Source organism: Nothobranchius furzeri, chromosome 3, assembly GCF_043380555.1.
Source record: "Nothobranchius furzeri strain GRZ-AD chromosome 3, NfurGRZ-RIMD1, whole genome shotgun sequence".
Lineage (NCBI taxonomy): Eukaryota > Metazoa > Chordata > Actinopteri > Cyprinodontiformes > Nothobranchiidae > Nothobranchius > Nothobranchius furzeri.
In genome coordinates, this window is record NC_091743.1 from 1,034,506 (window position 1) to 1,106,225 (window position 71,720).

General features: G+C 45.6%; 2 protein-coding genes across 2 annotated transcripts in view; both read left to right on the top strand.

Annotated features, from left to right (window-relative positions):
- Positions 1-8,912: 8,912 nt before the first annotated feature.
- Positions 8,913-39,026, top strand: nucks1a (nuclear casein kinase and cyclin-dependent kinase substrate 1a). Its single transcript, XM_015960123.3, has 8 exons — positions 8,913-9,214; positions 17,607-17,656; positions 19,139-19,226; positions 19,461-19,507; positions 19,589-19,741; positions 32,484-32,633; positions 32,733-32,885; positions 37,301-39,026. Exons 1-8 carry the CDS (start codon positions 9,198-9,200, stop codon positions 37,552-37,554), a joined length of 912 nt encoding a protein of 303 aa, XP_015815609.1. The 5' UTR covers positions 8,913-9,197; the 3' UTR covers positions 37,555-39,026.
- Positions 39,027-56,504: 17,478 nt separating this feature from the next.
- The window catches only part of si:ch211-117k10.3 (Krueppel-like factor 15), a 19,983-nt gene continuing 4,767 nt past the window's right edge, over positions 56,505-71,720 (top strand). Inside the window, exons 1-3 of the mRNA XM_070549072.1 lie at positions 56,505-56,640; positions 58,944-59,087; positions 59,163-60,281. Of these exons, the coding sequence (XP_070405173.1) occupies positions 59,209-60,281 (1,073 nt within the window). The 5' untranslated portion in view covers positions 56,505-56,640; positions 58,944-59,087; positions 59,163-59,208. The remainder of the gene's footprint in view (positions 56,641-58,943; positions 59,088-59,162; positions 60,282-71,720) is intronic.

Sequence of the window (71,720 nt, forward strand, 5' to 3'; positions counted from 1 at the left end):
AATACAATTACAAACACCACCAAGGGTATTAGACTTCTAAAATCTCAACCCCCCCAAACTACTGTCTACAGCATGTAAGACACTGTCCAAAATAGACGATAGAATAGCAATCCCTATTGAAAAATGGGAGGTGGATCTATCAGTCAGCTTTGACCAGAACTTCTGGTCCCAAACTTGTTTAAAAACTTTTAAAATGATCAGACACTCCAATTTACAATTAATTCAGTACAAAATTCTACACAGAGTACACTATACAGGTCATCGGATGTTCAAGATGGGGTTTGTGTCGTCTGACACCTGTACACACTGCACAAACAACATTTCTGACAATTACATTCATGCACTGTGGTCCTGTCCACCTGTCCAGGAATTTTGGGGTAGAGTGTGTGAAGACCTGTCAAAATGTCTGAAATGTCATATCCCAACCACCCCCTCTCTTTGTTTACTGGGAAACCTGGACGATGTCCCGATTGAAACATCTTTGGTTCACGTGGTTCTGACTGCCATATGCATCGCTAAGAAAACTATCCTCATGAATTGGAAAAATAGAGAAAGTCTCTGCATTAACCAGTATAGAAATCTTTTGTTAGATCATATTGCACTTGATATAGCCTCTGCTTCCACTTCAAATCAATCTCTCTGGGCTCCTTTGATCGGTTCCATCACATAGCGAGGGTGGGGGTCCGTTGATGCTGTCCTGCGGGATGGTGTGGGTGGGGGGGGGGGGGTCTGAGTTTGGAGTATCCGGATGTTCCCTGGAGGTGGGTTCACTGGGGGTGTCTGGGACTGGGGGGCCGTTGCCCCCCTCTGGAGGTGCTTGGGTTGCCTCGGGGGGTGGACTACTGGCGGTTGTGAGTGGGGCCCCTTGGGGATCTTGGCGGCAACCATGGGTCACTGCCTGGCAGCTGCATTGCCCCTGGGCGGGTCTGGGTGGGGGCCTGGGGGCTCGGAGTTTGGGGGTGGCCGGCCCCGAGTGGGGATCTGGGCGGGGCCTTGGGTGGTCGCCCCTGGGTCCCGGGTCGCTGGGTCCCGGGCTCGGCCGGCTAGGGGGTGGGAGGCTGTGGGCGGGCCTGTGGGCGTGCCGCTGATGTCTCCCGGGACTCTGCCGGCTGTTGGTTGTGGCCCCCCGGGGCGATCCTCTGTGCCTCTCGAGGGGGGCGGGGGCCTTTCTGGTTGCAGTCTCCTTGGGGTTCCTGTGTTCTGGGGCAGCGCCTGGATCTCTGAGACTCGGAGCTCCCCCTGTCTCCTGTGCATCTTTGGGGGGCGGATCTGTGGTCTCTCACACTCTCTGTTGGACGCTCCTATAGAGAAACCTTACATAAACAAGCGCGTGTACACACACAGGTGCTCACATGGTGCTCTCAAAAGTATGGGCTTGAGCACGTTAAACACAGGTCTTAAGACTATGGTGGGCACTTAATGCACTGTGATTTATTATCGTGATTCTTCAGTTAAGCAATGTTGATTATATATTTCTTCATCAAGTTGACGCAGGGATAGCTTGATCTTGTTGTATTGTTGTTGTGTCCCTTTTTTTTGTCCTTTTGCTTGTTTTTGTCTTTTTCTGCAGGTCTAGAAGCAGACTCTTGTTCATTATTGTTTACTTTTGTGGAAAACCCCCCACCCACCCACCCCCCCTCTCCCCACCTTTTCTTTTCCTTTCTCTTTCGCTTCTGTCTCCGTGTCTGGTCGGAATTACAAAGCATTCAACAACAATAACAATAAAGTTTTAAGTATCAGGCGTGACATTAAAAGCAAACGCTTTGATGCTCCACCTGAGAGTAAATCTGTAAGGCTTGTTACCAGCATTCAGACATCAATTCTGCTTGCTTCACAGCCAGACAGGACACGGTAAAAAAAAAAAACATTGTCCTTGTAGTTTTATATGCTGATAATTAAACTGAAGTAAACATCTTTACTGTGAACTAAATTTACTGTGTATCTTCATTCCTTTTGCAGTCCTTTTTCATTTGATTTTTCCTACTGGGAAGCTAGAATTTCCGAGGAGAAAGCGAACGCAACATTAGCTGATAACAATGGTAGCAATGGAAGCCAACATACCAAGCTAACGTTATCTTAAAGAGTTTATTTAGCTGCTGGAGCAGATTAAAACGATGATGCCTCACACTTAAATCGTTGTCACTGGTTTTGTCTTCACCCATCACAAAGTGAAGCCAAACTTTAGAGCTTGTTCTTCTAGTCGGGAATTCGGAGTTCCAAGGAGAAAGCGAACACACCATTAGCGAAACGGAAGCTAACATATCAAGCTAATTATATTTACCTACTGAAGCAGGTTAAGATGAGGATGTCTCACTTAGATCGTTGTCGTTGGTTATCATCACCCAGTTACCCATCACATTTAGTGAAGTGGACCCAAGCTTTAGCCTGCGTTCTCTCTACCCATGCTGCTCTGTTTACAACTGGTTCGCAGCGAGCGATGACAAAATGCTCTTGCGCATGCGCAGCTGTCTTGGCAAGTTCTCGTTATGATGGACGGGTACCGAAACGAGGCACCGTTTGAAATGACGTGAATCGGTGCTTGGTCGGTACTATGGAATTCGGTCGGTACCTTAAAAAGTACCGAATTCGGTACCCATAATGACACACAATGAAATGTAATACTAAATTTATTTTAGACGAATCACTGATTATTTCCTGATACATACTCCAAACATTTCACCATTTTGTGTTACAATAATTCATAACTCTATTTTCACTCATCCCTAAAGGTCAGCCTGGGATTTTCAGCCGAAACTTGTCTGAATCAACTGAAATCCACCAACAAGATATCAGAGAGGCAGGCACTGGAAATCAAGAAGGAATGCAAGACATTCTTGATTACCATCCTGGGGAAACTGCAGGATAAGAGCCCTGTGCAGCATCAGCTTGTGAGAAGTGTGCAGTGCCTGGATCCCAGGAACATGGCTGGATTCAAAGAGAAGTCACTGATTCAAATGAAAAGGGTGCTACAAAATCTTGTTGCAGCCAACCGTGTGGATGAGAGAGCCTGTGATGATGTCCTTCGAGAATTTGGACAGTTTTGTGATTTTTGCCTCCCTCCAAGACCGCTTCAAGAATTTTGATCCCAAAAAAGACAGGGTGGACACTGTTCTGTACGAGTCCATGGGAATCACCAGAGCTTTCTCTAATGTGTGGAATGTGGTGAAGATGCTTTTGGTTCTCTCTCATGGACAGGCCAGTGTTGAGAGAGGATTCTCCATTAATAAGGAGCTTATTGTTGAGAACCAGAAAGAAGCCTCTCTGGTTGCCCAAAGGCTCATTGTTGGCCATATCAGAGCGGTTGGTGGTGTAACAAATGTACAAATCACCAAAGAACTGTTGATATCTGTGTCTGGAGCAAGGCAAAAGTACCACAGCTACCTAGACGACCAGAGGAGGGCTGCTGAACAGAAAAGGCAGGGACAAAAGAGAAATGCCCTGGCAGACGAGTTGGATGAGTTTAAAGCACCTTATGTTCTCCATTTCTTTTGCTCTCTGTGATGGGGAGAAGTCAGACGGTTCATCTGTTAAAACCTTAATGATAACTGTGTTAGTGCAATAAATCCTTACACAGTGTATCAAGATGTGTCTGGGTTTGATTTAGAGGCACCGACTGTGATGGTCCGGCTGAAATGTCTTCATTTTTGGTCTTGGAAATTCAGTGAATGGTTATGGAAAAGTCATAGAAAAGTTATGGAAAACCATAGCTAAAAAAGTGTACGAACCCTGGTATAAACTATTGTGTAAAATTCCTAGAATTGTACAGTAATCCCTTGCATTGTTTATTCTTTTTCCTCCCCCTTCTTCACTGCCTGTTTAAATGCCATGTGAATACATTTGCATGTTTGCCTTATTTGTACTGTACATAAGCTTGTTTTGTAATAAAAAAATAACAACAATGAGCACAAAGCCCACCCCCACGTAAAATCAGGCTCAGCTTCGTAATTGAAAAAAAAAACTGAACCATAATCGTAAATCTCAGGACTGAACGCAGAAGGGGAGGAGAAACGTAAACTCAGCCAAAACTTGTTTCATTTTGTTCTCCTTAATTAGTTTTTGCTTGCAGTTTTAGGTTTAGTCATATTTTTTATTTACTTAATTTGTTAATCTACAATTTATTTTTCCACGTTTAAAGTTTTTGGTTCGAATTTGCAATTTCATTTTTTAAATTTCCCTTTTTTTTGTTGGAATTTACAATTTCTTTTTTCAAGTTTTCAATTTTCATTTGATTTTACTATTTTATTTTTCGAGTTTATGTTTATTTTTATTTTTTATTTTTTTTACATGGAGCTGAGCCCATTTTGATGCCATAAACATAGATGATGTCCCGATTGAAACACCTTTGGTTCACGTGGTTATGACTGCCATATGCATCGCTAAGAAAACTATCCTCATAAATTGGAAAAATAGAGATACTCTTTGCATTAACCAGTATCTTCTCTGGTCTCCCTGGGGACCCTGCGCTCTGGGGTAGCTCCTGGATCTCTGGGGCTAGGAGCTCCCTCCATCTTCTGTACATCTTTGGGGCAGATCTGTGGCCCCTCACACTTACTCACACAGATACAACACGACGAGATGGATAAAAACGATTTTACTAAGGCTTTAAATGAGTTGGCACAGACGCGATATTGCAAAACAATACATCTTCTTTTAGGTTATGACCCATAGAGTTTTAAAAGTCACACTTCTTACACTGTGGAGGATTTACCCAGCACTGAAGCGATTGGCAACAAACTACCTTGTGTTTCCTTGCTCATTACACTGCAAACCAAAAGAAAGCATTTACAAGCCTGGAACCCTACAGCTACTTTATTTCAGGTTTTTAACCATTTAGTGATCTGGAGAAGCTTTAAATGACGATTGTCTTGTTTTTGCTCGGATAAGTACTGAGTTGTGTTACTTTTTCAATAACTCGTGGTAACAAGGCTATTGCTAATGCTAACGATCAATATGTACTAGGATCTACTTGTATTAAAATTTTATGTCTTTTTAAATCCAAATTTCTGGTTGGTTTGTTTGATTTTAATAAAGTATAAATGCCATGTTACAACACTAAGCTAACTGCTAAAAGCATTAGCACTCTGACAGTGCTGAAGCGATTAGCAAAGCAAATTTGCTGCATAACTCATATTACACTGCAAACCAAATGACAACCTTTTACAAGCCTGGAAGCCTACAGCTATTTTATTTCAGGTTGGTTAACTTTTTAATGTTCCGGAGAAGCTTTAAATCACAGTCGACTTGTTTTTGCTTGGTGGTGAGTTGTGCCATTTTCTTCACTAGCTCATAATAATGATATCGCTAATGCTAACGTTGAGTATGTGCTGGGATCTACTTCTAACTTTATATGCCTTTTTAAATCCAAATTTCTGGCACATTTTTTTATTTTAATAATGTCTATACGCCACGTTACAGCTAACTCCTAAAATCCATAGCACTCTGAAAGCTATTTGCAGTGAGGTCTTGTGAAAACAGTGTAAACCTGTTAACCTGTCATTTTTATGGCTTTTTCTAAGCAAAACACTCAGTAATCTCTTACCCAGAGGCGGAGCTGGCCTAAATGGCGCCCTGTGCGAGATCCCCCTGTGGACCCCCACCCCCCCCACCCCCCCACCCCCCACCCCTCCCACACACACACACACACACACACACACACACACACAAGAAAAAAAATTACACCTACAACTTTGTTTCAAATTGCGTGGAGTGTATTATATATAACAACGTTTGCTAACTGAATACAACATCCAGCTCCTGGCCACCTTCTCACCACTTGTCAAAGTTCTACTGAAATAGTGATGATGACAACACCTGCCATCGCCTTCATTCCTGGGAAATATGAAAGTAGTTGGCACCTTAGTAGGTCCTCTTCGAACTAGCTCTGTGTGTATGCTGTCGGTAATTGGTGATGGCCACTTGGCTGGGTCTGAAGAAAGAGGCTCATCATCACCTTCAATGGGACTCATTGGTTGATCGTTCAGGCTTCTCTATTGACAGAAAACAGAAGCATAACTCAACACATTGCTATGTGGACCATTTCACATATTCTATTAAAATACAATATGTGACATTGAAATTTCTCTAATGTTTGCAGGACACACACACACACACACACACACTTGTGCAAAACTTACCTGACATATCTTGTTGGGGAGACGTGGCAGCTGGCTGTCCCTCATCAAGTTCACATATACTGGTAGGTCTCTCTATTGACAGAACATGGAAGCATAACTCACCACATTGCTATATGGAACAATTCCCCTATTCTGTGAAAATACTATTTAAATGTCTATAGCTAAATGTTTGCTGGACACACACACGTGTGCAAAACCCACCTAAAGTATCTTCCTGGGGAGATGTGGTGCCAGCAGACTGTCCCTCCTCGAGTTCAAATACTGGCCTACTGGTATGAGCAGTGGAGGTAGATGGCTGTTCCTCAGTGGCAGCTGATGTCATCCCAAAATATCTGCGTAGGGCTCCTGATGTTGCATAAAACAAGCAATACAATCTTCATGTCACGTCTGTTGCTTTAGCATTTTAATTAACATGTTACAATGAGCATTTACAGTTTTCAGCGGTGGTGGAAAGAATTCTGAAAATCTGTACTCAAGTACAAGTACTGTTACATTGCTAAAATATTACTCATTTACAAGTAAAAGTACTGGTTTTAGAGAAATACTCAAGTAAAAGTACAAATTATTCATAAAAACCTCAGAGTATTATTTATTTTTAACGGCTGATGTCACCATCACTTCTCCAGACTGGGGCTGCCTGGAAATTGTGTTTTCCTTTACCAAAAGTTAAAATACCAACAATCAATTAATCATTAATAACTAATAAGATACAAAACAAGTGTTTTTCCCTAATATTTTTGTCATTTTAAGTTTTATTTCCTTATTCAGCAAATGTCTCCGGCAGACAAAAAACTAAATGACAAGAGGAGCCACGACTATTGATTAAATATCCATGAATCCATTTTAACTGGTTAAATTCTTCAACTCTCCCGCGCTGCTTCTTGGTCACTGTGAGTTTTTAACATAGCCGCAGTGTGCTGCACACGTAGCGCAACATGATGACATCATTGGCTTGTACAGTACAGATGTGCTGAAAGGCGAGAGTCTCAACTTTCAGCTAAAAAAAAGACCGCTCTAGCTATTATAGTTTTTATTTTATGGCAGTTTACAGCTTAAACGGGATCTTACTAGCAGGGCACCTCCAGCGGCCCGCTGCCGCTCCGTTTTTCATGGGGTAAATAATAGCTCATTTCCCGAGTCCAAAAAGAAAGGCGAATGGCGCAAGAAAGCAGGACAACCTGCCGTGGTGAATGATCAATACTAACATCAATGTATTTCAGCAAAATTCTCAAAGACTCATTTTTATTTGATAGCGTTTGGTTATCAGCCTTTCGGTTTTCCACTCTTAGCTTTTCATAAAAGCTCATTTGACAAAGAAAAAGCTAGCGGTTGGAAGTCGTTCTAAATACATGCAACGTAAGAAGCTAGCAACAGACATTTGAAAGGATCATCATAGCACCATGCAAAACGTACAGATTAGAAGTTAGTTAATCAATAAGTTGGGGGACAGGCGGGAAAAATACCAACTACATAATAAAGACATTCATACCTGCATCTTTTCCTCGTTTCTCCTCCTCTTCTCTTCTTTTTTTTTCTAAATTGGGCACCAGATGGCTTCGACCGTTTCTTCTCCATTATGTTTGTGAGTGGTGATATGTCAAACGGTACCTGTATCCCTCCACCATCATTCTCCGAGATCCCTCCTCCCCCACCTGATGAAGGGAGCTATAGAGCACACTATCCCACCCTGCATCCACAGAGGCGCGGCGGACACAAGGGGGCGCAATAAAATCACAAAACACAAACAATGACTTTGTTGTGCTTTTATTACAGAAATATTATTATTATCATCACTATTATTATTAACAACATGCGATTTCTATGTTTTGTTTATGTATTGGTTGATGCTAAAAAAATTTTTTTTGGAAGGGAAAAAAAAGGGAAATTAAATGCCGCCCCCTGCAGACTGCCACCCTGTTCGGGTTGCACATATCAAGCTCCGCCCCTGCTCTTACCTGCTAGAAAGTGATCGCTGTTAACTCCAACATTGACCGTTTCAGCTCCTGTTTTAAGTTGAAGATTACTGATCCACTTCTGCCATCTTCTTTCAGTACATTTTTAATTTTAAGTCTTTTGTGGCGCCCTACATTTGGGACTTGAAAAAAAAACGTTTGTCTTTTACCTGATTTGAGTGATTGTAACAACCGTAGATCGCATAGAATTGACATTTTAATGTCCACTCACCAAAGTGAAAATTGTTTTGTGCAGCACCTGCTATTTCCGGACCGCCATCTGCATTTGGTGGCGTAGATGCAACGTCATGTGAAACCTAGCAATTGGTTAATTTATTCCAACCGTAAGAGCCCCGCCTCTTTTCCCATTTTTGGATTGTCTGGGCGTGATGGGACGTGCGACATGGCCAAAGTGGGAACCTCCATTTGGCATCAGAAACGGACATGAATTGTCCAGTATGTATGTCGATTGGTGGGACAGAAAACGAAGTAGTGGAATGGTTAAAATGCGCCATATCCGATCATAATAAATCCATTATCTTTGTGCACACTGAAACCTACAGTTGCTTTGTAGCTTTATGCTGTCGTGGGACCCACGCTGGAGTGTTTGCATCCAACCTGAGGGCCTCTTTTTGTTTTCTCAACAGTGAAGTTTCAACCTACCCTGCAAGGAGAGGCGGCAGTTTAAATGTAAAATGCTGTGACGAGCAGTAACATCAGCCAATAAAAATCAGGTTTGACATTCGAATGAGCCAATGGGAGTCAGGCAAAGCAGTAGTTATCCGCTCAGAAAGCTTGAAGGCGTGGCCTGTTCATGCGGACACGCCTCTTCATGCCTGTAGGGTTCGGTTGACCACAAGCTGCAGTTTCAGTTTGTTTTATTCACCATTTTGCGTAGCTGAGGGGGGGAAATAAGAATATTAGTGCTTGGTGGATACGACGTGAAACTTGTTTTAATTTTCACTGGCTAGCTTGGGCGGTGAAATCGTGCGTCAGCCGCGCGTCCTCGGTGTTTCGCAGAGCGGGAATCAGTTTGTGTTCAGCCCCTTTGTGCTTTTTTTTCTTCTCCCCGTTTTTTCTCTCATCTTCCTCTCTACAGTGTTCCAGCACAATGTCCAGACCCGTCAGGTAGGTGTGCTCAGTCCTTCTGCTCTGCCTCACACTAACGCTTGCGCGGAGCTGCTGGCGTGGCGGATAACACGCACGTTTCCACCATGTTGTGTTTAATGAGCCGCGATTGTGTTGATTTCATGAAAAAAAAGATGTGTAGGCGCAGTTTTCCCGTCTGGCGTGTGCAGCCTGTGTTTCCAACATGGATCCCAGCGGTGTGGACGGGTCGCCATGTCGGAGGAGGGAGCGCGCGCTCGCCCGCTTCGGAGCGGGTTCGTGATGAGCTTTGTTGCGGCTGCTGCGCAGGCCGAGTGGAAGATGTGTCGGTGTGATTTTTACGTTTCATTTAAAATGAGGCCAGACCACAATTTCTCTCCCCTCACGGAGGATGAGAACATGGCTACCCATTCATCCAGGGGAGGGTCCAAGCTGCTGCTAATACCCCCGCCGGGGCTGCCGCGCAGCCTGGGCATGTCAGCGTGTGGCGTTGGTTTTGCTGCGTGAACAGAAATGGTCGCACAAAGCCCGCGACAGTGCTGCTGAGCTAAAGGGGAGTCGTGGTTGAAGCGGCTGCATTTTAGCGCTGGCTGTAAGCGCGAGCCCTGCTGGCTGATGTCAGAGGAAGGCGGAGAGCTACGGGGAGCTCCACACCTCCTCCTACACTCCCGCCCCGCGGAGAGGTCAGGCTCTCCGGCTGAAAGTGACCCCCTCCTTCCGTTAGACGTGCCCCTCTTTGAGTTTTGAGTCCGTTTCTGTTGATATTAAACATTTCTGTTTTGTTGTGGGTGCGGAGTCAACCGATTACCCAATCCATGATGGCTGCCATGGCTTGTTGACTTTAGCAGCACGCTGAAATTCTGTTTACAGATCGGATATTTGGTGTCATGGTAGATAAGCGCCAGCTCCGAGCTGGTCACACTCCACATCTGCTCTAAAGTTCAGCTTTAACCCTCTGGAGTCAGCCCTGCCTGCATGCTGGCTACATGTGGACAGAGTCTAGAGCAGGGGTCACCCACTCCGGTCCTCCAGCGCTACCCGTCAGCATGTGTTGGGGGTTTCTTTGCTCCCACACACCAGGTTGAAATGAACGAGTATTTAACAGGCCTGCCAGAAGAGGTGTCGGTACAGGATCCGCTCGGGGTCATTCGACTGCCGATGACGTCAAAGTAGTTGATTGGCTGAACATGAATCTTACGGAAGTACGTAATCACTTTACGTTGTTGTTACGTTACGTTGGTCCAGGCAAATCTTTCAGTTGGAAAGATGGACAACTTTTACAAAGAAATCCATCATTACCTCTTTTAAAATAGACTTTTAGCATAGAGCTGCATGTATATTAGGGCTGAACGATTAACTGCGTGTGCAATTAAATTACGATGTGACAAAAGGAGATTTTCTTCTGCAATTTGGCAGCGAGTGGTTAGCGCAATGCTAATATACATGGGAAAACCCATAGGAATGCTAATGCTAATATCACCGATTACATTCTTACAAATTATGAATTAGAAACGTGCCAAATGATTACATCTAGAGTCTAATAGAAAGTAAAACTACCATCAATCAAATAAGTACAGATGGGTATTTTAGTAAAGCCAGAAAACTTTTAACTCCAGAGTTTTGGCTAGCAGCTATGAGCGTAACTGAACTACGCATGGACAAGACGTCAAAAACTCTAAACACAAAATACTTCAATAAACGGGACACACTTCTTTCCTGCAAATACAATTTCACAGGTGTTGCTAATACCTATGATCCTTCAAGGGATGTGCTCAAAGAGGAGTTCAACATTATGAATACAATATAGTGTTTTATTTTACAAATACCATTATAAACACAAACTTGCGTTGTAAGAAACATTATTTTAATAACGACACTGCTAAATTCTTTCCAACAGTATAGATGTGTAGTGTATTTTGTCCGAGTGGGTTTGCCGTACTTTGACGTAGGGCTGCTCAATTAATCGAATTTTAATCACTATTACGAGTTTTGAACGATTATACAAACAAAACTGGCCGATTATTTGCTCCTCCCACTTGCGCTGCCCCGAGTTACAAATGAAGCGCTCCTCCCACAGTGTTGCCAAGTTGTCGACTTTGACGCTATTTCTAGCAGCTTCTCAGACCCCCTTCTTGACTTTTTAAATCTTAAAGTACCTAGCGAACACCTCAGAAACATCTCTGGTAACCCTTAGCTACTTTCTGGATAACTGTTGTTGACATTTCCTGCAGGTTAGCTAAACACTCCGCCTGCGCTCCGGACCGTTCTTCAGGACATTAGGAAAGGGAATGATGTAGTGATGTGTCAGTCGCTAAAGAAACGGCTCTCGGAGCCGGCTCCATGTTGGAGTAACCAGAGTGAGTGACACACACACCGCACCTGCGGACTCCTAAGCCGCTAAAAACGGCTAAATGTGCGCGTGCGGCGTGCTAAACACACGTGCAGCTTGCCACTGGTTGCTGTGAGACCAGGTTGGGGGTGGGGGGTGCAGCTGCTGTTGGGACAATTATTTCATTAACTGATGGACCTGTAAATAAATAGTTTATAAATAAGGTAGAAATAGATAGGTAGCCCTCTAGTGAATGTGCAGAAAGTAATCTTTACACACGCATGCACGACTGATTAACCTTTTGGCGTCAACTCAATCCAAGATGACCTCCACAGCCATCTGACCGTAAGAAAAATGAGCAGTCAAGGTTTTAGCATCTTGGGATTCCTCCCCAACACTGAACTTGTTTGAGCTTGGCCTAAACATTTTAACCTGCCTTCAAAAACCGGTAACATATTGTTCTAATGCAGCATGATATTTTTGAGCAATCAGGTAATTTTATCTCAGTTTGGAGAAAATGTTCAGTCCATTAAAATGAACATAATCATGGATTAGGTTCAAGTAATTACGTGGACATAACCCGAAGCATCTGATTATTAGGATTAAGGCAAATAATTTAAGACAGTATCCATAACTCCCAGCCTACAGGTGTTAGAAGTATCAACAGTAAAACGACATGATCTGTTTGTGAGGGTTTTCAGAAAGGCATTTATCTTAAAGGAACTTTACGGAGTTTTGAATTTTTATGCTCGCGATTGCCTCCTCAGGCCAAAAGCGTAACGGCAGCTTCAATAGGAGGCTCGTGCACGAGGTGCGCATGCTGTACGTGCACACTCCTTAACGAAAATAACAGCTGAGACAGTCAGCTGTGTGTGTGTGTGTGTGTGTGTGTGTGGCCCAGAGGACAGGAGAACGCGTAGCTAATTAATTAAATAATTTGGTTCTGTACCTTTCTCTTCAGCACAGCCGACAAAGGTTTATGATGGATCAGTCCTCCTGCATGCTCAGATCATTCCCTTCCCTTGCTTGAAAAATTGTTCCAAAATGAAAGTTGAACCCACATCTTTTTTATCTGTGAATTCAACGCCGTTCGGCGAGTCTCAAATAAAAATTTGGGCGTCTTACTGTAAAAAAATATACCATTAATGTAAAAAAGAAACTCTAAATAATGTATGTCCACATCCTGAATCGAGCCCAGGTCTTCTGCACTAAAGCCAGAAGCCTTACTAGGTGAGGTAAAGCGCCAGTGGCGTTTCCTGTATCTGTAACATTTATATGCTTGATGACAGCTGAAACAACGTTCAAAGAACGGTTCGGAGGGCGATGCCTGAGCGTGAACGCGCATGAAGCAGCCTGCTCGACCCGAGCATCTCTCTTTTTCTGTGATTTTACAGAAAAACAGGCAATCACAGTAAAAATGCCAGGACTCATTCTACAGGACCAGGGCATTGCAGGAGAATGTATGAAGAAGACATTTATTATTTCTATACATGTTTTGGCTGTCACACTTCCATAATGTCCCTTTAAGAACCACTGTAGCATTATGGTTAAAGCCGTGATTGTTTGAGTTTTACCTGATTCAACTCTTCTGGTTTTATTCAGCAAATGAGTAACAGGCTTCTTCAGAACTTTATGAGATGCTGAACAGGTTAATCAAGTGTTTTGGAGCAGGGAAACAACAAAAACATGCTGGATACCGGCCCACTGTGGTTAAGAGCTACCCTCTCAGCTGGAGTAAAATCCAGCAATTGGCCCATAGGTCAAAAACGCTGCCGCCAGTTCTCACTTGTTGCTAGGGATGCGCTGAAATTAAAATTCTTGGCCAAGAACCATAAACGAGCAAATAAGGCCGAAACACCAAAATAAATGATTATGTCAGTAGTTAGGACCATAGCATTTATAACATTGTGTACTAACCTCACTAAAGTCATGAGATCAAAGGAATGCACAAATGAAGTTTGCAGTGGTTCCCAAGTTAAGATTTTTCAGTCACATCCCTCTGAGTTCCTCATCTCTGGGGAGGCGGTGAAAGCTGCACTCATGCTGACAGATTAGCTAATTCTAGCTGGTAGCATTCTCGCGATCCACTGGGGTCCGAAAAAGCACGATGGTCACAAAACTATGAATATCTAAACTCTACAAGCGGAAGAAAAGTCCCCAACATCCAATTTATTCTTAGCTGTCTGCAGCGCTATGGGTCAGAACCGCTGCAGTCAGGTTGCTGCTTTAAGTCTCTGCTCAACAGCACTGCAGAATTGTGGCAAGCCACTGTAGCATGTAATTCACAAACACGTATATCTTTGAAAATATTTTACGTTGGATTATTTATCATTTCTAATCATGTTCTGTTGTTAAAGTAAAAGGAGACAAAAAAATTCTTAACAGTTTTCAATTTTTCCCGATTAATCGTGTCGAGACCCCTTTCGATTAATCGATTATACAAATAAGCATTTGTTGCAGCCCTATTGGCTACTCTACCCAGCCCCTCCTATGGATCAAGGGCGCCCAAACAGTTTCCCTCAGTGGGACAAAATAAAATAAATAAAATTGTCCTTGATTTGTGTCCTTCCAGTGAGTTTTGCAGATATGGGAAAATGTCAGACAGTAGTCATTGTTAATTTCATTATAATCTATTGCATTGGCGACTAACTCTTATCTGCCCCCTGGGAGCCCCGTAAAGCATGTCATAATTTCAATTTGGGGGTGTCCACGACACGGTTTATACGCTGGCAGTGGGCGCTGCAACTGCACTATAGGGGACCTGTTGCATTTTACCTCAACCGAAAGTCCTCACATCATGCATTTTAGCTAAACCGCTAACGTTAACTAACTTGTCTTGCATTGACTGTAGAGATGTGGGTGATGGTCACGCAGATGTGTCATGAGATGTGCCGCTGCCTTTCGCAGACATTTTGAAAACAAGATTAGGGCAGGGTACCTCACGATGCGGCGATACTGCACAAGTTAGCCTACACAGTGCATAACCTTTTAACTTTATTTGCCCTAAAATTATTAAAATAGTCAGTAAATAGCTGCAGGCAGACATTTCTGCAGTAAAGAAACCATAAAAAATGTTTTGTTTCACCAACAGCAATGAGTTCTCTCCTTTAGCTCTGGTCTATCTGTACATAGCAGAAATCGTTTTGTCAGTGAAATGTCTGTGGCTTGGTAGGATGTGCATCATAAAGCTAAATCTGTTGTTCGCAACAGTGCTGTGTGGGCAAAGAGATTAAAGCCTAGTTCATGCTTCTGCGTCAGCTCCACAAGGGAGAGATGCACACGCAGTGACAAACTTCTTCAAGCTGTCCTGGGTCTGTCGCTGAATATCTTTGGCTTTCTTTATGTTTTTGAGAACGCAATGGCGATGCTGTTAACGAAAGCGGCCAGTCACAAGCTTGCGTTCTACGTCTCGTTTGACAGATGTTTCGAAAATTGGGTTAGACTCCGTCCGTTAATGGCATTGCGTGTCTCCGTACAGACGCAGAAGAATACACTAGTTTTTGGAAAAAGATGTACACGGAGATGCCATGTGTTATCAGTAGGGCTGCAACAAATGATTATTTGGATAATCGATTAATCGGATGGGGTCTCGACACGATTCATCGATTAATCGGATTACATAGGGACATTTTAAAAAACTGCTAGGGAAACGTTATTTCTCTCCTTCCTTCACTTTATAAAACACAACATTATTAGAAAACAGTTCAATAGCAGAAAAACAACATGCCATCACCTAAATTGTCTTATAAGGTGTATAGACAGAGACCCTAAGCTACACCTACTGTATCTGTGACCTAAAATGCTTGGTCCAAGTTAAACAGCTTAAGGGCAATTCTCATCTGTTTTGTTTGATCTCATCTGTAGACATTTATTATAATTGGGGATGTCAAACAACTAATTTTTAAATGTAATTAAACATAGGCTGTGAATTAATCAAAATTCATCACTATTTCCAAAAACGATTGAAAAAATACCAAATAAAACAAAAGTAAATGAATGCCATCCTCCTTGCGATGATGCCCTGGGCAACTGCCTTAAAGTCACATCAAGAAATGCTGCTGATCATTCCAATGATCCCAAATAGACTCACATTAGGCCACATGAAAGCAACTGAACCCAAAAATATATTAACCAGTATATAACTGCACTCTCACACAACACGCCTGCAGCAACAGTTAGGACTCCTCCCTCCCTTTTAAAAGCGTTTTCGCTTCTGAGGACATCGTGGTTGTAAAACCACATGCTAGTAGTCTGGCCCCGGTGTGATCAACCAGTTTCTGCGGGAATGTGACGGCGGAACCGGTTCGCAGCAGCGCGGCCCCCCACCCCCCGCCTATCTAATAGCGTGGCGCTTACGATTTTATAGACTTTTTTAACGAGCTTAGGGCATGTCTAGCCTGTGTAATAATCCGGGGCTTGGGTGAATCACTTTTGAAGAGTTTTTAACTTACCCGGACACCGAGCTCTCTCCTTCCTCGCTGATGATTCTGACATGCTTGCGTTTAAAATGCTGCATCATCACCGTAGTACTCCCATGCCATGCTAAGTCTGACCTACAAACGTTGCAGGTAACGAATGTCTTCGCCTGATTTAACTGAAAATGCTCCCAAACTTTAGAAGTTTTTACTTTTTTTGGGGTCTCACTGCTTCTGCCATGTTCCTCTTCCAAACACCTGCCGGCTCTCCGGTCTGCGCGCAACGGCGGGCGGGAGGGGAGGGGGCTTTTGGAAGAGTTGCGCAACACAACGAGTCGATGACGCAATTCGTTGCCAACGCTTTTAGTAATCGATTTTCATCGAATTCATCGATTCGTTGTTGCAGCCCTAGTTATCAGCAAAACTTCAGTTGAATTAAAAGGGAGCATTGCCTGAAAATAGTAACGCCGGGCTGTGCAGTCAAGCTAACAGGTACCGCATTTTCTGTGAATGTTCGTAGTGTACCTTTTGTGAGGCAGTTCTTGCTCGTGGCATAGTCTTCCTCTAGCTTTGTTCCATCCACACAAATAATCCAAAGCGAGCCCAAACTTTAGGACTTGCTGGTAAATCTTTCAATACCTTTCTTTCCCCGCTGTGCCACTCCGACATATTGTCCCTGGTGTTCTTCTTCGCCAGGTGTTTTTGCTCATTCTCCCGAGGAGCACCTCCTTATGGACTTCTGCAGTAGTGGTTTTAAAAAAAGATTTAGGGAGAGAGTGTACTGGTACTCATTTTTGAGTTGAAATATTGCAGTAACTTAAGCAGATGAGACGGGGGCCGGTGAGGGTCACTTCGCCTTAACCGCGGCCACGGTAATACACCGAGATAATAGGGCTGGGCAATTAATCGAAAATTTATCATGATCAAAATTTCTTACCCTTATCGAGATAATTTTTCCCATGTCAAAACATTTGATAATTTAAAAAAATGAAAGGATGTGTGTAGGTTGGCGACATTCATGTCCTTTTGAAATGTGACTCAACATAACGCATGTGACAGCCCCATCTAGTGGACAGCTTTTGTTTCTGCGCACACCTGTAGCTATCGTCCATTTATCGTTATAGAGGTGAAATCCTCAATACATCGTGATACTGATTTTAAGCCATATCGCCCAGCCCTGCGAGTTTTTAAAAGGTGGTAATTGTTGTCAAGATAGTTACCGGGGTTTACCGGTAACCGTGACATACCTAGTCGACACAACAGATCCCACCTTCTCACCGGATGTTTCATCAAAAGAAAAATGAAAGATAGGGTAGAGTAGTCCACTTCTTAACTTTTTCAACAGAATCACTCGTAGAAGAGCATTTCCTAGCATGACTAATCGGCAAGAACTGGAACAACCTCTTTCGCCCATTACCTAACATTAACTATTGAAAACGTTACAATGCGTCTGGGGTAGTTTGGTCACTCCAGCTCTCCACAGCTGCTTCATGATTACAACTACTTTGTTTAAATTAAACTATCGATAACTTTGAGTACCGCTATGCTGTCACGTTCTGCCCAGCCTCTGGAGGTCACATAAAGCTTTATTAGTCAGCCTGCCCATGCCCAGCAGTATTTGGTGATGTTGGTTTGTAATGTGTGTGTGTGTGTGTGTGTGTCTTCACAGGAATAGGAAAGTGGTGAACTATTCACAATTCAATGAGTCGGATGATGCAGGTAAGAAAACCATTAAAAGTCTGATTGTAAACCTAATGTAATGTAAGACTGACTTGGACTTTGTCATTACATCAGCGGGGCTATAGACTAACCCTTTCCACATGCCTTAGTGCATGCACAGGGACAGCTGGGGTGGAATGCCACGCTAACCACTTAGCTTTCTTATCTCAAACGTTCTAGCTCCACTCTGTTTACCTGACTAGCATAGCCACGCCTCTTTCTCTTCAGTTGCTTCACATACAAACATGTTGATCTTGTGCTACACTCAGTGAGTTTACATTCAGTAAGAGAAAACAAAGTTCTTGCCTTAATCCGACTTAAGTTGGACTTCTTAAGTGCATTGTTGGCACCTTAGTCTGGCTGAAGCCTAACCAAACTGCACCACTCCTAATCGAGGTAAGGCACCCAGGTAATGTGTTTAAAACCAATGGCCCAGGTTGGTCGAGCTATTGCTGGGTTTCACATGAAGTTACATCGGTGTCACTAAATGCAGATGGGAGTCCGGAAGTAGAACACTATTTACTTTGGTACCAGGGCGTTAAGATGCCTAAAGTCTAGGCGCTCTACAGTATCATCATCATCACTCTAATCAGGACAAACACAAACAGTTTTTTTAAAGTCCTGATTGTATTAGTTGAGTCACATTTTTACATGACTCAAGGTGGTACAGCTTCTTAAAGGAACATGAACGCTGCCAACAAACACATCTTTTCATTTCTTTAGTATCTAATTAGTTGACACGGGAAAAATTACCGTGGTAAGACTCAGAAATTACGATAACGATACATTTTTGGTTTATTGCCCAGCCCTAGTTACAGGTAGATCCTTGCACACACTCATCGTTAGCCTTAGCGATGGCATTATTATCATGTGCTAAGGAATAAAATAGCACAACTCACTACCGGCAAAAACAAGACGATCATCATTTACAGCTTCTTCTTAACCATCCTGAGATGAAACAGCTGTAGGCTTCCAGGCTTTCGTTTGGTTTGCAGTGAGGCGTGCAGCAAATGGTCTTTTTTTTGCCGATCGTTTCAGCGCTGGCTAAATTCTCCACAGTGTTAGAAAAGTCTGACTTTGAAAACTATACGATATCACGTCTGTGCCAGCTCACTTGCGGCTTTAGTACAGTCACTTTCACCCATCATCGCTCGGTGGTTTGTTGTGGAGCAGAACCCCTCCCACCCCCATTTGAGTTTCGCACAGCTGCAGAGTCACGTGAGTGAAACCCAGCAATGACCGGTCTGGTCACTCCCCCTTAAGGAAGAATTTGACGTGGAACACCATAAGACAGATGGAGAAGGGAGGTGCTCAATTTGACAGGAAAACATTTCGGAACAGCAGGAAATTCTATTTAATGTGAAGTTAGATGTTACTGTTCTCATTATGACTTCAGGCTTGTTAACCACGATAACCGTGGGTTTCCTTGTCCTGCCTCTGAGCTTCTGGATGGCTCCTCACTGCCTGTGTCTGTCCCTTTAGACGAGTACGGGGATGACAAGCCTAAGAAGGTGCGCCCAGCCCCTCGTGAGCCTAAACACAAGCGATCAAAGAACTCGCAGGATGAAAGGTTGGTGCTGCTTTCTGATCTGATCAGTCACATTGCAGAGCTAGAATACACCCTGTGCATCAGCAGCAGCTTCTGGAACAGACCAGGACTAGTGCAGATGTGAGGATTTTGTTGTGCAGAGCCTGTCAGGTTCTAGGGTAGGGACCAGAACAGAGCCAGTTACGGGTTACAGTCTGTGTGGATCACACACTGACCTTCTCATAATTCTAAACACAGTGTTGTTCTTTCTTCTAGTGAGGATTCTGATGAGAAGCTCTCCAAATCCAAAAACGACTCGGCAGGTAAGGTGGACTGTTTAAATCAAGATTTGGTTCCACTTGAAGCCAAAGTGCCGACTCCCTGAATTCTGTGTCATGCTACAGATGACTTTGGCAGCGATGAAGAAGACAATGATTTTGGAGAGGAGGAGGATGAAGATGGTGGAAGTGACTATGAAGAAGAAAGAGGGAAAAAGGGAAAGAAAGCCAAGGCTGAGACACCCAGCAAGAGAGGCCCCAAGAGAAAACGGGCTGCAGGTAACTGTCGCAGAATTGCTTTGAGTCATAATGGGTGTGACGAAATTCACAATAAAAAGCAAAGTAGGGCTGCCACAAACAAATAGTTCAGTAGATGACTAATCGCCAGTTTTGTTGAAGATTGGTCAACTAATCTTGTCATGCACAAAAGTTTAGCTTATTGCACCAGGATGCTCTAATATACCCATTGGGGTGTAACGGTAGACAAAAATCATATTTGCTTTGGTTTGCTTGGTTTTGAAGAGTTCGGTGTGATTAATTTTTGGTATGTTATTATTATATTTATTTATTTATTTATTATCTGAAGCGGCTCCTATAGTGAGCAGAACCAGGTGTCACCACAGGCTGCTGATCTAACGTCTTTAATTATTTTACAGGTTGTTTGTCCAGCTATGAGTGTCACGCTCACACAGAGTGTTGTGTTTGACTGTTGGTGCTCCGTGTTTTTATTTCTGCAGCGAGCCTTAACCCTCGGGCTCTTAAGTAAGTTTTGATAAACGGATGAACAACTAAGTCCTTCAGGGGTACTTCTGAGTTAAAAACTGCTCATGAAATATATATGTGGAGCAACAAGGTAGGTAGGGTTTAACGTTACTAATCTGCAACGCCTGCCTCCAGAGGGTTAAAATCTCACCTCACACCACCCATGGTTTCGTCTTTAAAACTTGTATTAAATAACAAACTGCCTCTGTGCCATGTTGTTCGTTGTTGTATGAAAACTTTACATCAATTCTCCCGGAGCGAAAGTTCAGCAGAAGTGTTATTTACATTTTTGCCGCTGTGTGCCTGCACAGTGTGAGAGAAGGCCGGGAGGGACGACACACCGCTCTATTCAGCGTCTCTACGGGCTTCAGTAGCAGCTTCATTCAGCGTCTTTACGGGCTTCAGTAGCAGCTCCGTTCAGCGTCTCTACGGGCTTCAGTAGCAGCTCCGTTCAGCGTCTCTACGGGCTTCAGTAGCAGCTCCGTTCAGCGTCTCTACGGGCTTCAGTAGCAGCTCCGTTCAGCGTCTCTACGGGCTTCAGTAGCAGCTCCGTTCAGCGTCTCTACGGGCTTCAGTAGCAGCTCCGTTCAGCGTCTCTACGGGCTTCAGTAGCAGCTCCGTTCTGCGTCTCTACGGGCTTCAGTAGCAGCTCCGTTCTGCGTCTCTACGGGCTTCAGTAGCAGCTCCGTTCAGCATCTCTACGGGCTTCAGTAGTAGCTTCATTCAGCGTCTTTACGGGCTTCAGTAGCAGCTCCGTTCAGCGTCTTTACGGGCTTCAGTAGCAGCTCCGTTCAGCGTCTCTACGGGCTTCAGTAGTACTTCGTTCAGCGTCTCTACGGGCTTCAGTAGTACTTCGTTCAGCGTCTCTACGGGCTTCAGTAGCAGCTCCGTTCAGCGTCTCTACGGGCTTCAGTAGCAGCTCCGTTCAGCGTCTCTACGGGCTTCAGTAGCAGCTCCGTTCAGCGTCTCTACGGGCTTCAGTAGCAGCTCCGTTCAGCGTCTCTACGGGCTTCAGTAGTAGCTTCATTCAGCGTCTCTACGGGCTTCAGTAGTAGCTTCATTCAGCGTCTCTACGGGCTTCAGTAGTAGCTTCATTCAGCGTCTCTACGGGCTTCAGTAGCAGCTCCGTTCAGCGTCTCTACGGGCTTCAGTAGCAGCTCCGTTCAGCGTCTCTACGGGCTTCAGTAGTACTTCGTTCAGTGTCTTTACGGGCTTCAGTAGCAGCTCCGTTCAGCGTCTTTACGGGCTTCAGTAGCAGCTCCGTTCAGCGTCTCTACGGGCTTCAGTAGTACTTCGTTCAGCGTCTTTACGGGCTTCAGTAGCAGCTCCGTTCAGCGTCTCTACGGGCTTCAGTAGTACTTCGTTCAGCGTCTTTACGGGCTTCAGTAGTGGCTTCGTTCAGCATCTCTACGGGCTTCAGTAGCGGTGACAGCCAGCGTCTCTACGGGCTTCAGTAGCAGCTCCGTTCAGCGTCTCTACGGGCTTCAGTAGCGGTGACAGCCAGCGTCTCTACGGGCTTCGGTAGCAGCTCCGTTCAGCGTCTCTACGGGCTTCAGTAGCAGCTCCGTTCAGCGTCTCTACGGGCTTCAGTAGCAGCTCCGTTCAGCGTCTCTACGGGCTTCAGTAGCAGCTCCGTTCAGCGTCTCTACGGGCTTCAGTAGTAACTTCATTCAGCGTCTTTACGGGCTTCAGTAGTAGCTTCATTCAGCGTCTCTACGGGCTTCAGTAGCAGCTCCGTTCAGCGTCTCTACGGGCTTCAGTAGCAGCTCCGTTCAGCGTCTCTACGGGCTTCAGTAGCAGCTCCGTTCAGCGTCTCTACGGGCTTCAGTAGTAGCTTCATTCAGCGTCTCTACGGGCTTCAGTAGTAGCTTCATTCAGCGTCTCTACGGGCTTCAGTAGTAGCTTCATTCAGCGTCTTTACGGGCTTCAGTAGCAGCTCCGTTCAGCGTCTCTACGGGCTTCAGTAGTACTTCGTTCAGTGTCTTTACGGGCTTCAGTAGCAGCTCCGTTCAGCGTCTTTACGGGCTTCAGTAGCAGCTCCGTTCAGCGTCTCTACGGGCTTCAGTAGTACTTCGTTCAGTGTCTTTACGGGCTTCAGTAGCAGCTCCGTTCAGCGTCTTTACGGGCTTCAGTAGCAGCTCCGTTCAGCGTCTTTACGGGCTTCAGTAGCAGCTCCGTTCAGCGTCTCTACGGGCTTCAGTAGTACTTCGTTCAGCGTCTTTACGGGCTTCAGTAGTGGCTCCGTTCAGCGTCTCTACGGGCTTCAGTAGTACTTCGTTCAGCGTCTCTACGGGCTTCAGTAGTACTTCGTTCAGCGTCTTTACGGGCTTCAGTAGCAGCTCCGTTCAGCGTCTCTACGGGCTTCAGTAGCAGCTCCGTTCAGCGTCTTTACGGGCTTCAGTAGCAGCTCCGTTCAGTGTCTTTACGGGCTTCAGTAGCAGCTCCGTTCAGTGTCTCTACGGGCTTCAGTAGCAGCTCCGTTCAGCGTCTCTACGGGCTTCAGTAGCAGCTCCGTTCAGCGTCTCTACGGGCTTCAGTAACAGCTCCGTTCAGCGTCTCTACGGGCTTCAGTAGTACTTCGTTCAGCGTCTCTACGGGCTTCAGTAGTACTTCGTTCAGCGTCTTTACGGGCTTCAGTAGCAGCTCCGTTCAGCGTCTCTACGGGCTTCAGTAGTACTTCGTTCAGCGTCTCTACGGGCTTCAGTAGTACTTCGTTCAGCGTCTCTACGGGCTTCAGTAGCAGCTCCGTTCAGCGTCTCTACGGGCTTCAGTAGCATCTCCATTCAGTGTCTTTACAGGCTTCAGTAGCAGCTCCGTTCAGTGTCTCTACGGGCTTCAGTAGCTGCTCCGTTCAGTGTCTCTACGGGCTTCAGTAGCAGCTCCGTTCAGCGTCTCTACGGGCTTCAGTAGCAGCTCCGTTCAGCGTCTCTACGGGCTTCAGTAGTACTTCGTTCAGCGTCTTTACGGGCTTCAGTAGTGGCTTCGTTCAGCATCTCTACGGGCTTCAGTAGCGGTGACAGCCAGCGTCTCTACGGGCTTCAGTAGCGGTGACAGCCAGTGTCTCTACGGGCTTCAGTAGCAGCTCCGTTCAGCGTCTTTACGGGCTTCGGTAGCAGCTCCGTTCAGCGTCTTTACGGGCTTCAGTAGCAGCTCCGTTCAGCGTCTTTACGGGCTTCAGTAGGGGCTTCGTTCAGCATCTCTACGGGCTTCAGTAGTAGCTTCGTTCAGCATCTCTACGGGCTTCAGTAGTAGCTTCGTTCAGCGTCTTTACGGGCTTCAGTAGTGGCTTCGTTCAGCATCTCTACGGGCTTCAGTAGTAGCTTCGTTCAGCGTCTCTACGGGCTTCAGTAGTGGCTTCGTTCAGCGTCTTTACGGGCTTCAGTAGTGGCTTCGTTCAGCGTCTCTACGGGCTTCAGTAGCAGCTCCGTTCAGCGTCTCTACGGGCTTCAGTAGCAGCTCCGTTCAGCATCTCTACGGGCTTCAGTAGCAGCTCCGTTCAGCGTCTCTACGGGCTTCAGTAGCAGCTCCGTTCAGCGTCTCTACGGGCTTCAGTAGCAGCTCCGTTCAGCGTCTCTACGGGCTTCAGTAGCAGCTCCGTTCAGCGTCTTTACGGGCTTCAGTAGTACTTCGTTCAGCGACTCTACGGGCTTCAGTAGTACTTCGTTCAGCGTCTCTACGGGCTTCAGTAGTAGCTTCGTTCAGCGTCTTTACGGGCTTCAGTAGTGGCTTCGTTCAGCATCTCTACGGGCTTCAGTAGTAGCTTCGTTCAGCGTCTCTACGGGCTTCAGTAGTAGCTTCGTTCAGCGTCTTTACGGGCTTCAGTAGTGGCTTCGTTCAGCGTCTCTACGGGCTTCAGTAGCAGCTCCGTTCAGCGTCTCTACGGGCTTCAGTAGCAGCTCCGTTCAGCGTCTCTACGGGCTTCAGTAGCAGCTCCGTTCAGCGTCTCTACGGGCTTCAGTAGCAGCTCCGATCAGCGTCTCTACGGGCTTCAGTAGCAGCTCCGTTCAGCGTCTCTACGGGCTTCAGTAGCAGCTCCGTTCAGCGTCTCTACGGGCTTCAGTAGCAGCTCCGTTCAGCGTCTCTACGGGCTTCAGTAGCAGCTCCGTTCAGCGTCTCTACGGGCTTCAGTAGCAGCTCCGATCAGCGTCTCTACGGGCTTCAGTAGCAGCTCCGTTCAGCGTCTTCACGGGCTTCAGTAGTAGCTTCGTTCAGCGTCTTTACGGGCTTCAGTAGTAGCTTCGTTCAGCGTCTTTACGGGCTTCAGTAGTAGCTTCGTTCAGCGTCTTTACGGGCTTCAGTAGCAGCTCCGTTGAGCGTCTCTACGGGCTTCAGTAGCAGCTCCGTTCAGCGTCTCTACGGGCTTCAGTAGTAGCTTCGTTCAGCGTCTTTACGGGCTTCAGTAGCAGCTCCGTTCAGCGTCTCTACGGGCTTCAGTAGCAGCTCCGTTCAGCGTCTCTACGGGCTTCAGTAGTAGCTCCGTTCAGCTTCTCTACGGGCTTCAGTAGCAGCTCCGTTCAGCGTCTCTACGGGCTTCAGTAGCAGCTCCGTTCAGCGTCTCTACGGGCTTCAGTAGCAGCTCCGTTCAGCGTCTCTACGGGCTTCAGTAGCAGCTCCGTTCAGCGTCTCTACGGGCTTCAGTAGTAGCTTCATTCAGCGTCTTTACGGGCTTCAGTAGCAGCTTCATTCAGCGTCTCTACGGGCTTCAGTAGCAGCTCCGTTCAGCGTCTCTACGGGCTTCAGTAGCAGCTCCGTTCAGTGTCTCTACGGGCTTCAGTAGTACTTCGTTCAGTGTCTTTACGGGCTTCAGTAGCAGCTCCGTTCAGCGTCTTTACGGGCTTCAGTAGCAGCTCCGTTCAGCGTCTCTACGGGCTTCAGTAGTACTTCGTTCAGCGTCTTTACGGGCTTCAGTAGTGGCTTCGTTCAGCATCTCTACGGGCTTCAGTAGCGGTGACAGCCAGCGTCTCTACGGGCTTCAGTAGCGGTGACAGCCAGCGTCTCTACGGGCTTCGGTAGCAGCTCCGTTCAGCGTCTCTACGGGCTTCAGTAGCAGCTCCGTTCAGCGTCTCTACGGGCTTCAGTAGCAGCTCCGTTCAGCGTCTCTACGGGCTTCAGTAGCAGCTCCGTTCAGCGTCTCTACGGGCTTCAGTAGCAGCTCCGTTCAGCGTCTCTACGGGCTTCAGTAGTAGCTTCATTCAGCGTCTTTACGGGCTTCAGTAGCAGCTCCGTTCAGCGTCTCTACGGGCTTCAGTAGTACTTCGTTCAGCGTCTCTACGGGCTTCAGTAGCAGCTCCGTTCAGTGTCTCTACGGGCTTCAGTAGTACTTCGTTCAGCGTCTTTACGGGCTTCAGTAGCAGCTCCGTTCAGCGTCTCTACGGGCTTCAGTAGCAGCTCCGTTCAGCGTCTTTACGGGCTTCAGTAGCAGCTCCGTTCAGTGTCTTTACGGGCTTCAGTAGCAGCTCCGTTCAGTGTCTCTACGGGCTTCAGTAGCAGCTCCGTTCAGCGTCTCTACGGGCTTCAGTAACAGCTCCGTTCAGCGTCTCTACGGGCTTCAGTAGTACTTCGTTCAGCGTCTCTACGGGCTTCAGTAGTACTTCGTTCAGCGTCTTTACGGGCTTCAGTAGCAGCTCCGTTCAGCGTCTCTACGGGCTTCAGTAGCAGCTCCGTTCAGCGTCTCTACGGGCTTCAGTAGCAGCTCCGTTCAGTGTCTTTACGGGCTTCAGTAGCAGCTCCGTTCAGTGTCTCTACGGGCTTCAGTAGCAGCTCCGTTTAGCGTCTCTACGGGCTTCAGTAACAGCTCCGTTCAGCGTCTCTACGGGCTTCAGTAGTACTTCGTTCAGCGTCTCTACGGGCTTCAGTAGTACTTCGTTCAGCGTCTTTACGGGCTTCAGTAGCTGCTCCGTTCAGTGTCTTTACAGGCTTCAGTAGCAGCTCCGTTCAGCGTCTCTACGGGCTTCAGTAGCAGCTCCGTTCAGTGTCTCTACGGGCTTCAGTAGCAGCTCCGTTCAGCGTCTTTACGGGCTTCAGTAGCAGCTTCGTTCAGTGTCTCTACGGGCTTCAGTAGCAGCTCCGTTCAGCGTCTCTACGGGCTTCAGTAGCAGCTCCGTTCAGCGTCTCTACGGGCTTCAGTAGTACTTCGTTCAGCATCTCTACGGGCTTCAGTAGCGGTGACAGCCAGCGTCTCTACGGGCTTCAGTAGCGGTGACAGCCAGTGTTTCTACGGGCTTCGGTAGCAGCTCCGTTCAGCGTCTCTACGGGCTTCAGTAGCAGCTCCGTTCAGCGTCTTTACGGGCTTCGGTAGCAGCTCCGTTCAGCGTCTTTACGGGCTTCAGTAGCAGCTCCGTTCAGCGTCTTTACGGGCTTCAGTAGGGGCTTCGTTCAGCATCTCTACGGGCTTCAGTAGTAGCTTCGTTCAGCATCTCTACGGGCTTCAGTAGTAGCTTCGTTCAGCGTCTTTACGGGCTTCAGTAGCAGCTCCGTTCAGCGTCTCTACGGGCTTCAGTAGTAGCTTCATTCAGCGTCTCTACGGGCTTCAGTAGTAGCTTCATTCAGCGTCTCTACGGGCTTCAGTAGTAGCTTCATTCAGCGTCTCTACGGGCTTCAGTAGCAGCTCCGTTCAGCGTCTCTACGGGCTTCAGTAGCAGCTCCGTTCAGCGTCTCTACGGGCTTCAGTAGTACTTCGTTCAGTGTCTTTACGGGCTTCAGTAGCAGCTCCGTTCAGCGTCTCTACGGGCTTCAGTAGTACTTCGTTCAGCGTCTCTACGGGCTTCAGTAGTACTTCGTTCAGCGTCTTTACGGGCTTCAGTAGCAGCTCCGTTCAGCGTCTCTACGGGCTTCAGTAGCAGCTCCGTTCAGCGTCTTTACGGGCTTCAGTAGCAGCTCCGTTCAGTGTCTTTACAGGCTTCAGTAGCAGCTCCGTTCAGTGTCTCTACGGGCTTCAGTAGCAGCTCCGTTCAGTGTCTCTACGGGCTTCAGTAGCAGCTCCGTTCAGCGTCTTTACGGGCTTCAGTAGCAGCTTCGTTCAGTGTCTCTACGGGCTTCAGTAGCAGCTCCGTTCAGCGTCTCTACGGGCTTCAGTAGCAGCTCCGTTCAGCGTCTCTACGGGCTTCAGTAGTACTTCGTTCAGCGTCTTTACGGGCTTCAGTAGTGGCTTCGTTCAGCATCTCTACGGGCTTCAGTAGCGGTGACAGCCAGCGTCTCTACGGGCTTCAGTAGCGGTGACAGCCAGTGTCTCTACGGGCTTCAGTAGTAGCTTCGTTCAGTGTCTCTACGGGCTTCAGTAGTAGCTTCGTTCAGCGTCTTTACGGGCTTCAGTAGTGGCTTCGTTCAGCGTCTCTACGGGCTTCAGTAGCAGCAACGTTCAGCGTCTCTACGGGCTTCAGTAGCAGCAACCTTCAGCGTCTCTACGGGCTTCAGTAGTGGTGACAGCCAGCGTCTCTACGGGCTTCAGTAACAGTGACGACCAGCGTCTCTACGGGCTTCAGTAGCGGTGACAGCCAGCGTCTCTACGGGCTTCAGTAGCAGCAACGTTCAGCGTCTCTACGGGCTTCAGTAGCGGTGACAGCCGGCGTCTCTACGGGCTTCAGTAGCGGTGACATCCGGCGTCTCTACGGGCTTCAGTAACAGTGACATCCGGCGTCTCTACGGGCTTCAGTAGCAGCAGCCTTCAGCGTCTCTACGGGCTTCAGTAGCGGTGACAGCCAGCGTCTCTACGGGCTTCAGTAGCAGCAACGTTCAGCGTCTCTACGGGCTTCAGTAGCAGCAACGTTCAGCGTCTCTACGGGCTTCAGTAGCAGCAACGTTCAGCGTCTCTACGGGCTTCAGTAGCGGTGACAGCCAGCGTCTCTACGGGCTTCAGTAGCAGCAACCTTCAGCGTCTCTACGGGCTTCAGTAGCGGTGACGACCAGCGTCTCTACGGACTTCAGTAGCAGCAACCTTCAGCGTCTCTACGGGCTTCAGTAGCAGCAACCTTCAGCGTCTCTACGGGTTTCAGTAGCAGCAACGTTCAGCGTCTCTACGGGCTTCAGTAGCAGCAACGTTCAGCGTCTCTACGGGCTTCAGTAACAGTGACGACCAGCGTCTCTACGGGCTTCAGTAGCAGCAACCTTCAGCGTCTCTACGGGTTTCAGTAGCAGCAACGTTCAGCGTCTCTACGGGCTTCAGTAGCAGCAACTTCAGCGTCTCTACGGGCTTCAGTAGCAGCAACGTTCAGCGTCTCTACGGGCTTCAGTAGCGGTGACAGCCAGCGTCTCTACGGGCTTCAGTAGCAGCAACCTTCAGCGTCTCTACGGGCTTCAGTAGCAGCAACGTTCAGCTTCTCTACGGGCTTCAGTAGCGGTGACAGCCAGCGTCTCTACGGGCTTCAGTAGCAGCAACGTTCAGCGTCTCTACGGGCTTCAGTAGCAGTGACATCCGGCGTATCTACGGGCTTCAGTAGCAGTGACGACCAGCGTCTCTACGGGCTTCAGTAGCAGTGACATCCGGCGTATCTACGGGCTTCAGTAGCAGCAACGTTCAGCTTCTCTACGGGCTTCAGTAGCGGTGACAGCCAGCGTCTCTACGGGCTTCAGTAGCAGCAACGTTCAGCGTCTCTACGGGCTTCAGTAGCGGTGACAGCCAGCGTCTCTACGGGCTTCAGTAGCAGTGACATCCGGCGTCTCTACGGGCTTCAGTAGCAGTGACATCCGGCGTCTCTACGGGCTTCAGTAGCAGTGACATCCGGCGTCTCTACGGGCTTCAGTAGCAGTGACATCCGGCGTCTCTACGGGCTTCAGTAGCAGTGACGACCAGCGTCTCTACGGGCTTCAGTAGCAGTGACGACCGGCGTCTCTACGGGCTTCAGTAGCAGTGACGACCGGCGTATCTACGGGCTTCAGTAACAGTGACATCTGGCGTCTCTACGGGCTTCAGTAGCAACGACAACCAGCTGGTTGGATCCGCTCTGAAAGGCCTTGATCAGAATTTGCAGATCGCATTTTTTAAATGAAGATCAGGTGCAGCCACTCAATACATTATCGAGGAACTTTTATCCGCTGCACTTGAATCACACAAATAAAAATTCATTTACCGAAAAAAGTAAACCAATACTGTTCGCAATATTAAACCGAAACGGTACGCAAGTGGACCGAACCAAAATGGTTCAACACTCCCCCGTGAACCGTTACACCCCTAATACCCATCATTAGACTCTGGTTTGAAGTTCGATCAGCTATTTGCCATCTGATAACAAAGACAAAATGATAGCTTATCAAACAACTTTTAATTAACGTTGTAACCTGTTACATTCGCTGCCAGCATTTCTCAACGTTTTTACTGTCTTTTAAAGAGTGGCAGAACGTTGCGCGCCAGGATGATGTTGACGCCAAAACAACCAAAATAAAGCAGAGACTCTCCTCTTACATCAGGAAGAATCCGTGTTTCGAGCGTTATCCGTTCTTTCATAATTCGTTGTTGAATTGTGATCGGCAGAAGCTTTCCTGGTTCGCGCCTCACTTTTTTACAGCAGTGGCCCAAAACGATCTCCTAACACATGGATGTTCTGTTTCCTGATCACGTGACGTGTGACGTACACGGATGAAGATCGGCTTTAGAGCTGAGATGTTTGTTCTCACGTTGCGGGGGCTCGTCCGAGACCCACACAGTAAAAAAATGCGGTTGGATCTAAAGTGAGAACTTTAGTCATCAATGTTAGTGAATGAGTTAATACAAATGATTTTATTGGCTCACAAAGCAAATAGAGCGCCGTGATTTGCCCACCATCGTGGACCAATCACAGAGCTCAATAGGATTAAAACCCCCTACAGAGAGCTGTGATTGGCCAGCCAGAATGCTGCTTGGGGCTGCGGAGGTTCCAATGGAGCGTTCCTAGACCAAACTTTGAAAAGCAAGACTTTGGTCTAGTTCACTAGGCTAACAATAACTTTCATTACAGGAGCAAAAATGGAGAGTAAAGAAATAAGAAAATATAAAATAGAAATATTTAAAAGATGCATAAAAATAAATGCTGAATATATTTGCACATTTTAAGGAATAAATATTTTCAAAATTGAGACATAAAGATTACCACTGATGTGTGCTTTTATTGAAAATCGATTTGCTTGTGTATAATTTTAGTTATTCCACATTCGGTGTTACTGCTAAAATGAGTTTTTTTCCCAATGAAAAGGTTCAGCGTACACGTCTGTAGATGAAGGAAAATGTGCACTTTTGTCGTCACTTTTTAAAAACTACTGTGTTTGGCCCGCAACTTCGGCCCAGTGTTCGAGTTTGACACCCCGTGCTATAAATGCTTGAGAAGTGTAAGAACCCTGGCATGTGCGTGTGTGTGCATGCTCTTCAGGCAGAGCAGAAGTTTCCTCTTCACGATCCAGAATGATGATTAAACGTGCGTGTGGGAAGCCCCCGCTGGCTGATTCCATCTGCCAGTCAGTGGCTCCTTCTAATGGTAGGCATGAATTTAAGCCGGCCAATCAGTCAGTAGACCAGTGTGGACCAGTTCAGCCCCATGCAGCGCATCACTGCAGACGCTGAACCAATCCGCCTGTCGATCTCCCGATCCCTCCTACCCTCACTCGTGAACAAGACCCCGAGATACTTAAACTCCTCCGCTTGAGGTAGGACCTCTCCCCCGACCCGGAGTTGGCAAGCCACCCTTTTCCGGTCGAGAACCATGGTCTCAGATTTGGAGGTGCTGATCCTCATCCCAGTTGTTACTGTAAGAGAATAAACACTACAGGCCTTCCATTTTGTTTAACACTGCTTGTATTGTGTTGGTTGGTTATGTTCTGGTGACGTGTAGAACTTGGGAGTGCAGGCTGCTGCCTGAGAGGTGGTTGGAGACGGAGTGTCTCCATGCTGCTTTGTTTTGGTCACTTATGAGCGGGAGGCGAGTGGTCTTACGACCCTTCCTGGGGAGTTTGGCTCGTGTGCAAAAAGGAAGGGTCAATAACGGGATTTAAAAGTTAAAATGATGATCAGGTTTATTTACAACTACAAAAATCATAAATCTTTCCATCCACAGGTTGGGAATAATAAACTAATTCTGCCTGTGGGGAATTAAAACAAAAGTACAAATAAGTAGGGATGTCCCACTTGGCAAAGATTACAGGGTTCTGGACCAAAACAAGGATCTCCAAAGGTCCAAACTCTAAACTGGGCGGTTAAACCAAACTCAAGGTGATATTTTACACTAAACCGAAAACCCACAACACTCTAAATGTAATAAAAGGGAGATCTGCACCAAAAAAAGATGAACTCTAAACCAAAACGTAACAGCTTATCCAAACGCAAGAAGCTGTTAGCGAAGACGCTAACAGTAGCTTTCCCAACGTTAAGTTCAAGTTACCAAGTTTAAATAAACCAAAAACACCCAGCAGCAAACAGACCAGCACGGAGGAGAGACTGCTACCACCAAAACAGCTCTCCTCACGTCTGAAAGAAGCTCCTTAATGAAGGGAGAAACGCTCCCGGTGATGTTCTACATCTGCGGTAGAGACGGAGCAGCGCATCTGACCCCGGAAGTTGTTGTCCGTTGCCGGGAGACGGAGGCGGGCAAAACAGGATAGGAATCTAGTAGCGGACGGACGTTGTTCCGGGTCTTCGGTATTTGGTGGAGATGTTAGTGAAGGCGGAGAAGAGGGCGAACTAGAGGAAAAACAGGCAGATTCCTCCTCTACTTACTAACTCCTGGGGATGCAACAAGTGGGCGCGGTGCGTCGACTTCCGGATCTGACCTGACGAACTTTTAGAATCGAGCCGTCGACGTCATCGACGCTTCGCTACAGCTCTATTGTATGGGAACACTTCCTGCTGTATGTTGGCGAGTGGAGCCAGCCCGAGTGTGGAAGCCCTACTCTCCACCCCACTGTGTCACAAAGACCAGACATCAGTTAGACCTTCCTCTGATCGGTGCTGGCAGCTCCCAGCAGACCCAGATTGTGTTCTGGAGCTGTGAGTTTACCTGACTGACCCCGCCCACCTCGTTGACTAGCTAAGAGTTTCTGGGTGGGAGGATGAGCAGTCGTGTCGGTCACAGATTTCTGATCTGCTATTTTAAAACGTCACAGTCATTGTAGGGAGGGAGGTGTCCATGTTTGGTATGTGAGTAGAGCCAGGAAGACCCACCTGGACGACTGTACCTCTGTCATGTCTGGTTTCAGAACTGTGCAGGAACATTTGTGGCTCCAACAGGTGGATGCTAGGTGTCTGATTCATTTCTTTGTTTTCCCCTGTGTGTGTGTGTGTGTGTGTGTGTGTGTGTAGATGACAGTGATGATGACAGGGATGTGAGCCGAAAGCGTACGGTGCGGCAGGCAGCCTCCAAGGCCGTGTCCAAACAGAGAGAGATCTTGTTGGGAGATGGAGGCAGTGAGGATGAGGAGCATGAAGACCAGGAGGAGCCCTACATGGACCGTACGTACAGCAGATCTAACACCTGATTTTTCCTTGTGAATGATCCTGAGCAGAGTCATGAAGTAGGAAAACCGTCCGTCTCTTTGTTTTGACGTGTAGCTGACGAATCTGGCAGCGATGAAGACTTCATGGTGGAGGACGATGATGACAGTGACTACGGGCGCTCCAAGAAAAAGAGCAAGAAGGTGATCCGACGGGGGCGACCAGACAAGAAAGAGAAGAAGAGCCCCAAACCCAGACTAAAGGCTACAGGTGAGCTGCCGCTCATCGTTAAGCCTGCAGCACTCGAGGGGAAACTGCTGGGCAGACGCCTCGCTGTGCGCGCCTGATCTTCACGGACTTTTCTACCTCGCGAGACGCTGAGGTGAATATCTGACCGCCTCCCGGGGGGTAAACACTCACTGTGTGTGCGCTACATGAGCTGCTGGCTGAGCTGAAATATTCTAGTGGCCAATCAAAGCGTGTTCTCCGCTCACATGACTTAAGATGTATTCAGGTGCAGCCCCCCATCTGCGTGTCAGAAAAATAAACAAAGCGGTACCTCGTGGATCGATGGGCCACCATTTCCACTACCCTCTCGAAGCATTCAGGATCCAGGTGGGGGTACTGTCGGAAGCATTCTGGGTCTTCAAGGTGCGTCTCCTGGACAGGGTATCCGCGGGTCCTTAAAAAGTCTTAAAAAGTCTTAAATTTGCTTTTCCAAATTTAAGGCCTTAAAAATCCTTAAAAATGACAAATAATCCTTAAATACAGTTTCCAAAGGTCTTAAATTACCAAAGACCCAATAAACAAGATCAGTTTATTTCAATTTTCATGAATTTCTATTTAGTGTTCAGCATTTTTTGTGTATGATATTGGCATAAGCGGAACCGTACACATTCAGTTGGTTGTGAAAGGGGGCTTTTTTAGATGAGCACATAAGCTGGTTAAGCTAGTGGGAGATTGCGCCATGGGGACGTGCAACTTTTATGGTAACTGGATGGTTAATCCCACATTCGCAATAGCAGGAAATTATAGTTTAAATTTAATTTTAAAAAGTAGCTTAAATTTGGTCAAACTGGCCTTAAAAAAGGTCTTAAAAAGTCTTAAATTTGGCTCCCTTAAACCTGCAGATACCCTGCTGGAGTAGATTGGCATAAACTCCTTGCCCGGCCCTTCTCTTCAGCCACCGCACCCATACTTCCCTAACCTTGAAATGCCTCATCAGCAAAAAAAGTAGAGGCGTTCCTCCGTTTCCAGCTCTGTCTCCGTTTTATTTTCTGATATGCAGACAGGGGGCTGCCATCTTGGGGTCATGTGAGCGGAGAACGTGCTTTGATTGGCCACTAGAATATTTCAGCTCAGCCAGCAGCTCATGTGGTACGCACACAGCAAGTTTTTAACCCCCATGAGGCAGTAAATATCAAACCAGTCAGATATTAGTAAGTGAAAATGATGATTAAATATAGTAAGAAAATTTAAAAACAACAATTCTACAGATGTACATGGAATGATATAGGAATTATAAAAGAAGTTATATTTTCTATTGAGACCATTGACACATATATATATATAACCTATCATTACATAAAGGATATTTTCCTAAAACTATGAAGATAACAAAGTGATCCCAATATTTTAAAATGGAGATAAGCATTCTATGGAAAACTATAGGCCAATAGCAATTATTCCACAATTTTCGAAAATACTAGATGAATTATTTGTGAAACAGCTAGACGTATATATTACTAAAAATAAATTATTAAGTGACAGTCAATATGGATTTAGAAAAAACAGAACCACTACCTGTGCAATAATGCAGACGGTAGAAGAAATAGCACAAGCAAGTGAAAAGGAAGAACTCTCTATTAGCATATTTGTAGATTTAAAGAAGGCTTTTGACACCATTGACCACAGGAGATTATTGAGAAAGATGGAGAATTATGGCCTACGAGGTATAGCGAAGTCCCGGATAGAGAGTTACTTAAAAGACAGACAACAGTGTGTAAAAATTAAAGATATAAAATCTGGATTTAGAGAAATAAGTTGTGGAGTTCCACAAGGGTCAGTAATAGGTCCTATATTATTTATTTTATATATAAATGACATATGTAACGTGACGAAATTTTTCTAAGTTATAATGTTTGCAGATGATACAAATTTAGTTTGTTCAGGTAAAGAAAAAGAGTTAAATATCCTGAAATCTTGGTTTGATGTAAATAAATTATCACTGAATATAAAAAACTAAATTATGATTTTTGGAAATAAGAAGGTAAAAAATGGGGACTTTAAATTAACAATTTCAGATACTAAAATTGAAAGAGTGTCTGAAATGATTTCTTGGCGTTGTGATTGACTCTAACTTATCCTGGAAGCATCAATTAAATTATATAAAAAGAAAAATTGCAAAATCTTTGGGTCTATTATATAAAGTGAAAGACAAGCCTTACGTTTAATATAAATTTGATTGATTGATTGACTGATTGATTGAAAAGGGCATGAAAAGGAGATGCATCTCTGTAATGGGAGTACAATTTTGGAATGAGGCTAAAATAGAATTTAAATCAGCAACTTCACTCCCAGTTTTTAAAATACTTTTGATGAGTATTAATTAGATGTTGGTGGATTGGTTTGTGTTTTTATTTTTGGTTATTGGCACATTGAGGGAAATTGATTTGTAAGTAGGTTAGGCAATTCTGTAAGCTTTTGCTTCTGCCTAAACCTGTTCAGTTATGAGATACTAAATATACACGATATGCAAATGTATGAATATATATGTTTGTGGAGGAATGGAAATACAGGGAGTGCAGAATTATTAGGCAAATGAGTATTTTGTACACATCATCCTCTTCATGCATGTTGTCTTCCTCCAAGCTGTATAGGCTCGAAAGCCTACTACCAGTTAAGCATGTTAGGTGATGTGCATCTCTGTAATGAGAAGGGGTGTGGTCTAATGACATCACCACCCTATATCAGGTGTGCATAATTATTAGGCAACTTCCTTTCCTTTGGCAAAATGGGTCAAAAGACGGACTTGACAGGCTCAGAAAGGTCAAACATAGTGAGATATCTTGCAGAGGGATGCAGCAGTCTTAAAACTGCAACGCTTCTGAAGCGTGATCATCGAACAATCAAGCGTTTCATTCAAAATAGTCAACAGGGTCGCAAGAAGTGTGTGGACAAACCAAGGAGCAAAATAACTGCCCATGAAGTGAGAAAAGTGAAGCGTGCAGCTGCCAAGATGCCACTTGCCACCAGTTTGGCCATATTTCAGAGCTGCAACATGACTGGAGTGCCCAAAAGCACAAGGTGTGCAATACTCAGAGACATGGCCAAGGTAAGAAAGGCTGAAAGACGACCACCACTGAACAAGACACACAAGCTGAAACGTCAAGACTGGGCCAAGAAATATCTCCAGACTGATGTTTCTAAGGTTTTATGGACTGATGGAATGAGAGTGAGTCTTGATGGGCCAGATGGATGGGCCGTGGCTGGACTGGTAAAGGGCAGAGAGCTCCAGTCCCACTCAGACGCCAGCAAGGTGGAGGTGGAGTACTGGTTTGGGCTGGTATCATCAAAGATGAGCTTGTGGGGCCTTTTCGGGTTGAGGATGGAGTCGAGCTCAACTCCCAGTCCTACTGCCAGTTTCTGGAAGACACCTTCTTCAAGCAGTGGTACAGGAAGAAGTCTGCATCCTTCAAGAAAAACATGGTTTTCATGCAGGACAATGCTCCATCACATGCGTCCAAGTACTCCACAGCGTGGCTGGCAAGAAAGGGTATAAAAGAAGAAAAACTCCTTGTTCACCTGATCTGAACCCCACTGAGAACCTGTGGTCCATCATCACATGTGAGATTTACAAGGAGGGAAACGGTACACCTCTCTGAACCGTGTCTGGGAGGCTGTGGTTGCTGCTGCACGCAATGTTGATGGTGAACAGATCAAAACACTGACAGAGTCCATGGATGGCAGGCTTTTGAGTGTCCTTGCAAAGAAAGGTGGCTATGCTGGTCGCTGATTTGTTTTTGAATGTCAGAAATGTATATTTGGGAATGTGGAGATGTTATATTGGTTTCAGTGGTAAAAATAAATAACTGAAATGGGTATATATTTGTTTTTGTTAACTTGCCTAATAATTCTGCACAGTAATAGTCACCTGCACACACAGATACCCCCTAAAATAGCTAAAAGTACAAACAAACTAAAAACTACTTCCAAAAACATTCAGCTTTGGTATGAATGAGTTGTTTGGGTTCATTGAGAACATGGTTGTTGTTCAATAATAACATTATTCCTCAAATACAACTGGCCTAATAATTCTGCACTCCCTGTATATGTAGATATTCGTATGATATGTTACTGTTTACATCAATTATTTTTACAATGACTGAATAAAATTGATCATTCATTCATTCATATCCACCTCAGCATCTGGTGAGGTGGAAAGGTTGGTGAGAATCAGGCTAACACGGCGAGGAACCTGCTGAGCAGTCGTCCGAGGCCGCTTGGCCTCGTGTGCGGCAGGCTCCAGACGCTTCATCATGGAGGGTTAAACCAGAGTCATGTGGTTGTGAAAAGCTTCTCTCTGATGTTGTCATTCTGCTGAGTTTTTAGAAATACACACAGCAGGATTCAAACCCACAACCCCACAGGTGGTCAAACCAAAAATGATTCTGTCTCACCCATAGTCACCCCCAGTCCTACGAAGGGGAAGGGGAAGGGACGCCCCAGCACCAAGAGTGTGGAGAAGAGCTCACCCAAAGAGGAAGAGGAGGAGGAAGAGCCTGAGAGTCCTCTGGAGGAGGAAGAAGAGGAAGCAGAGAAAAAGGAGTCATCCCCCGCCTCCAAGACAGCAAAGGAGTCAGCAGGAGGAGAGGAAGAGGAGGAAGATGAAGAGGAGGAGAACGGCTCAGAAGAGGATGCTCCCTCTGGAGAAGACTAGAAGATGGTACCCGTGTGAAGCCCCCCCCTCAATGTGTTTGTTTTATTTTATCTGCATTTAGTTTTTGCCCCCCTCCCTCGGCCTGGCTCAACAGGTTGGACTTTTTTCCTGCACCTCCACCCTGTCTTCTCTCTGGGTGTAGGTGAGCATCCGTCCTTCAGAGCGGCGCTAATGTTTACTTCCTGTCTCCAGTGACGAGTTCGCCGGTGTCCTGTAGGAGCGAGCAGCAGGGTTGGTGCTTTTAGCAGGGAGGCGCTTGTCTTGAACGCAGCCTCGTCCTTCCTCCCCGTCCCACACCAGCGCTGACCAACATTTCTCTGAAGTTGCGAGTGCAGCTGCAGCTTTCTGGGCGCCCACCTCCTGTCTTCATGTTTTTATTTGTTTGCCTGTCAGCAGGTCTTTAAACCTTAAACGTGCTTCTGTTTTCTATCAGCACCTCCCTGCATGGCTGCAGCTCCCCAACCCTCAACCCCTTGAGCCAGGCACCACCAAATCCCATTGGTTTTTAAGAAAGGGGGTTGGATTTTTGTTTCGAGAGCTGAAGAGATGAATGTTTTTCTTTCCCGTCGGTTCATTGTTCTTGTTCTCGACTCGGATTTTTTTGTAATGTTTGTTTTTTAAGAAAAATAAATAAAATGTATCTTGGTTTTAAAGAAATGAAGTCGAGCCAATCCAGTCTGTTCCAGTCAGGCGATGGTTGGACCGGCCATCCTCCTGTAACCCCCCCCCCCACCCCTCCGTCAGTTTGGTTGTTTGAGACTTTCTGTTGTCCGCTCTAGTGTCTCGTGGGATTGTGGATGTAGACGGAGATCAGACAGCTTGGTGTTCATTAGTCTGTTAATGCCTTAATTTTATTGACTTGAGTTCCTCTTGTGGCTCTGAAGGCCTGAGAATGTAACACATTCAGGCTGGAAGCAGGTCACCCGTTGGTCCAAAGCCATACACCGCCTCGGAGATCAGGTCAGCACTTGTCACATTCTTTTCCCGGATGAGTTTGATGTCAAAACGTTGTGAAAAAGAAGCTCAAATTGCAATCTTGGGTGTGTTTATGTGGAGTTGTCCAAGACTGCAAGAAGTTGTAGATGAAAACAAGACCAGGACCAGGACCCCAGCGCAGAAGCACATTGATTGTTGTTCCTTGCAGGTTTTCAGGACTAGTGGAATTGTGTGAGAGTAGCCGATGGCTCTGGACCGTTGCAGGATCAGACAGAATCCTCCTCATCCATCCACATCTGTCGCTTTTATTGTTTTTTACTCCGTCGGTTCTTCTGGCTGTGTTCTTGTAATCCAGGCTGACTTCTGCAGAGATCCAGTAGGGAAGCTTTTGTCAGCGATGTGGAAATTAAACAGAATTCCTCAAATTTTTTTGCATGTTGTGGAAAAATGACAAAGGTCTTAAGGAAAAAAGTATTACTGATCTTGATGTTTTGGTTTCCCAGCTTCTAATAAAGGCGACCTACTTTTTATACAGATGAACTAGTATTGTGTTGTTGAGCTTTGTGTGGTTTCATTAACTGCAGTACTCCACTTTCACCACTAAAGGGCGCTGCTGAGCAGTTGGTGCAGCTTCAGCCACTAAAACCCTACAAGATGGTTTTTGCAGCATCACATAAAAACCTCACATCTGCAGATCTCAATCACATCTCCAATTAGAGGAATAAATCCGTTTTAAATGATCAAAAACTGAAAATATTAAGTTCTTGACCAAGTGTTTTCTCTGGTTCACAGCAGCCAGATCATTTACAACTTAATATAAGAAGAGTCAGTGGAGCACAGCTTGGCTGTTCATAAGCTGATCTTATTTTTTAATGTATTTTCCCCTTTCTAAATAATTTAATGCTTTTCAGGCGTAGGCTGCTTTCAAAACTAACGTTTTCAGAAGGTTTATATTTAGCAAATATTTCATCATTTGAACCAATGTGGCTTTCACAAGTACTTTTCTATTAAGTTATGTGAAACATGGGATTATTAAAACAGGAGAGATGTTCAACCATCATTTCAGATGGTTTATTGTGAACAGCTTGTCCAACTCCACCCATTTAAACCTTTAACTGGCTTTGTGAAGAATCAACAGAAAATGGCAGACGTTGAAATCCCTCACCTTTCAGAGAAATTTGCCCTTTTGAATCCAAAATGGGTCGCCTGCGTGCATAGGCAAAAATCCCAGAGAGGACATGTCCCCCTCTGGCATTATTTGTCCCCTCCAAAAAAGTGTTCAATGAAAGCAGAGCTAGAGTTCTGATGAGAATTAAAAAGAGAGATCATATCTCTCCTGTCTTAGCTTCCCTACATTGGCTACCTGTTAAATTCAGAATAGATTTTAAGATCCTTCTTCTCACATATAAAGCTCTTAATAATCAAGCTCCATCATACATCAGTGATCTGATTGTTCCATACGTTCCTAACCGAGCACTTCGCTCTCAGACTGCAGGTCTACTGGTGGTTCCCAGAATATCTAAAATTAGGATGGGAGGCAGATCTTTTAGTTATCAGGCTCCTCTCCTGTGGAACCAGCTCCCAGCTTTAGTCCGTGAGGCAGACACCTTGTCTACTTTTAAGAATAGGCTTAAAACATTTTTATTTGATAGGGTCTATGGTTAAAATCTGATGTTAGCCTAAATCTGGACAAGTGGGGGAGTACAGGGAGGTGGAGTGTACAGTCGGTAAAGACGGCTCTCCCTTGCCCTGCCTCCAACATGCCTCCATCTAAATAGGATAGATTATCCAGAGTTATCTCTGTAGTTATGCTGCTATAGGCTTAGACTGCTGGAGGACACACTGACCACTTCTCACACTCTACTGCTTTCTTCTACTATCTGCTCTTTAACTGTATTATTTCCTGCTATTTCAGCTGTTAACTTTATTTTTCTCTAAGTGTTTTTCTCCCCAGAAGAAGCTACAACGATGTTCTGCTGAGCTGTGGTGGCCTCATGGAGGGGGCCATCGTCTAGCACACTGCTGCTAACCACTTAAACATTCTCCCTCTCCTGATAATAACCTTTTGTTTTCATTGACGTTGGATGTGCTACTACTAGTTTACCCGTTTAATTATAGATCCACTAGGATAAATACAATAAAGTTTATCTTTCACCAAATAGAATATTTACTAAGAAATCACAATATAACTATAGACACATTACTAGTATAAAAGGTGTGTGTGTGTGTGTGTGTGTGTGTGTGTGTGTGTGTGTGTGTGTGTGTGTGTGTGTGTGTGTGTGTGTGTGTGTGTGTGTGTGTGTGTGTGTGTGTGTGTGTCTGCTCTGTCTTCTCCATCCCCAGTGAGTCGTGGAGGATGGCTGCTGATACTGAGCCAGGATTCTCTGGAGGTTTCTTCCTGTTAAAAGGGAGTTTTCCTCTCCACTGTCGCTGCATGCTTGCTTAGTATGAGGATTGCTGTAAAGTCTCTGACACTAGTCAGTGACTCGATGCAACCTGCTGGGTTCCTTATATAGGAAACTTTTCTGATTGGCCGAATGATCTGACCTGTATTGGAATGTTTACTGTTTATGTATTTAGCAGACGCTTTTGTCCAAAGTGACTTACAAGTGATAATCGGCATGCTGCCCTTGAGGCTAACAATAACAACAACAACAACAAACAATTTCCAGCCAGTCGTAGGTGGCAGTGTGGCAGCATGATGAATCATGGAGAGGAGGGAACAAGGAGTGGACAGTAGAGAGGGGGGACGGGTGCAGACAAGGTGCTAGTTTAGAAGATGCTCTCTGAAGAGCAGGGTCTTCAGGAGTTTCTTGAAGATTGAAGAGGAAGCTCCTGTTCTGGTCGTGCTTGGAAGGTCATTTCACATTTGTGGAACGATGCATGAGAAGAGTCTGGATTGTCCTGAGCGTTGTGTAGGCACTGCTAGCCGACGATCCTGTGATGACCAGAACGGCCGGGCCGAGACGTAAGCCTTTGCAAGAGGATTCAGGTAGATGGGAGCCGTACCGTCTCAGACTTTGTATGCTAGTGTTAGCTATTTGAATTTGATGCGTGCTGCTAGCGGTAGCCAGTGGAGCTCAATGAACAGAGGGGTGACGTGTGCTCTTTTTGGCTGATTGAAGACCAGACGCACCGCTGTGTTCTGGACCATTTGAAGAGGTCTCACAGTACAGCCTGGAAGACCAGTTAGAAGGGCATTGCAGTAGTCGAGGTGGGAGATGACAGTAGATTGCACCAGGAGCTGGGTGGCATGTTGTGTTAGGTATGGTCTGATCTTTCGTATGTTATACAGCGTAAAGCGGCATGAACGAGCAACAGAGACAACATGATCAGAGAGACAGTTTGATATTCGTGCAGAGACAGTGTGGTCAGCCGGTGGAAATGACAGATAGAGTTGGGTGTCGTCTGCATAGCAGTGGTAGGAGAAGCCATGTGATCGAAGGATCTCACCCAGTGAGGTGGTGTATATGGCAAAGAGAAGAGGTCCTAGTACAGAGCCCTGGGGGACTCCTGTGGCAAGATGGTGCATGGTAGAGGATTGTCCAAGCCAAGATACACTGAATGATCGTCCTGTGAGGTACGATTCAAACCAGGCGTGTGCTTTCTCTGTGATGCCCATGCTAGAGAGTGTGGACTAAAGGAAGCCATGGTTGACAGTGTCACATGCAGCCAAAAAGTCGAGCAGGATAAGCACTGAGGATTTACCTGTCGCTCTAGCTTCTTTTAAGGATTCAGTCACTGCTAACAGAGCAGTTTCAGTGGAGTGGCCCTTTCTGAACCCAGATTGGTAAGGGTCAAGCAGACAGTTTTGTGAGAGGTATTCTGTGATCTGCTTGAAAGCCACCCTTTCAATGATTTTGGACAGATAAGGGAGGAGAGAGATAGGTCAGTAGTTCTCCACATGATTTGGAGGAAGAGATGTTTTTTTAGCAGCGGTTTAACCTGAGCATGCTTGAGGGAGGTGGGAAATGTACCGGATGTCAGTGAAGCGTTGATCACATGTGTGACTGCTGCGGCTACTGTAGGAGCAATAGCTTGGAGCAGCTTAGTCGGAATGGGGTCCAGTGGGCATGTAGTAGGGCGGCTGCACGTGAGAAGCTTGGACACACAGTTCTCAGTGAGAGGGGAAAAAGAGGAAAATGAAGCAGTAGGGCCTGAGATGGTTGGGCCAGAAGGAGTTTGTGGTAGTGAATGTTCAGGAGTGGCCAGTTGAGTAAACAGTTTCCCAGATACAGTTCCCATAAAACATTCCCATAAAATTCATCATCCAGTCTGGATTTGGTTTGTACCCGTCCATCACTAGGTTCACCTTTGTGTGCGCTTTCGTAAAGAAAATAATCCAGCCTGGGTTTTTTTTAATTCAATAATTGGAATTCCTTTATGTTTAATTAGTAAATGAAACCATGATAAATGAGCCACACTTGTATAGCGCCTCTCAGAGTAAGGACTCCAAAGCGCTTTACAGAGTATCATTCATCCATTCACACACACACATTCACACACTGATGGTGATGAGCTACGACATAGCCACAGCTGCCCTGGGGCGCACTGACAGGTGAGGCTGCCGAGCAGGCAAGGTGGGTTAAGTGTCTTGCCCAAGGACACAACAGCAGAATTCTCTGTCCAGAGCCGGGATCGAACCTGCAACCTTCCGATTACTGTACAACCCGCTCAACCTGTTGAGCTACTGCTGCCCATGCAGTAGCCGAGTAGTGTTTGGATTAAATGATTTAAAATTGTCTGTCACACCACACTTATCCTTTATGTTAAAGGAAATACACACCCAAACCAGGAAAGTATTTTGATGAATATTTATTAGTAGTAATACAAACTGTTTAAAAAAAACTGTCTGTTACATGTGCAAGCAAAGTATAAAGTATAATAATAGTAACGCAAACAGTATTAAAGGATTGTGTTACCAGACTGTAATTTGTGTTATGAAGATGAATGCTGGTGTTGAACTTCTTGTGTACCACTACGTCGCCTTGAGCAGTCTCGATCTTGTTACGTCAGACATAAGCTGGTAAAATGTGAAGGATGGGGATAACATAAGAACTGGACAGTGGATATTAAAATGGTTTTATTTGTAACAAAAAGTTCTAAAAACGTGCAAACAGATCTCTCTAAAAGGTTAACATCACAACGACATTATCAACTATAAAAGCACCTGGTTAAAAGCTTTACCGCAACGAAGGTGTTTTAAACCAAACTCAGTAAAATTGCACAAAACCAAGTTAACCTTAAAAACCAACTGCACATAAAAGATCCCTCCGGCTCATACAAGAGTTTAAACTTTCAAGTAAAAACTCACCCAAACGAAAGGGGTTGAACCCAAACTGAGACCTGGAGGACAGCAGAACCCCTGTACTTCTTCCTTCTTCTTCTTTTCCGGTTAAATGGCGGGTGGCAACCAACTTAAGGTGCATTACCGCCACCTACTGTGCAGGAGTGTGAGTCAGAGCAAGGAGAGAAAAATAAATAAATAATTAAATAAACAATATATATATATATATAATAAAAACTAAATTCTATTAAATACCTTAATTTTCCTAAGAAACTCTAGCACCAACTTATAATTGGACCTACTGCCATTCAGCAACGTTCTCAAATTCCAAACACCATATCCTTTATCTTTCATCCTATCTATAAATTCACCCCTAATTACATCAAACTTACTACAAAAACACAAAACATGTTCTACCGTTTCCTGTTCTGTCCCACAATCACAAAAACCTGTTTGATGTTTTCCCAAAATATGCGAAGTGCTGTTTAATCCCGAATGTCCTAATCTCAATCTCGTTATTATTGTTTGTTCCCTATTATGTAACTCCTTAATTGACCTTTTACCTACTACGTTCTGTATATTAAATAAATGTCAGCCCTTTTTATCCCTTACCCACATGTCCTGCCATTCATTCATAATTCTATCCTTAATCATTGACTTCACTTCGTTACTGCTAAAAGGGATCGGTCTCACTACTTCTAACTTTACTGCTTGCTTTGCGTAATAATCTGCTAATTCATTACCTTCTATCCCCCTGTGCGCCGGCACCCACATAAATCTTATTTCAATCCCTAAGGCACACAACCGAAATAGGCATTCAAATATTTCTAGAAAAATATCAACTCTATTTTCATTACTTCTTGAATGAAGTGCCAACAAAACTGATAAAGAATCCGTACATATTATACAATTTCTAAATCTATTTTGCTCAATCCAATCCAAACTAAAATAAATTGCCAGCATTTCAACTGTAAAAACTGACATACCATCTGGAGTTCTAATTTTCACCCCTTTACCCACCACCGGAATATAGAAAGAACAACCCGTCCTCCCACTCACAGAGTCTTTCGATCCATCTGTAAAGATTGGTATACAATTTTTATGAACACTATCTAACCTATCAGTCAAAATAATATCCCAAGTACCTTTGCCCTTATTCATACACATCATATTTTTAAGATAAAAGTCAATATCACACCTAGGAAAAAGCCAATATGGAGTCACTGAACATAAAAACGTATTTACAAATGTAATACCAGTTAAGTTATTCCCTTCTGCTACTGTGAGAACCCCTGTACTGCTGAAGGCACAGCCTTTTTATACAGGTGTTGGTAATCAGCAGGTAATCAGCAGGATTCAGCTCAGCTGTGCTCCTCAGCAGCCTGGAAGAGAGGCGGAGGAGCGGCGGTGTCAGGCTGATCACCGGGGCTGGGTGATCCTGGCTTCTGCTTTTCACTCTCCAGGCTGGCAGCCGTCACAATCTGCTGCCAAGTTAAACCAGCGGATAGCGTGTTTACATGTGTCGTGGTCAGTGGAAGCGCAGGGGATGGGATTCTTTCTCACAGAATCTGCAATCACAAAAGCAGATTTAAATGTTAATCATCATCCACCACCACCACTATTTTCTATTGGGTTAGGGTTAGGGTTAGGACAATCTCCACTAATATCATCCTTCTGTATGCAGAAAATAATATGTCAACTAAAGCTCTCAATACTATTTCTTCTTGTATTAGACCAGCTTTAGAAGTAGCTCTACAAGTTTATGTTGACGCTGTGTAGCGTTTATAAGAAGTGGAACGCTGGAAACAATACCTCAGTGTGTGAATAGCAAAGGTATGAACTGGCTGGTGGCAAGAGCTGTCGTAGTGGAGCACATATTGTTGACCCAGAAAAATGTCTGAACATTTTAAAATGGGTACTTACGCAGGAGCAGTGTTTTTGATGGCATCTGGTTGAAAGACTTCTTCCCATTGACGCCTTTCCAATTAATCAGCTTTCCAACATCATCGTGGAAAATGTGTGCCAGGATGTTCCACGTTATGCGTTTGGTGTCATGGCCCCCAACAGCTGCCAGCGAGGAAATCTAGAACGGAACTAAAAAAAAAATAATGAAATCATACATTAAAATAAAAAAACACTATAAGCCCAGGGTGGATAACCCCAGTCATCAGCTGTGGCTACATTGTAGCTCATCCCCACCAGGGTGTGAATGTGTGAATGACTGGTTGTGTTGTAAAGCGCCTTGGGGGGTTCCAGGGCTCTAGAAGGCGCTATATCAAATACAGGCCATTTACCATTTGCCCTCTACATTGATGCTAGCAACCAAGGCTTCCAGTTTGAGAGTAGTTTTGGTCACAAATACAAAGTAAATTTAAGTACTTTACATTTGCTACCTCAATACTACAGGCCACCATGTGAAACTCTACCAATTCTGCCTTTGTCGAAGACCTTAGACCTAATAAACATTATCACTAGAAAAAAGGGTAACTCTTTACAATAAGGTACGCTAAACTGTGCTTTGTTACTAGGGAACGACTTTGGGGGTAATGAGTAATGAAGCAGGGAAGAATAGGTAGTTAACCAATACTTACCGGTAAACACCCAGCAGTCTTATTCATGGGTAGTCATCTATTTGTGCTTTGTTACTAGGGAACGACTTAAAGGGTACTGAGTAATGAAACAGGAAAGAATGGGTAGTTTGAGTGTTTTTACATGTTGATTTCAAAGTTTATAAACGTAAAAGTAAAATTTTGTGTACTTTTCTGATTATTTAAAAACTACCCTAACATTGAACATTTTGTTAGTGACGGATGTAACACTGGTAGCACTGTAACCTGCAGGATTTTGGTCACCCATCTCTGGAATATTACCACCCACAAGATGAAAGAAAATGATGTGTGAATAAGCTCAATGTGTTTATGGTAAATGGCCGTGTAACAACATGTAAGTAATGGTTAAGTACTGAGTAAGTACATATTTGTTCCTCAGTAGGTACTTGGGAGGAGGCTTCACTTTAAGGTACACAAAAGCAGTAGGTAATGGTTAAGTACCTAGTAGGTACAGATTAGTTCCTGAGTAGGTACTTGGGAGGGGCCTTCACTTTCCATCATCTCGAGACGGACGGATGCTGATGATGGACGACAAAGTGCCAGACGAGTGAACTCAAGATGAAACAGGGATGTTAAATCACTGTGATGCTGCAAATGAGCTGCATCCTTCATGAAGTTTACAGAAGAGAGTCTACAGGCACTACATTCATTTGGGATTCGTTCCTTATTCCTATTAGTCCCTGAATAAGACTGCTGGGTAGTTACCAGTAACTACTGGTTAACTACCTATTCTTCCCTGCGTCAATACTCGTTACCCCGTAAGTCGTTCCCTGGTAACGAAGCACAATTTTGCGTATCTTTTTGTAAAGTGTTACAGAAAAAGTCACAACAAGAGTAAATAGTTACAAAAGCTTTGGCTTGTTCAGCTTGTTGTGAGGATTTAGAAGACAGCTACCCACCTTCACTGATGAACTCCATACATGTGAAACCTGGCTGTAACCGGATGGACTTCTTGGAACTTTGGTGTTTCACCTTCAGCAACATGATGACATCTGAGGAAAATAGGCCAGAGGGAGAAAAGTATCTGTTAGTGTTTGATATAATAAAATAGATTAATTTTAAACAAAACAGAAGTCAAAGCTGGCATAAAAATGTTAAATTCTCAAGTTTTGTCTATATATGTTTTTGATGCTTATTCTTAAAAAAAGATTGTATTTCAGACAAGGAGAGTTCTAAATTAGTTTTAAATCCCGCTGCGCCATCCTGCTGAGGGTGTTTCTGCTTCAGGAGCAGATTGTAATTTACCCCGAGTGTCAGAACAGCTGTAGCTGCACAGCTACATGTTCAGACACACGGGGACAGCAAAGCTACGTCCACACCCGGCTGAAATGCTCGGTCCCTTATTCATAATGACGTCCATCGCTGTGTCCTCCATCTTTTTCCCATTTGGAGAGCTATTTTTTTCTGTTTTTACCAGTCATGTAACCTGCAGCAGTGGGCTAAAGCTACACAAACGTTAACCGTTAGCAGCGTGCATTCGGCACGAGTGGCTGTTCTTTCTATTGAGGTTCTAGCGACCCGTTCTTAAATGTCTATCAATGTTACTTCAAAATATACACTCACCTAAAGCAGGAGTGGGGAACCCTGGTCTTCGAGGGCCGGTGTCCTGCATGTCTTTGCTCCAGCCCTTCTGATTCAGTGGGTGATTCGCCTGTTCTGCAGCTCATCAGGCTCTGCAGAAGCTTGTTAATCACCTGCTGATTGAAATCAGGTGTGATGATGCAGGGTTGAAACATAAAAATATGCTGGATAGCGGCCCTCGATGGACCAGGGTTCCCCACCCCTGACCTAAAGGATTATTAGGAACACCTGTTCAACTTCTCCTGAATGCAATTATCTAATCAACCAATCACATGGCAGTTGCTTCAATGCATTTAGGGGTGTGGTCCTGGCCAGTATAATATCCTGAACTCCAAACTGAAGGTCAGAATGGAAAAAAGGTGATTTAAGCTATTTTGAGCGTGGCGTGGTTGTTGGTGCCAGACGGGCCGGTCTGAGTATTTCACCATCTGCTCAGTTACTGGGATTTTCACCCACAACCATTTCTAGGGTTTACAAATAATGGTGTGAAAAGGGAAAAACATCCAGTATGCAGCAGTCCTGTGGGCCAAAATGCCTTGTTGATGCTAGAGGTCAGAGTTGAACGGGCCGACTGATTCAAGCTGATAGAAGAGCCTAACCCTCGTTACAACCGAGGAACGCAGCAAAGTATTTGTGAAGCCACAACACGCACAACCTTGAGGCGGATGGACTACAACAGCAGAAGACCCCACCGGGTACCACTCATCTCCACTACAAACAGGAACAAGAGGCGACAATTTGAACCAGCTCACCAAAACTGGACAGTTGAAGACTGGAGAAATGTTGCCTGGTCTGATGAGTCTCCATTTCTGTTGAGACATTCAGATGGTAGAGTCAGAATTTGGTGTAAACAGAATGAGAACATGGATCCATCATGCCTTGTTACCACTGTGCAGGCTGCTGGTGGTGGTGGTGTCATGGTGTGGGAGATGTTTTCTTGGCACACTTTAGACCCCTTACGGTGCTTACACATCAGCGTCGGTATGGTCGGGCAGGATGGCATGAGTCTGGGCTGGTACGGGCGGTGTAGTGTTCACATGTAAATCCGAGGGACTTCTCAGGAATGCGGAAATTCCGAAGCTTGTGGGTAGCATTTAATACGCACGGGAAAGTCCGCTCCGTAAGGTAAACAAAAGGCAGACATGAGCTGTGTTGCTTTTGGAGACTCTGAACCACATTGTTTTATTAATTTGCTGTGTGTGTCCTCATAACCTTGTGCCCCCCCCCCCCCCCCCCCCCCACACACACACACACACACACGCAATGATTTCTCCCCTGAGCAGCTGTCTGCTCACCAGGGCAACAGCTCTGATCCAGCATTAAAATTAATCGTGGCTCATTCTTCTCGCAGATCAGAGGCGGTAGACGTAATTTCAGCTGGCCTATCGGTCCGTAGTGTCACCTTGGTCCCAGTCTGACCGCTGGGGAGAAGGTCTGAGATAAAGAATCGCCTCGGCACCAAAAACGTAAATTTGACCTGTGTGTGAAACCAAATTCTGGTGCTGTTCGATACCTTTTGGGGCCGTGCCGACGCTAATGTGTAAGCGCCATTAGTGCAAACTGGGCATGGTTGAAATGCCACAGGCTACCTGAGCATTGTTTCTGACCATGTCCATCCCTTCATGACCACCATGTACCCATCCTCTGATGGCTACTTCCAGCAGGATAATGCACCATGTCATAAAGCTCCAGTCATTTCAAACTGGTTTCTTGAACATGACGATGAGTTCACTGTACTACAACGGCCCCCACAGTCACCAGATCTAAGCCCGATAGAGCATCTTTGGGATGTGGTGGAACGGGAGATTCATGCCCTGGATGTGCATCCCACACATCTCCATCAACTGCAAGATGCTTTCCTATCAATATGGGCCAACGTTTCTAAAGAATGCTTTCAGCACCTTGTTGGATCAACGCCACGTAGAATTAAGGCAGTTCTGAAGGAGAAAGGGGTCAAACACCATATTAGTGTGGTGGTCCTATAATGAGTGAGTGTATGTAACTATTAAACAGAATAACATAAAAACATTAAACATTATCAGACAATCAAACTAAGCTTAAAAATGCTCTCCTTCAAGTCAATGACAGATTAATTTCAGAGCAACAAAAGTGATGTTTGTCTGTGTATGACCAATATATAAATTAGCAGGTAGCGAATTAGCTCCCTAAACCAGACAGGTGCCTATAACTTAGATGGTTCAGCGGGACTTCCAGTAATCTCACAATAATTTCCTGCAAATTTTGTGCTGCAAAAACGACCTCCAGTGCATTTTTTCAGGGTGCAGTGCCAGCCGAACTAGATTCTAAGAATTTCAAAACTGCGCCAGCCTCCTGCCAATATCCACTCTGAGGCTACCGAACATCTAAGCTAGCGTTAGCTGGTTGTAAAATGTTATGTCTTACTGTGTAAAACTGAAATTGCATTAAAGTACCATTTTATTTAGTGTTTATGGCTCTTTATTAATGAATAAATGTGGTACGTAACGTTTTACGTTGAGTACTTAACACTGCGTCTGCTAGTCTTGTCTGCTACTCTTGTCCACGCTGCATGGAAGTTTCCAGATTTGCCCACTCTCAGACCGGATGTAGAAATTAACTCTACGTGAGAGTTGGAGCTTAAGTCATGCTTTTAGCTCCACCCCAAAAGCCATTTGTTCAAACCACACCAGGATTCAACAACCATCAATGCAAAATAATTTTCACCAGAAAATTGACACTAATGAACACTGCAGGTGTAGCTATTTATGTGAGTAAGATCTTGTCTGGTCCTGAGTTAAAGTACTCTGACTGTGAGAAAGCTTTGCTGGCCACCATGTAGGCAGTTAAATACTTCTCTAACTATGTCGGTGGACAGAAAATCATTGTTGAGACATCAGCTAGTTACCTTCTTGAATAGTCTATGTACCAGAGATGGTGCGGTGACCAATGCATGCATTGCGTCATGGCAGTTAGCTCTTCAGAGCTTTGACATTTAGGTGCGCTACGCCCACAATCACTGTAGCTCTCTTGGCTGGTTGCATGCCAGCATTGATTGGACAACACTTCTACATCAGTCCTGCCAGCTAGCCCTCTCCAGACCCTGCTGAACCTCAATCACCACTACTTTGACCAAGCTCTCTGTGAGGGCATGCCAACTGTGTACGTTGATGGCAACTCCTTTCGATGCAGTGCTGAACTGAGTTCAAGCATGGGTGTCGTTTGGCTAAACGCTGACCAGAATTGCTCTTGGGGCTATCAGTTAGGCCCTCAGACCTCACAGTTCAGAGAGGTAGCTGGGATCCTGATAGTCCTACAACTTGCTGCCGATCACGGTGTACATGAGCTGAATGATATGTAATGACTCGGACTATGCTCGGCTCAGCTTTACTTGCCATCTGCATTCTTGGAAAAGTCATGGGTTCTTGACCTCCAACCAGAAGCCCGTCAAACACGGGGACCTTTTCATGGTGTGCAATGCCTTTGTGACCTTTCATGACATGCAGATCTATTGGCGTAAAGTCAAAGGTCACTCCCGTGCACCTGGACCTGACAAAGAGATGAACAACCTTACAGACTCACTAGCTAAACAAGGTGTGGTCCTTCAACCCCTTGTGGTGTCCTGACGATGTTCTTCCCCATCAGAACCATCTCGTGTGTGTGTGTCGTGACTCTGGCTCAGGCCGCTTCTGCGATGACCCTGTACCTTTCTGATCGTGCGGCTCATCTACCTTCTTCTGCCAAGCTTGATTCAGTTCCTGAGCTGCACACTCTCTTTCGTGTTCAGGTCACGCTGAGAATGGTTAAAGGGGTGCTTATGCACGTTTCTAAGCCTACATCGTCGCCTGTTCTTGTGTAGCCACCGTCCTCAAGGGGGGGCATAATCACGCAAGCACATGACTCTCCTTCAGCTGGACACAAAGGCCATGTTTGGAGACCTGAGCCAGGTTGCTTGCTGGCCAGGGATGCGTAGAGACATCTCGGACTACATCCAGAGCTGTTTGGTTTGTTGTCAATTTCAGCCCTCAAATCCCATCCACATGGCTTCTCTTCAGAGCAGGGGACCGTCTTCACTGAGCTCCAGAAAAAAAAATAACCCAGAGCAGCAGGAAGCAGAACCCAAGTGATGGTCGAAGAAGCAGCGAGGACATCTGGCAAAACTCAACAAAGCACCAAAACACACACACATTTTTTTTACTATCGACCCTCACAGATGGTTTCTAATGGAAAAGAACAAATAAAAAAAACACACAAGTACTACATGTACCCTATATATGCTATGTGTATGCAGATTATGTGAAAAATGGTCAGCTGAAAGATGTGGATGTAGTGAAGACGCATACTGGAAAGGTGGTGCATAAAAGAATGAAATAAACAAAACCCTATAATATATGTAATGGAAAATGAGAGAATCTTTCATGGAAGCAAATTCAAAGAGTCGGAGTACCCGGCCCGGAGGGTTATCGGGGTCCCACCCTGGAGCCAGGCCTGGGGTTGGGGCCCGTGAGCGAGCACCTGGTGGCCAGGCTCTCGCCCATGGGGCCCGGCCGGGCCCAGTCCGAACCGGATACATGGGCTCATCCAACTGTGGACCCACCAGAGAGGAACATGAAGGGTCCGGTGCAATGTGGATCGGGTGGCAGACCAAGGCGGGAGCCTTGGTGGTCTGATCCCCGGACAAGAAAACTGGTTTTTGGGACATGGAACGTCACCTCGCTGGCGGGGAAGGAGCAGGAGCTTGTGGCAGAGGTTGAGCGGTACCGGCTAGATATAGTCGGACTCACCTCGACATATAGCGTTGGCTCTGGAACCCAAGTCCTTGAGAGGGGTTGGACACTCTCCTTTGCTGGAGTTGCTCCGGGTGAGAGGCGGAGGGCTGGGTTGGCTTTTTGTTAGCACCAAGACTCTCTGCCTGTGTGTTGGGGTTTACCCCGGGGATGAGAGGATAGCTTCCCTGCCCCTTCGGGTCGGGGAACGGGTCCTGACTGTTGTTTGTGCTTATGGGCCAAATATCAGTTCAGAGTACCCACCCTTTTTGGAGTCCCTGGGACGAGTGCTAGATAGTGCTCCATCAGGGGACTCCATTGTCCTGCTGGGGGACTTCAATGCTCACGTGGGCAATGACAGCTTGACCTGGAGGGGTGTGATTGGGAGGAACGGCCCGTCTGATCTGAACTCGAGTGTTGTTTTGTTATTGGACTTCTGTGCAAGCCGCAGTTTGGTCATAACAAACACCATGTTCTAACATAAGGATGCCCATCGGTACACTTGGTACCAGGGCAGCCTAGGTCGCAGGTCGATGATAGACTTTGTAGTCGTATCATCTGACCTGCGGCCGTATGTTTTGGACACCCGAGTGAAGAGAGGAGCGGAGCTGTCAACTGATCACCACCTGGTGGTGCGTTGGATCAGATGGCAGGGGAAGATGCCGCATAGACCTGGCAGACCCAAACGCATAGTGAGGGTCTGCTGGGAACGCCTGGCAGAAGAACCTGTCAAGACGGTCTTCAACTCCCACCTCCGGCAGAGCTTTGACCACGTCCCGAGAGCAGTGGGGGACATTGACTCCGAGTGGGCCTTGTTCCACTCTGCAATTGTTGAGGCGGCTGTTGCTAGCTGTGGTCGCAAGGTGGCCGGTGCCAGTCGTGGTGGCAACCCCCGTACCCGCTGGTGGACACCAAAGGTTCGGGGAGCCGTCAGGCTGAAGAAGGAGGCCTACAGGGCATGGCTGGTCTGTGGGTCTCCGGAGGCAGCAGACAGGTACCGGATAGCCAAGTGGGGTGCAGCAGTGGCAGTTGCCGAGGCAAAATCTCGGGCGTGGGAGGAGTTTGGTGAGGCCATGGAGAAAGACTATCAATCGGCTCCAAAGAGGTTCTGGCAAACTGTCCGGCGCCTCAGGAGAGGAAGGCAGCAACTCGCTCACACTGTTTACAGTGGGGATGGGGAGCTGCTGACGTCAACTGGGGCTATAGTCGGACAGTGGAAGGAATACTTTGAGGAGCTCCTCAATACCACCTAAGCGCATTCCGAGGAGGAACCAGAGCCGGGAGACCTGGGGATGGACTGTCCAATCTCGGGGGCAGAAGTTGCTGAGGTAGTCAAATAACTATACAGCGGTGGAGCCCCGGGGGCGGATGAGGTTCATTCTGGGTATCTCAAGGCTATGGATGTTGTAGGGCTGTCATGGTTGACACGTCTCTGCAACATTGCGTGGTCATCGGGGGCAGTTCCTGTGGAGTGGCGGACCGGGGTGGTGGTTCCCATCTTTAAGAAGGGTGACCTGAGGGTGTGTTCCAACTATAGGGGGATCACACTCCTCAGCCTCCCTGGAAAGGTCTACTCCAAGGTACTGGAGTGGAGGTTCCGATCGATAGTTGAATCTCAGATTGAGGAGGAGCAATGTGGTTTTCGTCCGGCCGTGGAACTGTGGACCAGCTCTATACCCTTGCAAGGGTGATGGAGGGGGCATGGGAGTTTGCCCAACCAATCCACATGTGCTTTGTGGATTTGGAGAAGGCTTATGACCGTGTCCTCAGGGGCACCCTGTGGGGGACGCTCCAGGAGTATGGGGTGGGTGGTTTTCTGTTAAGGGCCATTCAGTCCCTTTACCAGAGGAGCGTGAGTTTGGTCCGCATAGCCGGTAGTAAGTCGGACCTGTTCTCAGTGAGGGGTGGACTCCGCCAGGGCTGCCCGGTTCTGTTCATCACTTTTACGGACAGAATTTCTAGGCGCAGCTGTGGTGTGGAGTGTGTCGAGTTTTGTGGCAGGAGAATCTCGTCTCTGCTTTTTGCGGATGACGTGGTCCTCCTAGCTTCATCCAGCTCTGACCTTCAACTCTTGCTGGGTAGGTTCGCGGCCGAGTGTGAAGCGGCTGGGATGAGGATCAGCACCTCCAAATCTGAGACCATGGTTCTCGACCGGAAAAGGGTGGCTTGCCAACTCCGGGTCGGGGGAAAGGTCCTACCTCAAGTGGAGGAGCTTAAGTATCTCGGGGTCTTGTTCACGAGTGAGGGTAGGAGGGATCGGGAGATCGACAGGCGGATTGGTTCGGCATCTGCAGTGATACGGACGCTGAGCCAATCTGTCGTGGTGAAGAGGGAGCTGAGCCAGAAAGCCAGGCTCTCGATTTACCGGTCGATCTACGTCCCAATCCTCACCTATGGTCATGAGCTTTGGGTAGTGACCGAAAGAACGAGATCGCGGATACAAGCGGCCGAAATGAGTTTCCTCCGTAGGGTGGCCGGGCTCAGCCTTAGAGATAGGGTGAGGAGCTCGGACATTCGGGAGGGACTCGGAGTAGAACCACTGCTCCTCCGGATCAAAAGGAGTCAGTTGAGGTGGTTTGGGCATCTGGTCAGGATCCCTCCTGGGGAGGTGTTTCGGGCATGTCCTGCCGGCAGGAGGCTCCCGGGTCGACCCAGGACACGCTGGGGAGGTTACATCTCCAATCTGGTCCGGGAACGCCTTGGGGTCCTGCCGGAGGAGCTGGATGAGAAGGTCGAGGAGAGGATGGTCTCCCATCTGAGCTCCCTAGTTGGGATGCTGCCCCCGCGACCCGGACCCGGATAAGCGGAGGAAGACGACGACGACGATGACGGAAAATGAAAGCTTTTGAGGAAATATTGTAATCAAAAATGGAAGAGCACAATAAACAATATTTCATAACTGACAACATTTGAAATCAAAAGCAAAGGAAATAAAAAATTTTGTGATAAAGTAATCAATAGTAATCAATGCTACATAAAAATGTACACTACATTGAAGAATGAGGGATTTAGAAATGTAAGAACTTTGTCAATTCATAAATTAATCATAATTTTCTTTCTTACAAAAGTTTCGTAAAGGCACTGCATCTGAAGTTGTCAGCAGGACACAGGAAGGTTGCTTTGTGGTAGCTGTTCTCTGTTAGCAAAATCTTAAATTCAGAGTAAGTGTTAAGGTAGGAAGACTGAAAAAGTAAAATAGTGTAAAGGAAGTGACTCGAAGCACCAACAGAGAAAATGTAGATTAAAACAATTAAACTACAACTCAAGTTGGTGATTGTTAATCACCGTACCACATTTAAACACATCACCACTGACTGCTGCTTTTCCCTGTTAAGCTTGGTTTATGCTTGATGCATTCACTTTCCGCTTGGTGATGCGGCTCGCGGATGGAACGCGCTTCACGACTTGCAGCATTAAGCAGTTAGCCTCAAGGGCACTTGCTTTGTTCAGATACATAAATAACCATATCTCAGCTGAGCTCCAAATGTTAGCATGAATAAGGTGCAACACACGGAAGGGAACTGGTGTATTTATCATCAGTAGTACTTTTATTAAAATGGGCCGTGTCATTTTGAGGCCCAGACGCCTTCTAAAAGTCTCCATCTGCGGTTACACGAGCTTTTGGGCCTGGGTCTGATCAACACATGGCAGTCAGAATTTATAGAACATCCGCCAATCAGCACGCAGTTTTTAAGGCGAGCCTCCAAAGCACTCGACCAATCAGAAACGCGGAACGAGACCCATGCCTCCGAGTTGTGCAGCGATGCAGTCACGTGACAAGAGGAGCAGGAATGCCAACATGGACCCGTGGCGAGGACGGGTTGTTAGCGTGCCACGACAATAACACGACGGAGGCCGTAGAAAACACGAGAACACCGTGATTCGTCGACGGCGCGGGCTCTCACCGCCACCCCCACCCGGGAAACCCACGGTAGGCCGAGCTAAACCTCGGGGATTTTCCTGCTCAGCTCTCCCGGAGAAACCGAGAGCCTTTATTTCTTTCTGACCCTGGCGAACTTGAAACTCGGGGATTCCTCTGCGTATTGCCATGCTGCCGTCCGGTCCTCCGTTAACAGCTCGTTTGGTTCCGGCCCGGTGCTCTGACCCGGTGCTTGTTCGTGCTCCACTCCGGTGGCCATATGCCGCCGCGGGCGCATCCTCGCAGGCCGTGTTTACCAGCAGCAGGTCGGGAGCTGCTGATAGGCCCCGTCGCTACACGGCGCTTCGGTCGCTCTGACAGCGGCAGGACGCGGGTCCTTCCTCCCCCACCGAAGCTGAACCCAGAGGCCTTCCACCTTCAATGCTTTTGTATTCGTGGTTAATTAAACATTTCCAGCAACTCTACAACCCCACGCCCCCGGAGCACCAACCTCCCCCTGCCCGTGGTTGAGATCAGTCAGCCCTGCTCACACCTCCCAGTCGGTCGGTCTGTTGTCCGTTTGAACGTGTTCACTTATGAGAAACAGAAGTAACGAACCTCATTTACACGCATTTATTATTTACTTTCTGTTCTTATCAGGAAACTAAAAAGCTCAAGATACAAAGATGTCTCCCCAAAGAGGCCAAACGTCTGTGTTTGAGGTATAAATAGTATTAGAGAAGTAGGTAGAACCAAAATGAAAGGGAATGTTAATGCTGCTGTCTGTGGCTCATCAGGGTCACCATGGTAACCCACAGCTAGGGTTAGCCCAAACCCAGGACTCTGGGAGGAACCCATCTGTCCTGCAGCAGGTGGGAAGCACTCATGCTGATGTTTACATGCAGCGTTTATACTTCTAGTCCACGGCTTTGGGCGAATAAAAAGTTCTAATGGGCATGTTAAAGTACTCTAAAATATCACCATATGTCATTTAACAATGCTGGAAGGATATTTAAAAGCAGTCTATTGATTTTTTTAGATCAAGAATTTACAAGCAAAATTGTACTGCATTCTTTGTGTGGTGCACCACACACCAGCAGCCGGGCTGTCACTGTGCCGGAATGGACTCGGCACAACACGGGCTGTGTCACGGAAGCATCCGGCTCGAGATTTCCTGTTAAATTCTGTCCTAAAACTGCAAAAAATATCTGGTTTTTAGTATTAGACTATATCGTATCCTAGTACTGGGACATACATACCACCAGATTCTTGCCAGTGCACACCCCTGGTTTCTAAAACTTGTATCAGAGGTCAGACGTTAGTGACATCAGCTGTTAGTGGAACATCTGAGATTGTGATCAAAGAGACCAGGACAGCAGTCCAGCCATGGAACGTCTGGTTTCCTGTGGCCCTTCTGAGCTCTGAACCATGTTTCTGCTGTTTTACCTGAGCCCTACCAACAGGGGATGTGCAGTTAGCATGCTTTTGTGTGAAGATGAACGGATTAAGTACAGAAACACCGTCATCAGTAGGGCTATGTACCAAACCAAAACATCTGGTAAATACTGGTACCAGGAAAAGAATAATTCAGGAACTGGTACTGGAAACCAGGTTTCTTAAAGGTGCTGGTGTGGAAGGTCCACCTTCAGCAGCTATGACCTCATCAGCTCCTGCTCTGAAGGTTGTTGTTGTTTGTTTTTGAAACAAAGACAACAAGTGGGAAACTAACAGTGAAGACGAGGCTCGTTCGGATCCGTGAACCCTAAAGCTGGGGTCACACTTCTGGGATGCGTCCATTTCCACAGTTAACATTGGGCTAGACAGGAAATAACATGCTCTTTCAGTGTAAAACCCCCCAGTAGTTTTCAAAATAAAAGTACTGCAGCCGTGCAGTTTCATGTACTTGAAGTAGGGCTGGGTGATATAGCGTAAACTCGATATTGTGATATATTGAGGATTTCCTCTTGATAACGATAAATGGACGATAACTGCAGGTATGCGCACAAACAAAAGCTGTCCACTAGATGGGGCTGTCGCGTGTGTTACGTTGAGAGTCGAGGTGGTGCAGCTTCTTAACGGGACACAAGCGCTGCCAACCCACACATCTGTTCATCTTTTGCTATCACATTTATTCACATGGGAAAATCATAAATTTCAATACCGATAAATTTTGGATTTATTGCCCAGCCCTGATCTGGAGCTCGTGTGGCCCAGCAGCATCGCTCCAGAAGTGCGGCCATGTGTTGTTCATGGCTGTAGTCCTGGCAGTGGAGAGCAACAACATCATATATGCCATAAAACAGCAATAACAACGTCTTCTTCTTCTTCTGTTTGGTTTCTTGGTGGATGGCATAAACAAACCTTGACCTTTGAAGTCTTGAGGGATTTTGTGATCTTGCGCGTCCTGGACGATTACAGCGAGGAAGCAAGACTCCCAGAGTGAAACGAACTGCTTTGAAGTTTGCGAGTAAACCCTTCTGCTGCCGTTTCTCGCAGCTGATGCTTCCAGAGTGAAACAGGTACGTATAATTGTACTTTCCCTCCAGGACTCGTGTGTTTCTGACAGCTACCCGTAATTCTCCCTGTCTTTGCAGGTTGCTTTGATTCGTCTTCCTGGTCGTTTTCCTGCGGTCTGGATCGATGGTGTCCCTCAGCAGCAGGACCGTGGACACGGAGCTGTTCCGGGACAGCAGCAGCCTGCTGTCCCTCTGTCTGGAGGACGGAGCCAGCAGCAAAGGGGGCAGCTCAGCCTCCTGTGACAGCCCCGGGATGGAGGAGCAGGGGGCCATGTACAGCTTCAGTCCTGGAGAGGGAGAGGACAAGGAGGAGGAGGGAGATGAAGGTGGGAATCTGCAGATTTTTCTAGATTCAGAAGGGGATATTGGATCAGCCTATCTGGAGCTCAAGCTCCCAGAGTTCCCCTACCAACCCTCCTCACCGTTTTCCCCCACCCTGGAGGACATTGAGGAATTCTTGAGGGAGAAGATGGAGCCGCAGAAGGAGGAAGCCTTCTCCCCCCTGTGTGCTCTTCCTGACTCCCCACCCTCCCCTGCACCCCCCATTACTTCCACAGAGACTGTTAGTGACCCGGCCGCCAGTCGTACCCCATGCTCATCCAGTCCAGAGACTCCTGAGAAAGAGGAACATGGAACGAGCCAAACCGGGTCCCCCTCTGCCAACTCCAACCCCCCACCCCCCACTCAGACACCACCAATGCTCCTCGGAGCTCCAGTGGTCCTCCAGCTGCAGCCGCTACCTCTGACCCGACCTCAGGCTCCAGCAGGGTCTTCTTCTGGGGGTCAGACTGGGATTTGGCTTACTCACCTAGTTATGGGGCTCCAGGGGGCCACCGCTCCAAATCTCACACTTGTGGCCCCTCAAGTCTCTTCCACACCCACCACCGCCTTGTTGTCGCTAAGCAACAGTGACAACAAATCAGCTGATCAGAAGTATGTGAAAATCGCCCCTCTGCCCATAACTACGAGGACTCTAGAGATCACAACAGTGACTGGAGCCGGTGGGCAAGGCAGCGCGCTCCTAAAAGCAGCAGCTGCCCCCCGTGTGACCAGAGCGCCCCCCACTGAGAGGGTTCATAAATGTTCCCACCCGGGGTGTGGCAAGATGTACACCAAAAGCAGCCATCTGAAAGCACACTTCCGCCGGCACACGGGGGAGAAACCATACACCTGCAGCTGGCCAGAGTGTGGCTGGAGGTACGTGGTGGGCAACGCCGGGGGGGGGGGGGGGGTAGCCTGTTGGCCAGGTCGTAACGTTTCTACGTAGCAGCCGTAACAGGACATGCAAACTACAGACCCCACAGGCTTGGTCTAACTGATCACATCCACTCCATCTCTGTCACACACACACACACACACGCACGCACAGGCACGCACGCACGCACACACACACACACACACGCACGCACACACACACACACACACACACACACACACACACACACACACACACTCACATGCACACACACGCACTCACACACACACACACACACACACACACACATGCACACACACACACACACACTCACATGCACGCACACACGCACGCACGCACACACTCTCGCACACGCACTCACATGCACACACTCACATGCACACACACTCACATGCACGCACACACGCACGCACACACACACACTCACATGCACGCACACACACACACACATTCTTCTCATACACACACATGTTCTCTTTACACATATGCACACGCTCATAATTTTCTTCATTTTCACATTTATATATCTCTGATATTTTTATGTCAACCCAGAAAGTGTGTGTGTGTATGTGCGTGTGTATGCGTGCGTGCGTGCCTGCGTGCGTGAGTGTGTGTGTGTATGAGAAGAATGTGTGTGTGTGTGCGGGTCTGTTTGTGCGTGCGTGCGTGTCTGTGTGTGTGTGTGTGTGTGTGTGTGCGTGCGTGCATGCATGTGTGCGTGCGTGTGTGTGTGTGCGTGTCTGTGTGTGTGTGTGTGTGTGCGTGCGTGCATGCATGTGTGCGTGCGTGTGTGTGAAAGACAGTATAGTAGAAACAGACATCAGTTTGGATGAAATGGAAGCCACCTTACTGCTCTGTGATTGGCTGAAAGGTTCGGGAGCAGGTCATTGTCAAGAGCGCTCTCCTTAGGGCTGCAACTAACGATTATTTTCATAATCGATTAATCTGTCGATTATTTTTTCGATTAATCAATTAATCGGTTTGTTATTGTTTAGCTATTTAACCTATACAAGTGATGAATACATTTCAGTTAAGAAAAAGAAAAACATAAGAGAATTGTGCAGTTGACTGCAGTCTATTTTATTGCACATGAACACAGTCAGCGGTGTAAAATGAGCTAAACAGTGCAAAATATCAGTCCAGAATAATTTTTTGGCATCAAAATATAAGAGGTAAATTCCATAAAAAATAATGTAGAATCTAGAATAGAGTTTGTAAGTGGTATGCATTGCTGGGGGGTGAGTGTCTTGTTCCCCATGTAGTTGTCCATCGTTGCTTGTTTTTTTTCTGCATAAGAAACACAAATAGACTGAAATAAGTACACATATAAAATAAAGCAGCACACACACTACAACACTAAATCAATATTACATTATTTGAATTAATTAACAATATACAGTGATCATTTATTTAGACAAAAATGTGTTGTGAGGCGTTTTACAGCGTTAGATAGTAAAACAGCCTTTTAATAGTAAAAAAATGACTTTCTGAATTTCTCCTGTATTTAAAAATTGAAAGTGTACAACTATGCCGCGTTATATTCACCTGGACACAGCTCGTCTGTATATTTTTCTCCGCGGAGTTGTCCTTTTTTGAATGAGGAACATTGATATGGGTTTGTGCCGTTTTTCTCTTAACGAGAACATTCTGTAGAGAAATAGAGTGATGTAACGATCTAGAGTTGTATTTTAATATACTGTAAGTAGATCTAGTTTTTATAATCAGAATAGGTTGTTTTTATCATCAGGGAGTTCATTTAACACTCTGTATTGACCTTGAGACAAGAAAAGAGAATTTTAAGAATTTTATTATAAATTCTACAATCTATCAGGACTAACTCTGTGTTGTTTGGAAATGAATGTGTTGTTCGATGTGTTTGTGTGTGTGTGTGTGTGTGTGTGTGGTTGGTTCAGACTCCTTAGGCTGACGTCATTGAATCTGGTAGTCTTTGTTATGACTAGATATCACGAGGCTTATAAAGTGATGACATGAGCTGCTATTTTGCCGTGTACGTACCCAGTGGGGGGCCTCCCAGGTAGATCAGGAAATGCCAGGTCTGAAGACCTCGGATGTGCGCTGGAGCTGGTCAAAACAGCGATCGCAGCGTTTCAAAGCCCGTCTGAAGGGTCGACCCAGGTAACAATCGGCAGCGTCAGCAGGTGCTCTTATTTTGAAAGGATGTCGTCTGGTTGTTAAACGACGAAAATCTCCAACTTCACAGTTCTTAGTTTAAAGAAGAAAACACATCTGGCCAGGCTGTGCTTCTCTTTGGGATGACAGTGAATAGAACTGAAGTCAAAATGGAACTGAGCTTAAAATGGCATTGCCTTGTTTTATATCTCTGAATTGTTGATAAGTTTTAGTAAAGCGGATTGGACACTTTAAGTCAACAAGCCAGATTCTCTTGCGGCAGCCGAAAGCTCTGATTGGTTGGAACAATGTGTCATGCGTTTCTATGGAGATGAGGGTCAGTCTGTCTGTGCAGTAGTCCTGTTTTCATTAAACACATAAATCATGACATCTTTATTCCACAGATCATTCACTTGATTATTATTGATCAACATCTGTTTCGACTAGCTTTAATCACAAATTAAGTACTTTGATTATTGAAAAGCGTTCTTCTTCTCCTTCTGGCTCTTCTCCTGGAATGTAAACAGTCTGAGGAACACCCGACCTTGGCGTTTTCTACACGGGTGTTACTGTGCACAGGGGCAGCTGTGTGGAGCTGAAAATTATGAAGTTCATAACGTTACAATTCTTATAAACAGACGTGCTAAATTTGGCAAGCGCATGATTCACAACACGGAGGATATTCACGATTGCATCTAGTCAGTCAGAAGTAGAACACCGTAGACTGACGCGGCAAAAAAAACATGTTTAACATCCACTATAACGAACTCAGCTAAAACACTAAGTCCCAAATTTGATCTGCGTGTAGTGATGGACCACTACACTATAATTAGCTTGTTTATTTTCTGTTACTTACCGGGCTGGCTCTTCCTCTGCTGCATCAGTCCCCACATGTTTTCGTCTCAAATGTTCACTTAGGGACGTCGTGCTTCCGTGCCATGCTAGATGGTTTTTGCATATTTTGCAGGTCACCCGTCTTTTCATGACATCTAGAGTGAAGTGCTCCCATGCTCGTGAGGTTTTTGTCCAGGGTTTCTCTTCAGTTTTGTCGCTTCTATTTTTCTTCCGTATTTCTTCTTGTTCTGCCATCTCTCACAGCAAGATGAGCGTCAGTAACGTGCTACGTCATGAAAACCGAGGGCACTTATTGGCTCGTTTCTTCTTCTACGGCTCCACTGGTAGATCAGTGGCTCATTACTGCCACACACTGGCGGCAAATTTAACAGCTTGTAACTGATGTCAGATTGTGGTAAAAATAGACTTTATGCGGTAAAATGTGATTATTAAACAACTAATCGATGACTAAAAAAGTTGTTAACTATTTTAATAATCGATTATAATCGATTAAATCGATTAGTTGTTTCAGCTCTAGCTCTCCTCATCATGGACGGTGAAGCTAGGCTGGAGGCTTCAGCAGGCAGCGGGGACGTTAGGGACTCATCGTGTCCTGAAATGGTCACATCTGTCTTCAGCTCTTGAGCAGCAGGACCGGCTCACCTCTCTACTGTTACTTGGCTGAAAATGACATGAAAGGACTTCTCAGAACAAACTGCTCTGCAGGCCAGCCAGATCAATCCGGTCCCGACAGGCTTGGTGCGTCGCGAGCACGCCTGTTAGAAAGTGTTTCTGTCAGCTGTGCTTCGACTCCAGCTAACTAGACGTGGCATTACGTTTCATTTTGATGAAAGAGGGATTTTGTTACTTGATTGTTTAGTTTGTGGATGACGTCAGAAAATGATGAATTTATTGTTCTAACGTGGTTCACACGTGACATTTGATCAAGCTGAACATTCCCCGGACAGGAGAATCACGTCTGTTACACTTCATCCACATAACCTTTAGATAACAATAAACCAGGCTCCCTGCAGCTTTTCCACACGTCGCTTTAAAGCACTGTTGGCTCCACGGGTGGTTTTGACCTACTTTGTGGGTGCTGAAGCACACTGAATTAAATCCTAGCCCCCCCTAAAATTTGAGAATTTAAAAGATTTATTTTTACTATGTTTTTTAAGACACTTGTAAAATATAAAAAGCATATACTCAACTCAATCTTTATTTTAAAGCGCCTCTCAGGCACGGGTGACAACAAAGCGCTGTACAGACATATATCAGTAATTAATAAGGTAAGGATTAACAGATTAAAAAATAAGGTTAAAGATTAAAAACAGGAATAAAAACATTCAAATCACAATTAAAAAGAAACACCAGCAGACTAACGGCCTCGTGTAAAGGCCAGATCAAATAAAAAAGCCTGATCTTAAAAACTGTCATTGATGGTGAAGCGCGCACATCAAAGGCTAACTCATTCCAGAGTTGTGGGCCCGCCACAGAGAAAGCCCTGTCTCCTCTCATCTTTAAACGATGCCTCGGCACTGTGAGTAGCAGCTTGTTGCCAGAGCGGAGCGCCCGTGCCGATGCATATGGATGTATTAATGTCTGCAGATAAGAAGGAGCCAGTCCATGTAACCATTTAAAAACCAATAAAAGGAGTTTAAAACGAATCCGAAAATCCACAGGCAGCCAATGCTGGTATTCCCAGACTGGGGAGACATGATCGAATTTCCGTTTTCCCATCAAAAACGTTGATGCCGTGTTTTGCACCAGTTGCAGCCTTGCCAAAGTTGCCTTGGTCACTCCAAATAAGAGGAAATTGCAGTAGTCCAGCTGCGTAGTAATAAAAGCGACGTAGATGGTAAAAAGAGGTGGACACAATTCCATTCACATGGTCATCAAAGCCCAAGACATTGTCCATTTTAACTCCCAAGGTTTGTAACAGCTGTCTTTATCTTTGAATGAAATGGCCCACAGTCCAGTGGGGTAGGATCAACACGGCCGTTAGGTCCAAAAAGGACTGCCTCGGCCTTGTCCTCATTGAGGCACACGTAATTTACCAGTAGTCACCATTAGGGCTGCAACTAACGATTATTTTCATAATCGATTAATCTGTCGATTATTTTTTAGATTAATCAATTAATCGGTTTGTTATTGTTTAGCTATTTAACCTATACAAGTGATGGATGCATTTCAGTTAAGAAAAAAAAAACATAAGAGAATTGTGTAGTTGACTGCAATCTATTTTATTGCACATGAACAGTCAGCAGTATAAAATGAGCTAAACAGTGCAAAATATCAGTCCAGAATAATTTTTTTAGCATTAGCTGGAAGCCTGCTCCTTCCACCATGGATAGTGGCCTCATGTCTTTTACCAGCATGTTTAGAATAGAGTTTGTAAGTGGTATGAATTGCTGGGGGGTGAGTGTCTTGTTCCCCATGTAGTTGTCCATCGTTGCTTGTTTTTTTCTGCATAAGAAACACAAATAGACTGAAATAAGTACACATATAAAATAAAGTAGCACACACACTACAACACTAAATCAATATTATATTATTTGAATTAATTAACAATATACAGTGATCATTTATTTTGAGGGTTACGTTCTACAAAATAGCCCGCAACAGGAGATATTCAGAAAAAAAAGTCTAATTTTTTTTACTATTAAAAAGCTCTAAGTAAGAAGCTCATGAGGTTTTTACTTTGAGTCGGGAGTGTTTAAATTAGCTAGAGAAATGTGACAAATGTTTATTTTGTGTAATACTGTTTAAGAAACATGATAAAAATGTGTTGTGAGGCGTTTTACAGTGTTAAGATAGTAAAACAGCCTTTTAATAGTTAAAAAAAGGACTTTCTGAATTTCTCCTGTATTTAAAAATTGAAAGCGTACAACTATGCCGCGTTATATTCACCTGGACACAGCTCGTCTGTATATTTTTCACCGCGGAGTTGTCCTTTTTTGAATGAGGAACATAGTTATGGGTTTGTGCCGTTTTTCTCTTAACGAGAACATTCTTATAAACAGACGTGCTAAATTTGGCAAGCGCATGATTCACAACACGGAGGAGATTCACGATTGCATCTAGTCAATCAGAAGTAGAACACCGTAGACTGACGCGGCAAAAAAACATGTTTAACATACACTATAACGAACTCAGCTAAAACACTAAGTCCAGCTTGTTTATTTTCTGTTACTTACCGGGCTGGCTCTTCCAAATGACGGCTCACTTGACCGCGGTGCTCTTCCTCTGCTGCATCAGCCCCCACATGCTTTCGTCTCAAATGTTCACTTAGGGACGTCGTGCTTCCGTGACATGCTAGATGGTTTTTGCATATTTTGCAGGTCACCCGTCTTTTCAAGGCATCTAGAGTGAAGTGCTCCCATACTCGTGAGGTTTTTGTCCGGGGTTTCTCTTCAGTTTTGTCGCTTCTATTTTTCTTCCGTATTTCTTGTTCCGCCATCTCTCACAGCAAGATGAGCGTCAGTAACGTGATACGTCATGAAAACCGAGGGCACTCATTGGCTCATTTCTTCTTCTACGGCTCCACTGGTAGATCAGTGGCTCATTACTGCCACACACTGGCGGCAAATTTAACAGCTTGTAACCGACGTCAGATTGTGGTAAAAATAGACTTCATGCAGTAAAATATGATTATTAAACAACTAATCGATGACTAAAAAAGTTGTTAACTATTTTAATAATTGATTATAATCGATTAAATCGATTAGTTGTTTCAGCTCTAGTCACCATACAGTCTTTTAGTGCAACTCTGACAGTTATGTTTGTGTGTCGTTGTTCCCAGGGTCACGGTAAAATAAGTAATTGATCCATAGCAGATTTACAGTTTATCAAGCTAAAGCCCAGAGAAGAATCCGACAGTGCTGGGGTTGTTGTTTCACATACGTGCAAATCAAACCCTTTTAATGCACATTACTAACAATTAAATTATTTAATTGAGTCACTGATTTATTCTACTAAGAATTCTGAGAAAAAAATTCAGAACGCCAATATTAGATCTGACCTTTTTCAGAGATTATAGTCGATGATCTATTTTTCCCTCCTCCCTAAATGTTTACTAAATGAGATTTTTTGTAAAAAAACAAAAACAAAAAAAAAACATAATTTTGTTTCTATAAAACTTGCATAAAAAGAATGGATATTTTTTTCAATGGGATGTTGACATTAGTGGAAAATTAAGTAAAAATATACACAAGTAAGTCCAAAAATATTACTGGTACTTATAGTGGCGATTCCAACTAGAGGTTAACCGATTTATCGGTGGGCCAATTAATCGGGTCGATATTTCGCATTTTTTTCATCATCTGCATTGGTTGATAAGCCTCTTTAGTACAGGGTTCCCGCGGGGTCTTAGTAAGTCTTAAAGGCATTGAATTTAGGAATTTGGAAATAATCCCTTAAAAACTCTTGAATTTTGACAACTGTGTCTTATTCTCTGTACTGTATTTGTCCTCTAAAGTTTCATTTATCAACCACAATCATTTTTATTAAATAACATAGCATAAATAAAGAGTGGAAAAAACAATAATTGCAGAGACCTGATCCTTAGACCACCAGAACGGATCCCCTCAACACATTGGCTGCACCTAGAAATCCTGTCCATATATGAACAGAATTGGTTATAAAGGGCTGCAGTGGACTGGCTCTCTGTCCTGGGTGTACCCCGCCGGCAATGCAGACCAAGCTCTCACACTGGGACCTAACAGCCGTATCAAAGGGCCTGGTACCCCATATTCCCTGAGTACTCCCCACAGGGCCCCCTGAGGGACATGGCCGAATCCACAAAACACATGTAGCAATGCAAAATAGTCCGAAGTTGTGACGTTTTCATCTCCCGCTATACAGCAGTGGTGCTAAACGGTAATCATACCACAGCCCACTCAGACCTCCAGCAGAGGAGAAATGGGGAAAATACCAGCAGACCATGAGAAAGGTTGACTGACGCCTAGGGCTGGGTGCCAGAACTCTGGACCTTTTGGGACTGAGTGAAAACATTTGTTAGATACCGATATCAGAAAAAAATATTAGAATGTCCTAGTGCGCCACCGCAGGTCACGTGACTGATCCTGAGTCACATTATAAGTGAAGGAGATGAGTCTCCTTTCAACAACACTTGTCTGCAGTTCGCAGAAGTGTTGTTGAAAGGAGACTCATCTCCACTCGGAATCATTAATGCTAAAAAACTCAAAAGTTTGGGTGCCTTTTGCAAAAGAAAACAGCAGCTAAATGCAACACCAGCGAGAAGATTTGTGCTGTGAAAGTCAGAAGTACTTGCAATTTAACAAAGCACCTCGTTGTGCAGGGCATCACCTTGAGAGCTGAAGTCTTTCACTGCAAAAAGTAAACCTGAGTCCATCACCTTCCAAAACACTGGAGGAGTCTGAGGATGGAGGCTGAGAAAAGCAGAAATAGGATACTAACCCAACTCACATTTATCAAACATGGCGTAGAATCCTTACTAAAACCGTACTTAAGCTCAGCAAAAAAAAAAAAAGTACTTACGCCAAGCAGGTGTGTGATCTATCAAACATGGAGTACGCACAGCTGCACGCAATCTCCGCTTCATAAATCAGAGACTGCATTCCGTATTCTGCGCTTCAGGCTGTGTGTGTGCGAGCACACGCGTGCGTGGGTGTGTGTGTGTGCGCGCGCGCATGTGTGTGTGTGTGTGTGCGTGCGCGCATGTGTGTGTGTGTGTGGGGTGTCTTGTTCTGTGTGAAAATGAAGCGGTACAAGTGATAATGCTGCAGGATTTCATAATCTTCTCAGCAGCAGCACTGCAGGTGCTCTTCATGTCCAGCATGTGTGTAAGCCAGGTCCTTAGTCTACTTAAAGTTGTGCACATTTTTCCACCAAGTTTTCTTTCATAAATCCCAAAGTTTGCATGGAAAGTTGCTTACGCAGATTTCCGACCCCGTTTTGTGCGTAAGCTAGCTTGATAAATGAGGCCCCTGGTGTTTACCAGCTTTATAAAAGCAGTTCAGCAGGTTGTTATTACTGTTGTTACTGACGTACATATACCTTAAATCCTCTAATACAGGCCCGGGCCTGTATTTGACTCAAGCTCATCAAGCTCCAGGCCTTTATTGAAAGGAGGGCCAGAATTAGAGGCAGGCCTCTATTTCTATTTGAGCAAAATGAACTAATGGTTCGCTGGAGTTTTTGACAATTAATATTGCACCCACATTTTCAAAGTTAAACACATTTCTTTTAACAACGGTAGTTTCTGCTTCAGCCCTCTCCCCCCTCCCCCTGCTTCAGCCCTCTCCCCCCCCTCCCCCTGCTTCAGCCCTCTCCCCCCTCCCCCTGCTTCAGCCCTCTCCCCCCCTCCCCCTGCACAGCGGCCGCAAACTCACTGATGCGCCTGCAGCCTCTCGGAGGTCCTGCTGCTCTAAACATTAAAATAATTATTTCATTTTCTGTTCCTCACTTCTGATTACCTTCAATGGTGTCTGCTTGTTGCAACCACCAGGTACAAAAACTAACTTGTTTTTATTTGACTATTTTTCTGTCCTGCCTGTTTATTATCTTCCTGCATCTCCTCTCAATCCTAAAGAGAAACTGCTACCTGGGTTCATATATATTCACCTCATGAGTTACCTTTGAACTGCAGTTCTAAAAGATCTACCGACCAGAAAACAGCGGAGTGAGCGCTGATTGGCGGCCGCATCAGTGATCAGTGCGTCACCGGAGGACAAGGTGATGCGCCCCGCTCCACAGCGAAACACATCAGGCGCAAATAAAAGACAGAAAACATGAAAGGAAATGAACTGACATGAACGATCGCGTGTCAGTACCGACGCTCTGGCACAGCCCGTTGCCCCCCCGAGTGCAGGAGCTCGTCACCTGCTGACAGCAGGCTGCTGTCTTTTCCGAGGACTGCATCTTGCCGGTCATTATCACGTGACAGCGACTAGTCGATGACAGACATAACAAGTCACTATAGTGAAGTCGACTAGTTCATACAACCCCTGCTACTGCTCCCCAGAGTGTTCTGCAGCATAATCAGCACGTTCTCTTTGAACTTGATATCAAATTGTCGCCTCCTCTTCGTCTCCGCACGGTTAAAGTTACCCTCGCGGTCTATCACTGGCAAATCAAAAGTGAGACGATGACACAACCGCCCCCGTACTTGCTTGTTACCACATTCCACCCGGCCACAATAAGAGACCGGCCATTATTCACCTCCGCCGACTCCGACACCGGCCAAAATATGATACCCGGCCGTTAACTGAATACCGGCCTGTATTAGAGGATTTACGGTGTTAACATTTTGTGCCTTTACTATTTGCACTGTTGCTTATCTCTGTTTTTGCTTTGCAAAAATTGAAATAAAGTATAATATAAATAAAAATAATATAAACAATAAGAATAAAACCTTAAAGTAAGAGTTATCCGCTCAAAAAATAAAAAATATTTAGATTTCAACTAGAGTATCGTTAAGGTATTGCCATCAAAAACCAGGTAACTAAAGTCCGGCCGCTCCGGTCATCGAAGGGTCATCGCTCAAATGAATAAAGAGTTTGTTTTTCATCACAACAGAGCTAGAGTGCTTTTATTTTGATAGTGGGTTAGCTGATTGGCATTTTTAGGGATTGTGAAGAGTAAAACTCTAATGCCCACAGCAAAATACACAGGCTACGCACAATTATTTACTATAACAGACAACTTGATATTGATTTATTTGTAACTCTAATATAAAACATTAATGTTATTAGCTTTTTCCTCTGGCGTGTGGAATTAAATGGTTTGCGACGCAATGCATTGTGGGAAAATTTGCTGTCCCAAGTCTGCAGAAGGATGCATCCTTGATACAATGGGTGGAGCAAGAACACATCTGGCGACTTTGAGCAAACTTGCCATTATTCATACTTAGGATTGGAAAAGTCCTTGGGCCGTCCTTGATGACGTTTCACAAGAACTTGAGTACACAAGTTTGGACAAGTATGCATATTGAGAAACTGCCTATTTAACTCTGAGTAAAAGGTAAGGCTTCTCTTTGGTGTTTAAAAACCTTGTATCTGTTTTTTTTTTTGTGTGTGAATTAAAAGTAAAATATGAAGTAATTCTTAGCTGATTGAAAGAAAAAAAACAAGCCGTAAGAACCACCGGCAATGATTTTAACACAGAGCACAAATTTAATGTTCAACAGTTGGTTAAACTCAGTGTTTAAAAACAGATTAGGCTCAGAAATATTGTTCATCCACAGTTGTTGTTAGTGGTAATTAAGTATTCATATAAGGTGCCAAACATCGAGATATCGGCCCCAAAAATTGACAGCATTTATCGACTACCGGCTCACCACAATCGCCTAATTTTGGTATAAACGGCAGAAGAAAAAAAACAATTTCAACCAATTTTTCACTCGCTGAGCATCTTTAATCTGCCTGTTTATATAGAACCACAACAACCTGGACACATCAAACCTGGACTAGATG

What these genes read in the sequence shown, in the direction of transcription:
- nucks1a (XM_015960123.3), top strand. An exon ending in ATCCAAAAACGACTCGGCAG is followed by an intron (nt 19,508 to 19,588) that starts GTAAGGTGGACT and finishes GTCATGCTACAG; the next exon opens with ATGACTTTGGCAGCGATGAA. An exon ending in ACCCAGACTAAAGGCTACAG is followed by an intron (nt 32,886 to 37,300) that starts GTGAGCTGCCGC and finishes TCTCACCCATAG; the next exon opens with TCACCCCCAGTCCTACGAAG.